Here is a 72089-nt window from a genome sequence, read left to right on the forward strand (position 1 = left end):
TTTCACTGCAAGAAGTTGTCGGAGCGACAGCTCTTAGGGTACCAAGTGGAAATCCAGGGTTACTTTCTTTTCTTAAAATATAAACATGTGCACTAATGTCTAATGCAGATGGACACTGGTTTTCAGGAGGATATGAACTGACGTAAAAACTACAGGTGTCTCGATCCGAAATTGAAATCAGATTTTGGTCCGATATCAGCAAAAAAACAACTCGGATGATATTGGCTTTGCATGTAAAATCTTTGATATGAGCGCCGGAACGAGCAATCCTGCAGCACGTATACTTGTGCAAAGCTGGAAGAGCTAGTTAATATCTAAATGTCCTCCAATAAACACACAAGTATTTTAGTGAAGTCATTTAAAAAACAGTAAACATAGTAGGCTATACTGTAGGCTGCTAGGTGCCAGCAGCTACACAACAGCTAAGCACACAATAGCACACTAGATAGACATACAAACTAAATGTCCTTAATTGAACCATATTGCAATCTCCAAGGAAGATTGATTGTACAGATATGGTGTTGTTTCTGCTGGGCAAGTATGCCTGACGCGCCTCCTACAGCGCCTTGAGTCAGCTGCAGGGTCATCAGCCGGGGACCACCACTCATTGGAGTTTCGCTCTCTTTAACCCCGGAACGCCTCCTGGTGGCGGAGCGGTGGCAGGGACGTCTCCCTGCCACCCCCTGCAGCTGACCCATCTTATTGCCTCAACCCCCAGTACTTATCCCTCCTCCTCAGCCACAACCAGAAGCTTCCCTTTTCTGCTTCCTCAGCAAGGGCTTTAGCTTCCCTTTGGAGCTTAGCCCCAGTCTTTCCCACATCTCGGAGCAGCCTTATAGTTGATGTGCCGACGAAGCCCCGACAGCCTACTTCCACAGGGTAGATGGTAGTGGACCAGCCTGCCTCTCTGCACTCAGCAGCCAGATCTGCATACTTGGCTGCCTTGCGCTCGTAGGCTGCCTGGATTCCCTCCTCCCAGGGGATGGTGTGCTCGATCAGTAGGGCAGACTTGGTAACAGCAGACCATAGCACGATGTCTGGGCGGAGTGAAGTGGTGGTGATTTCATGGGGGAACTGGAGCTGTTTGCCGATGTCAGCCCTCATACTCCAGTCCCTTGCCAGAGAGAGGAAACTGCGGGGGCCTCGTCGGCTGGTGTGTCCTTTTCCTTCCCCTGGCCTCACAAACATGACAGGAAGTTGCTTGGCTATGGGCTGGCTGTTGGCCTCTTGTCTACTGCTCTCCAGGACTTCGGCCAGTTTCCTCAGGACTTGATCATGCCGCCATCTGTAGCGACCCTGTGTCAACGCGATCTTGCAGCCTGGTAGCAAGTGCTGCAGGCTGGCGTTGGGAGCACCACACAGGGGACAGCTCTCCTCCTGGCCGAACCACTGGTGGAGGTTTCTAGGGCATGGTAAGGTGTCATAGGTTGCCCTGAGTAGGAAGCTGAGTCTGGCTTGTGGCATCTTCCATAGGTCGGCCCAGCTGATGGGTCTGCTGATGGTACCTTCCCAAGTGGTCCATCTTCCTTGGCGACCTTGAGACACGGCCTTGATGGTATATTGCTCCTGGTTTGCCCTTGAGACCTCCTCCACAACCATGGCTCTGCGTTCCCTCTTTGTGGCCTTGGACCAGAGGCGTGGAGAATCACCCCAGCCAAGCCCCGCTCTCCCTACTTGCACCCTGCCAACTATCTCTTGGTGTTGGAGCCTGCCAATGGCCTTGGCGACCTCTGGCCCTGCTTGCCACTTCCGGCCTGTTCGGGTGGGTACACGTGCATTCCTCACTGTAGGATCTGAGGATTCTTCAAGCTCAAGAACCAGTCTGGCCTTCTCTTGCTTATAGCCCAGGGTGATGGACTGGATCGGCAGATGCAGCGAAGTTGCCCCAAATAAGCCAGTGTCGGAGAAGCAACGCGGTAGGCCCAGCCACTTTCGGATGTAGGAGTTGGCTAGTCTATCCAACCCGTTGACTGTTGAGGATGGAATCTCGCACATCTTCAGTGGCCACATAACCCTTTGGTACAGTGTGAAGTTGTAACACCACAACTTGTACTTTCCGGGGAGCTGGCTCTTGTTGATTCTCGCTAGGCCTTCTGAGAGTTGTTTCCGTGCTGCCTTGCCTGCGTGCTTGTCCGACAGGTCCGCATTGTACTGCCTCCCCAGGCTTTGGATGGACTGGTTGACCAGTAGAGGGATTTGCTCACCTCCTGCAACAAAGATGGTTTTGTCGCTCCTGGTGCCTTTGCGCAAGGAGAGGCTTCGTGACTTGGAGGGTTTTATCTTCATCCGTGCCCATGTCACTAGCTCATCCAGCCTCTTCAGACACCTTCTCGTGCATGGGGCTGTTTGCAGCACCACAGTGACATCGTCCATGTAGCTCCGGAGTGGTGGAAGCCTCTGCCCTGTCTGCAGCCTCATTCCTCCTACGGTGTGGCGGGCTCCACGGAGGATGATTTCAAAAGCTGCGACAAAGAGGACTGGGGAGATGGAACACCCCATGGCGATGCCTACTTCCAGACGCTGCCATTCTGTTGTAAAATCCTGGAGGCTGAAACACATCTGGAAGTCCCTGAAGTAGCTGGTTACCAGGTTGATGATGGAAAAAGGGACGTGGAAGAACTCCAATGCAAACTGGATGAGTTTGTGCGGGACAGAACCATAAGCGTTGGCAAGGTCAAGCCACACCACGTGGAGGTCGCTCTTCTCCTGCTTGGCCCTCTGGATCTGTGCCCAAATCATTGAAGAATGCTCCACGCATCCTGGAAAACCTGGTACTCCTGCTTTCTGGCAGCTGGTGTCAATATGGCCGTTCTCCGTGAGGTAAGAGGTTAGTCTCTCGGCCATGACTGCAAAGAAGATCTTTCCCTCGACATTCAACAGAGCAATGCTCCTGAATTGACTGATGTTATGGGACTCCTGTTCCTTCGGAATAAACACCGCCACAGCTCTTTGCCACTCCGACGGAATGAGTAGATTCTTCCATGCTGTGCTCATTAGCTTCCACAAGCATTTCAGCACTTGGGGGCAGTTCTTGTATAGCTTGTAGGGGATTCGGTTAGGCCCAGGAGCTGATGCTGACCTCGCTTTCTTGACGACTGCTCTTACCTCGCTCAGTCGAGGAGGGCAGCTGTCAAACTGCGTGGTTGAAGGAGGTGGAAGAGGGACGTATCCTGGTGAACCTAACGGATCGTTCCTCTTTGAGTCGCTGTATTGGCCCCTGATGTACTGCTCAAGCTCCTCCTTGGTGGCTTCCAGTTTCCCGCTTCTTTTCTCCTCCAGAAGCTGACGGGCGTGCTTGAAAGGATTCCTCATGAAGCTAGCTCTTTCTTTCTCCTTTCTTTTCCTGCTTCTGCGAATACGTTCTGCTCTTCGCATGCTGCCCAGCTTCTGTCTCACCTCGTCCCATAACACCTTCAGGCCTTCTTTCTCCTCTGCCGATGCTTTCCTCCATCTCTTGCGGAGCTGGCGCCGATCTTGCACCAGGGCGTCAATCTCGACCTCCCTCCTGCCCTTTCTTGGGGGTAGATTGTGCTGCTTCTTGGTGAGGCTACCGAATCTAGCTTTGCACTCCTCGTACAGGATGTCCCCAAGAAGGTTGAGTTTCTTGTCCACTTTACCACATAGCGAGTGCTCCAGCACTAGACTGAGGTCTGAATCCAGTTTCTGCCATGTCTTCACATCACTTGCTCTAGGCCACTTGATGGTGCACTTTCTTCCTGGTTCCCTCTTTTCTGTTTGCTGGGTGATTGGGGGGCTGGCAGGTCTATCTTCGGCATGCTCACATGCCAGGGGGGTACTGCTCCGCTCAGGGGGTTCTTCCCCTACCAACCGCATATCAACAATGTTAGGACCCTCGGCTCTGTGGTTCTCTCCCCGGCTGGGGGTCCTGCTTGTCTTATCTGCCGGAGCAGTGCAAGGATGTTGTATCCCTTTCTTCTCGCTCTCCTTTCTCTTCCTCCCCTGATGGATCCGTAAGCCCCTGTATGTGGTCACTTTCCCCCATCCACACCTGCACAATCGGAAGGTCTTCATCTCGTTGTCGATGTCCGTTCCAGTCGTTTCCGAGTAGTCAGTCCTGTCAGAAGCATATTGCAAATTAGTCAGTGACAAACGTGTCCGCATCATTCAATTTACTGCATCGTGCGCTTAATTTATTGAATTCTTGTGACCATTTGGTGTCACCTAAAACAACTTAACAACTCCATCTCAAAAGCAAAAATCTGTCATAAGATTAGTCTTATTTATAACGTTTATTCAGAAAGTACAGTATTCATAGCGCTTTACTTTTTCGTAATTTTGTTATGTTTCAGCCTTATTCCAAATTGCAATACATTAAGTTTTGTCCTCAAAATTCAACACACAATACCGCATAATAATGTAAATTGTTACCGTATTTTTCGGAGTATAAGTCGCACTGGAGTATAAGTCGCATTTTTGGGGGAAATGTATTTGATAAAACCCAACACCAAGAATAGACATTTGAAAGGCAATTCAAAATAAATGAAGAATAGTGAACAACAGGCTGAATAAGTGTACGTTATATGACGCATAAATAACCAACTGGTATGTTAACGAAACATATTATGGTAAGAGTCATTCAAATAACTATAACATATAGAACATGCTATACGTTTACCAAACAATCTGTCACTCCTAATCGCTAAATCCCATGAAATCTTATACGTCTAGTCTCTTACGTGAATGAGCTAAATAATATTATTTAATATTTTATGGTAATGTGTTAATAATTTCACACATAAGTCGCTCCTGAGTATAAGTCGCACCCCCTATGAAAACTATGAAAAAAACTGCGACTTATAGTCCGAAAAATACGGTATTTTTGAAAATGTTTTAAAATGTATTGAAAATTTAAAAGAATAGAGAAATCCCAAGTACATAAGTATGAAGCTCAAAAGTGAGATCAGGGGTATCCTTTTCCTTGAGATGTTCCAATGGCTTAATTGAATTCTGCCTGTGGTAAATTCACTTGGTTAGACATGATTTGGAAGGGTACACACCTGTCTATATATACTGTACCTACCATTGTTCTTTGAGTAATTTCACTCAACCAAGCCTTAACATTCCGCACTAAAAAATAAAAAAATGTATGTCCTATGATTCGTGCTGATATCGTATCGGAATAATATCAGTATCGGCCAATACTCAAAGCTCTAATCTCGGTATCGTATCGGAAGTGAAAGAGCTAGTAGAACGTTTTTTTCCTTACACCTTTTTTCCAATAAGTGATCACAGACATACAAACTCACAAGCGTGTTTCCAATCCTCAGGATTTTTAAAGTGCCTTTTCATCATGAATAATATTTTTAATGTGTAATATAAAACTTCCAATGTGTCAGGTTACTTATCATGCATTTTGCATCTTAAATAAAACATCTGAATCAATAGGGTTTTAAAGAAAATGTAGTCGTTTTTACGATCTTCCTTATTTTTTGCGATGACACATTTTTAGATATGAATTCCCCAGCCTTGTTCTGTAATTTGCCCCTCTTCATGAAGGCGAATATTACACTATTCCCCCACGACAGCTTTACAATCCTCAAGGTTAAATGAGGACCAATTGCCGAGCGATATATTACGGCGAGGCCCGTTCCCAGTAAAATGGGCCGACGGTTATAAATATTAGTAATCAGTTGGGGGAAAACACAAGGCTTCTAAGCCGAACTAATGATCAATGAATCAAAACTGTCCCTGCGTTCACCCCTGAGTAGGATAGATGCACACAAGCCTCGTCATAAAACGAGATCACTGAGGAATTTGCTATTTATTGCTGCTTAGCAGGCACTGACAGGGGACATCTGTTTAAAATGCACCGTGAGGGCATGCGATAGCTGGAAAGCATTCCTCATGATGTTTGGCGACCTCTCCGAGCGACGAGAAAGGTTTGAATTTTCATGATTGGTGTGAATATGTGCGAGGGATTGGCATTGCAGACGCGTCAGGTGACGCAAAAAGACAATTTGTTACCGTGGAAGGAGCCCAAACATTATTAGACTTAGACTTCCTTTTATTGTCATTCAAATTTGAACTTTATAGTACAGATAAGAACGAAATTTCGTTGAATTAGCTCGTTGTAGTGCAGGATAAAAAAAGCAATAAGGTGCAGATATAAATAAATAGATTACTGTACAGATAAATATATTGCACTTTTGCATGTGCATCCACGTTTATGGATGTATGTTATATTGTCTTTATATTCCAGCGAGTTAATCCGTTTTTGGGGGGGGGATTGAGGGGATTATTATGATGCGTTCAAGAGTCTTATGGCCTGAGGGAAGAAGCTGTTACAGAAACCTGGAGGTTATGCTACGGAGGATGCGGAACCTCTTTCTAGAGTCCAGCAGTGAAAACAGTCCTTGGTGGGGGTGGGAGGAGTATCTGCAGATTTTCTGAGCCCTGGTCAGGCAGCGGCTTTTTGCGATTTCCTGGATAGGAGGAAGAGGAGTCTTGATGATGTTTTCCGCCGTCCTCACCACTCTCTGCAGAGACTTCCAGTCTGAGGCATTGCAGGCTCCAGTCCAGACAGAGATGCAGTTGGTCAGTAGGCTCTCTATAGTGCCTCTGTAGAATGTGATGAGAATGGGGGGAGGGAGCTATGCTCTTTTCATCCGACGCAAAAAGTGCATGCGCTGCTGAGCTCTTTTTACAAGTGCCAGGGACCAGGTCATATTGTCAGTTATCTGCACCCCCAGGAATTTGGTGCTGCTTACTATCTCCACTGCTGTGCCGTTGATGAAGAGTGGAGTGTGGCTGGACTGGTGCCTCATGAAGTGGACGATGATCTCCTTGGTCTTGTCGACGTTGAGGACCAGGTTGTTGGTTCTGAACCAGTCTACCGGATGTTTCACCTCCTCCCTGTAGTCCATGTCGTTGTTGTCACGGATGAGGCCCACTACTGTTGTGTCGTCCACATACTTCCCAATGTAGTTAGTCGTGGACCTGGCGCAGCATTATGTTACAACCGATAAAAAGGCTCAAAACATATCAATTATTAGCGGTTCCTGGTGTAGTCTATGTTTCCCTTAAGTACTGTATGTGTATTGGATTGACCTTATTATACAACACGAAAAAGATGGGGTGTCTTATATTCAGGGTCTACAGATTAGTACATACAAACTAGCAAGTGGCGCAAAGTGACTTCTCCCTAAGTGAGACAGAGCTTTTCTTCCTGTCACTCACACACACCAGTGACCTGGAGAGGTACAGCGACAGACGTTAAAAAAAGGTTTCTTGAGGTTTGGGCAAGTTAGCAAACAGAGGAAGAGTTACGGGGCTAAATTTAGAAAAATGGGGATCAATGAAGCAGATCATCGGGAGTAAAAAATATGATACCACAGAGTGTCATGTGCAGATGCCATACCCAGAAAAATGTGCCTAAAAACTAAAAAAGACTGATGTGAGAGTTTGTAAATTACACAAGCTAAACTGGACATTTTATTTTTACATTTTTAATGTTTTTATTTTTGCTTTTTTACATTTTTGATGGACATTATTACTTTTTTTGCTGCTGAACATTTTTGTTTACCATTTGGTTTGTTTAGCTGTGTATGTATAGCCATGTCTGTATTTATTGTCATTTTTATTCTATTTTTTTTTTTTTACTTTTCTGTATTTCATTTGAACAGCACTTCCAGTTTTAAAAATTGCGCAAAATACATAATCAAACCTTGAATTTGAATATTCCCCTGAGAATTAACAACCTCATCAGTGGAAATGTACCGTCTATTTCTTCAAAAATGCCAATTATACTATAGTTATAGTTATCATTTGTCAAACTCATGATGTCACATCATTCAATATGGTCCGCCACGTCCACATAATTCAAATTGTCAGCCACTGTTTAAAGTGCAAAAGACTGGAAATATTAAAGCACTTTCTGGCTAAATGTTATTACATATCTGCTTGACACTTTGACTTATGATTTCGAAGCAAGTTATCTATCAATTTGTTCGTGAAACAATCAAAAACAGTTGCCAACGCAAATTGTGTAATAAGGCTATCAAATATTTATATTCATACAGTACAGGCCAAAAGTTTGGACAAACCTTCTCATTCAATGTGTTTTCTTTATTTTCATGTCTATTTACATTGTAGATTGTCACTGAAGGCATCAAAACTATGAATGAACACATGTGGAGTTATGTACTTAACAGAAAAAGGTGAAATAACTAAAAAACATGTTTTATATTCTAGTTTCTTCAAAATAGCCACCCTTTGCTCTGATTACTGTTTTGCACACTCTTGGCATTCTCTCGATGAGCTTCAAGAGGTAGTCACCTGAAATGGTTTTCACTTCACAGGTGTCATAGTTTTGATGCCTTCAGTGACAATCTACAATGTAAATCTACAATGTCATGAAAATAAAGAAAACACATTGAAATGAGGTGTGTTCAAACTTTTGGCCTGCACTGTATATAAATATTAACTGTTACAAATGGCCACCGAAGGCCAGCAATAAATTCGATGTGGCCCGCAATAAATAGGAGTTTGACACCCGCGGCTTAAGAAATAGCCACAGAGTAAGTTACGAAACTGGAATGGACTTGTGCCCATCTTCTCTGGATAAATGCTTTTTTCAATATTTCACCCATATTGAAAATATGAATGAAAAAAAACTTTTTTTTTTCTAAAAACAAGTGTTGTAAAACAAGGATTGTCTTAAATTCTGGGTTGTCTTATATTTGGGTTGATATATCTACGCCAGGGGTGTCAAAGTCAAGGCCCGCGAATGAATTATCTATGGCCCGCGGGATGATATTTGATTATTATTAGAACCGGCCCGCAGGCTACAGCCACCTGCTGCTGTTTTGCACACACCAATACTCATACTTGCCAACCCTCCCAAATTTTCCGGGAGACTCCCGAATTTCAGTGCCTCTCCCGAAAACCTCCCGGGGCAACCGCTCTCCCGAATTTCTCCCGATTTCCAGCCGGACTTAAGGCACGCCCCCTCCAGGTCCGTGTGGACCTGAGTGAGGACAGCCTGTCGTCACGTCCGCTTTTCCTTCATATAAATAGCGTCCCGGCCCAGTCACGTTATAACATCTACGGCTTTTGGAGAGTGCACAACTGCACACACAACAAGAAGGAGACGAAGAAGAGACAGTCATGGCGATGACGAGTGACAGAGAATAGAACGAGGATGGACAATTCAACCCTAAACTCACTCCTTTCCTGCAAATTAAAATTCACAGATGCTGCCTGTAATAGAGTGATCTAAGTTGTTTGTTGCCATCTCCTGGTGAATGTTGGGTATAGTGTTCTGTGGTTACTTTTTGGCTGGCCAACGGTTTACGTTGTATATTGCGCACCCTGATGGCAAGTGTGTGAGTCGGTTCTGAAGTATGAAGTAAAGAGACGTAACTTCATCACCTCGCCTGGTTATTGACGCCAACCCAGAATATTACACTGCACATACCTATGCTCCTTCACAGGCTGTGCTACTGGCTGCAAAGCATTGCACTTTCAAATACAACAATGAGTAGAGAGGAGTGTTATGTGTGTATATGTGTAAATAAAAGAACACTGAAATTCAAGTATTTATTTTATTTATACGTATATATATATATATATATATATATATATATATATATATATATAATAAAATACATACAGTATATATATATAGCTAGAATTCACTGAAAGTCAAGTATTTATTTTATATATATATATATATGTATATATATATATATATATATATATATATATGAAATACTTGAATTTCAGTGAATCCTAGCTATATATATATATATATATATATATATACACATATATATATATATATATATATATATATATATATATATATATATATATATATATATATATATATATATATATATATACATACACTCCTCCCCACGGCCCCGCCCACCCCGACCCCGCCCACCTCAACCCGCCCAAATCTCCCGAATTCGGAGGTCTCAAGGTTGGCAAGTATGCCAATACTCCATCAGTGTTGGCGCTAGGAATTTTCAAAATGGGGTCCCAGAGACCCATAAAAATGGGGTCCAACAGTAAATTTTTGGGTTCCCACTTTTTTGTAAGCGTTTTGAAAACAAATGATAAATGTCTGCATTATCCTGTTATAGCTCACATTCTATATTGTGTTTTGGAAAAAGGTTGTCATAAACGTTACTTAATTCATTAAAAAAAATAATTCAAAAGAAAACAATTTTTTATGCATATGTAAATGTATTCAGTTCTAAACATTCATGGATCTAAACTTTACCGCTGCCGGTATTTGTTTCTATATTTTTATTTTAATATTTTCAGAATGTGTTTGTTCTATTTTTGGCTAAAGTAAGACAAAGAAAACAATCTAAAGTTATCTTTGTTTTTTAGTTTTAACGCCATGATTTTAATAGTCCGGCCTGTATGTGCACAGATTTTCCTCCATGTGGCCCCTGAGCTAAAATGAGTTTGACACCCCTGATCTACGCCATAGTTGAATATGTCCAGGAATCACTAATATCCAATTCGTACAGCCATTTAATGCATCATTAATGTCTATTAATTATAATTTATTTTTACTCCCAGATACTAGCAAGAGTTTAATTTGTTTTCTATATCTAATATTTCATAAGAGTTTTGGTATAGTGGTCAAATCAGATGCACACGCATGCAGGAACAATAACACATACCCTGAAATCTCCTGTGTGGCCCACCTCCCTGGTTCTTCCCGAGCTCATTCACAGCCACTAAATGGCTCTTCCATTTAACAGCGGGCCCGGGGCTGTGAGTGACAGCCAGCAGAATGGACCTTATGTTATCAGTGCTGCAGCCTGGAGGGAGGCCTGGCACGGTACTTTGCTCCTGTAGAGCAGAGATGTAAGGGAGGGATAGAGAGAGGGCTGGGCATATGCCACAGACCTGTAAGCTGGACCGGAGTTTCAAATATCCATGGTGTGTAAGTGTTGCCTGGAGGGAGAGTGGCACAGGCTGCTGGCCTTTTGTGTTCAACGTGAATGAAGATTTGATGAGATTTGATCACCATTTGACCGAAGAGCATGTCAGCCTCGTGAGAACATTGTCCAGATGTTGTTTGATCCATTCTCCTGTTCCCAGTCGGGGAACACAGTAAGAACACTACTTGACCTCGTACTGAACTACTGTAGACGTGAATATGATCTGTTACGCACTGTAATGACTGACGACGCATAGACAAATACATGCTCGTGTACATGAACAGTTATCCATAATTATACAACAAAATTCATTTTAAAAGGCGTGATAAAATGAAGTGACTTTTTAAAAATGTTATCCAAAACCCCCAAAAATATGGTCACGTTTGTTGTTGTAAAGATAAAAAACAAAGACATGCACAATTGAGAGACACCTGCTTTTCATTGGATGGCGACAAGCACGGTGGCCGCACAGTACGGCTGCACAATTATGGTCAAAATAATATACTTTTTTTATCAATTGAAACATTGATTATGAGTCCCCATTATTCATTAGGTTAGGTAAAATATAAAGTTTAACGCAGGTTGGTAATCTACTTGCACTAATATTATGTCAGACCCACTCGACATCCATTGCATTCGGTCTCCCCTAGAGGGGGGGGTTACCCACATATGCGGTCCTCTCCAAGGTTTCTCATAGTCATTCACATCGACGTCCCACTGGGGTGTGTTTTTCCTTGCCCTTATGTGGGCTTTGTACCGAGGATGTCGTTGTGGCTTGTGCAGCCCTTTGAGACACTTGTGATTTAGGGCTATATAAATAAACATTGATTGATTGATTGATTGATAATGGGGTCCCAGGGGTGTGTGGGGGGAGGACTTGAATGTGACATCATCATGTTATTTGTAAAGAATTACTCAAATAAAAGGGTTGAATGAACAACATTGTGTATTTGCTAACATTTTATCGTTTTCTCTTGACTTTAACGCTATTTATCCCTTTTTAATGGGTTTTGTTTTGCAATAAAATCACAACCACTTTCCGTACGTGGACATCTTCCGCTTGACTCATCTTACATTAGATTGTTTGTAGTGTGAAAGTGAAACATGTATAATCAATGACAACATACAACAATATAATGTCATTTAGCGCAGTGGTCCCCAACCTTTTTGAAAATTTGTCCCACGGACCAGGTGGGGTTATGGTATTTTTTTATTTTTTTTTGTCATAAAGAAATACAATCATGTGTGCTTACGGACTGTATCCCTGCAGACTGTATTGATCTATATCGATATATAATGTACATATTATGTTTTTTATGTTGATTTAATAAAAAAATAAAAAAATAAATCTTTTTTTTTTTGTATTTCTTGTGCGGCCTTGTGGTTGGGGACCACTGATTTAGCGTAATGATCGACAGTAATGATTTACATCGACCCATTTTTATTTAAAAGGGCCCTTCTAATGCTGACAACATTGGCACTTGTTTCATAGTTCTGGACCCAAAAAATTTTTCTACACGTAAAATTCCCCACAAAATAAACACAGAAGTGTTTTTAGGTTTGCTTTTGAAAGAGTTATCACATTTTGGAACGGCCACTTGTAGCTCCAAAATGATGTCACCGGCAGAAGACTGGAAGCAATTTCATATTGTGTAGTATGTATTTTGATAGCATCTTCATCCTGAATCAAGATATTTTCACACAGAATTTGAAAGCATTAGCAAATATGTCTGCCAGATGCATTGTTGCAGGTTATTGCAATGCAATAAATGACGGCAACATGAGGAAAGTGCGGACCTCTCGAGAAGAGTGTAATTAGTAGCGACTATTTTAACGATTCTGATTTCGAAGAAAAAAGGGTTTTGGTTGGAGTTTGGATGGAGCATTTTTAAAGACTCAAGCTAAATACGTGTGGGAAAAACGGAGGAATAACTGCAGACCGAGAGATAAAAAAGGTAAGCTGCAAGTATTCTATTGTGCGTCCTCTTCTACTGATGTTTTCCTCAAGATGCTTGAGGAAATGCTGAAAGAACATGAGAAAACACAGGCTGTGGTGTTTACGGAAGAGCAGGGAAGTCCGGGAATGGCGATTCTTTCGTATTTATTTTTTGTTCATGGTGTTAAACATATCAGTTTTGAAGTAATCATGGACCAGGGCGACAAAAACATGCATCGAATCCATCAAAATAGTAGCTGTGCATTCGTTTATCCACACTGTCCATGTGGGGAAATGGGCTCACACCAAGAGGAGGCGGCATATCAGGTCCGGCTGTTATGATCCAGTGCCGGATCATAGTTTATTTTGGGTTTTGATTCACTTGTGGTTTAAGTTCTGTTTCAGCACCCCTGTTTTGTGTTTCTTGGTTGCCATGGGTGCTGATTGTTTCCTGCCTCTGATTAGTGTTTTGGGCGCTCACCTGCTGCCGGACACTAATCAGAGAGCTATTTAGTCCTGGCTTTCCCCTCACTCTGGCTGGTGCTTTTGTTTGCTCATATGCAACTGTCACGTTGGTTCCCTGTGGTTTTTCGTACGATAAGTCTCGTCTTAGTGTTTCCTGGTGAGCTATTACGTTAGCTTCCCGTGTGCAGTCGGCACACTCTCCTTGTGTTTTGCTTGTTTTGTTCGTTTTTGTTTTTTGTAAGATTTATGCAAAATAAATCATTGTCTTACCTTCACACTAGTGATGGGTCCGCATCGGCGCATGCGTTGAACTCATAGAGCAAAACCCTGTGTCGGTGCGCGTACCACTTTTAGAAAATATGCGATATGTGAACTGTGTCGCACTCCTCTGTGCCCTGTGAGCGGGTCTTTTCTACATAATAAAATAATAAACTAAGAAGAGAAATCGTCTAAAATTTAATATGTTGAAAAAAACTGTTTTTTTTTAATAAAAATGTGTAAAAAAAATAAAAAAAATCCCAGTCCACAAGCATCCACATTCACAACACGTCCTTTTAGATTTCCATGTTATGATACATGTTCACATTATTTATTGACTGTATCTAAAAAAGATTAAAATATATTTTTATTTAAATGAAGATATGAAATAATCCTAAATGAAATACAATGACTTGGTTTATATTATTGTATATAATAGGTCATAAAATCAGTGTCAGTTGAGTCGGTCCATAGGTTGCCTGTAGGGATTTGTAATGTCCAGCAGATGTCAGTATTTAGTGACACTGTATCGACACAGTATCAATACAGTTTTGCAATGTGTCGAAACGCTTCAAGACGCCTCATCAACCCATCACTACTTCACACTGTCTCCGGAGTTCCTGCTGTCACCTCGGAAGAACAATCCGCACATCATCATGCCTCCTAGTCCATGTTACAGAAAAGCACCAGCCAGAGTGAGGGGAAAACCAGGACTAAATAGCTCTCTGATTAGTGTCCGGCAGCAGGTGAGCGTCCTGAACACTAATCAGAGGCAGGTGAAAACAATCAGCACCCATGACAACCAAGAAACAGTGCTGAAACAGAACTTAAAGGGGAACATTATCACCAGACCTATGTAAGCGTCAATATATACCTTGATGTTGCAGAAAAAAGACCATATATTTTTTTAACCGATTTCCGAACTCTAAATGGGTGAATTTTGGCAAATTAAATATTCGCTCTCGGAGTGATGACGTCACAACGTGATGTCGCATTGGGGAGCAATTCCGCCATTTTCTCAAACACCGGGTCAAAACAGCTCTGTTATTTTCCGTTTTTTCGACTGTTTTCCGTACCTTGGAGACATCATGCCTCGTCGGTGTGTTGTCGGAGGGTGTAACAACACAAACAGGGACGGATTCAAGTTGCACCAGTGGCCCAAAGATGCGAAAGTGGCAAGAAATTGGACGTTTGTTCCGCACACTTTACCGACGAAAGTTATGCTACGACAGAGATGGCAAGAATGTGTGGATATCCTGCGACACTCAAAGCAGATGCATTTCCAACGATAAAGTCGAAGAAATCTGCCGCCAGACTCCCATTGAATCTGCCGGAGTGTGTGAGCAACTCAGGGACAAAGGACCTCGCTAGCACGGCACGCAATTGCGGCAGTTTGTTCCCGCAGACGAGCGAGCTAAACCCCCTGGATGTCTTGGCTCACACCGTCCCAAGATGATCAAGAGAAGAATATCGACCCTAGCTTCCCTGGCCTGCTGACATGAGGGTATGTCTGCAGAATATATTAATTGATGAAAATTGGGCTGTCTGCACTCTCAAAGTGCATGTTGTTGCCAAATATATTTCATATGCTGTAAACCTAGTTCATAGTTGTTAGTTTCCTTTAATGCCAAACAAACACATACCAATCGTTGGTTAGAAGGCGATCGCCGAATTCGTCCTCGCTTTCTCCCGTGTCGCTGGCTGTCGTGTCGTTTTCGTCGGTTTCGCTTGCATACGGTTCAAACCGATATGGCTCAATAGCTTCAGTTTCTTCTTCAATTTCATTTTCGCTACCTGCCTCCACACTACAACCATCCGTTTCAATACATTTGTAATCTGTTGAATCGCTTAAGCCGCTGAAATCCGAGTCTGAATCCGAGCTAATGTCGCTATAGCTTGCTGTTCTTTCCGCCATGTTTGTTTGTGTTGGCTTCACTATGTGACGTCACAGGAAAATGGACGGGTGTATATAACGATGGTTAAAATCATGCACTTTGAAGCTTTTTTTAGGGATATTGCGTGATGGGTAAAATTTTGAAAAAAACTTCGAAAAATATAATAAGCCACTGGGAACTGATTTTTAATGGTTTTAACAATTCTGAAATTGTGATAATGTTCCCCTTTAAACCACAAGTGAATCAAAACCCAAAATAAACTTTGATCTGGCACCGGATCATAAGACTGGCAATAGAGAGGGGTCATTTCAAGTACAGTTAGTTATCTACCCATTATTCAAAAACAAATTGTTTTTATGGGGAAAATAATACATAAAGGGCAGCTTGCTATTTAAATTTCGATTATCTCGATGTTTTGGATCTTTTGCACTTGCAGTAGCAAACCAAAGACTGCTCAATAGTAATGTCTGAACTTGGCCTTGTTGATTAATTGATGGTCTGTGTTGAACACAAAGTGGCACCATTAAAATGAAGAATCGTAATCGACGTTCCACCTTCAAAAAGGCATCAGAAAGACAACTAAAAGAGAAGCGAGGGAGGAAAAATGTGAAATTGATACCTCACCCATTGTCCGGCCCCCATGAGCAACCATCTTCACAAATTATAAAAATCCCCCCAATCTTTAAACAGAGGTCTTGGAGAAGGCAAACGGGGGCCCAACACCGGCCTATCACGTTCAGGTATGCAAGCGAGAAAAGGCGACGTTGAGCGATGGCGAGGTGTTGACAGTGACTGGCAGGTGGACCGCCTGTTTCACAGTTCACTTGCAGATTCATTAAGCATTTTGGACAGCCTGCTTTGCAGCGGCGTTTGCTGTGGCGTAATGTGATCCCCGGCCTGAGGGATACTGTAATGTTCTTACATGAATCGCCCCCAACCAAACGATAGCTGGCTTCCTGGTGACAAATGACACGGCCTGCCGCTGTCTTTTTGCTCTCCGTTCACAGCGGATTCTCAACTTTGTTTTTGCACGTCTGCCCGGCGTCGCCCGTGTTGTGACAGGCCTCTAAACTGATTAAGCTGTGCCCCAGGATCTGACACTACAGCGTGTTGCCTTCTATTTGTTGATTACTATTGATTTTCTTTGATACCTCATTTAAAAAAATCAATGGCAGGAGCAGAAGAAAAATAGTCGCAGTTTACATGTACTTTAACATACTATTGTGCCGCGGCGAAGGCCACACTTTTAGCAGTCGCCGTGATGGAAACAGCCAATTACGAGGAAAGCTCTTAACAGGTGAAAGAGAGCCCCCCTGGATCGATTGGCATGCTTTCTTCTCCAATCACAGAAAGTGGCCATAAATTTAAGCGCATCTGTTTGGTTTTCAAGACCCGAAGCATTCCTGCAACTTTCTTATCTATTTATTATTTCTTGGTTTCCCTCACTGTGTCCAGGAGTCCCACTTGTGAGCCATCTTCCATCATTACATGACATACGGAGAGGACAAGTGTCAAATAACGGTGTCGCTACATCATGATGTACGACGGGGACATTTGACCCGTCTCACTACATGCAAATTTACAATGCAAGGGCTTGTCTATTAGTTTATAAGTTTTGCTCTGTTCCACTCATAGAATAGAGCACATAGGGCCTGATCTACTAAGAGCCAAATACCAAGTGCTAAATAGCGTGTGCAAACTACAAAAAAGGCTTGTATGGATGTGTTGTGTGTGAACTACTAACAATGCATCTACATTCGAAAACAAGTGCAAAAGTGGTGCAGACTACTTTCTTAAAGGATATTTTTTGTGTGTTCTACGCAGCTGTCACCATGAAGACACTCATATATGCACATTCATGTTATCATGCATGTTTTACTATGTCTTGAAAAATGCAGCAGATAAATTTTCAGGAGCTGTCCTGCAGTGCGATCTACAACAAGAAAGATCCAGACGCAAGAAAATGTCAATTTCAAGATGTTGGTTTTCCTATATAGACTTAGACTTGGACTTAGACAAACTGTATTGATCCACAATGGAAAGGATAAGGATGGAAAGGATAATGCAGGTATTAAGTACCATAGTAGCAATATAAAATATAACATATATGTAATATTTAAACATTATATATACAGTATATAATATATACTGATATATTATTATATTATATTATATTTTTATATAATATATACCAGTGGTCCCCAACCGTGGACCGATTGGTACGGGCCGCACAAGAAATTAAAAAAAAAATATATATATATATATATATATATATATGTATTTTTTTTATTTTTTATTAAATCAACATAAAAAACACAATATATACATTATATATCAATATAGATCAATACAGTCTGCAGGGATACAGTCCGTAAGCATACATGATTGTATTTCTTTATGACAAAAAAAATAAAAATAAATACCATAATACCATCTCCAACAGCTTGTAGGAGTATATAGAATATAGAATATAGTAGAATATAGGAGATATGATAGGCTCCAGCACCCCCCGCGACCCCAAAAGGGACAAACGGTAGAAAATTGATGGATGGATGTTAATAATATATAGATATGTTGAACACAGTGCAATATAAAACTGTAAGATAACAAAATGTGGAAAAAGTAAAGAGCTGTGAATACTTTTCGGATGCACTGTAGATATGTTAATAATATATCTCCTATTTATATATCCTCTCCATAGTCGATACAGTATTTTAATAGTTTATCTTCTATATAAAAAAGTGAACACCATTAAAAAAAAATGCGAGCAGACACCGTGTTTGCTGCCTCCAAATTAGCCCCGAAGTCCACAGAACACTGGAGTCCTAGTTTGTGATTTACATAATTGAGGAGCGCCTCAAGGCATCCCTTTAAGTCCTGTTCTTTTTGGCAGTTACACATTTGTTTCGTAATGTGGTTAATGTAGCTAAGGTGTTGCTGTAGCTTGTTTACTTCAGATGCCATAAGTAGTCAATTGTTCAACTTCTTTAGTTATACTCGTGGTGTTCCTCAAGGTTCCAATTTAAGTCCTCTCTTTTTCATCATTTGGGCTGTTCAACTGGTGACCTGTGAGTTCAGTTTAAAAAAACTTGTGAGAGACACATTTTTGCATCAGATTTTTTAAAACATTATAGTGCTGTCATAGACATGATGTTTCGCAATTTTGTTATACTTATAGCCAGACCTGTGTGTTTGTTTCCTTACTTACAAACTGTGGGGGGGTATAGCTCAGTTGGTAGAGTGGCCGTGCCAGCAACTTGAGGGTTCCAGGTTCGATCCCCGCTTCCGCTATCCTAGTCACTGCCGTTGTGTCCTTGGGCAAGACACTTTACCCACCTGCTCCCAGTGCCACCCACACTGGTTTAAATGTGACTTAGATATTGGGTTTCACTATGTAAAGCGCTTTGAGTCACTAGAGAAAAAGCGCTATATAAATAAAATTCACTTCACAAACACAGGTCTGGCTATAGGAGTAACAAATTGCATAATTATTTGAAAACCTAACGAACCTATTTGGATGACATGATATTTTGACTAGCTTTTTCTTTCTTTTTTTTTTTTTTTTTTTTTTTTTTTTTACAAAACATCCTTAAAAACACTCCTGTAACTCTGACAAACTATATAGATCAAAATCAAATGTCCACAGTAGAGAACGCTGGTTCCCCGCAATATGCAAAATAAGACTGATAGTGAAGGGAAATGCCTTGGCTTTATGGAAATGTGGCCCCCAAAACAATATAGTTGAATAGCCCTGCTCTATACCCATTTAACATGGTAGAACATACTAAGAAACAGTAATATATACTTTTTTTTTACAGATAATTTTCCACAACTCAATATTTGTTTGGTTTTGTTGTTTTTATACTTCCTATTGAATGTATTATCATAACTGAGCTACTGCAACTGTAATATTATATCAGTTTTGTTTTGTTTTCCTGTACTGCTATTTTACTGCATTGAACGGTATGAACTTACGTTTTTAAATTTGTTTCTCTTATGTCTGGGACTACGGATACAGTATAAACTAGCATTTTTACATTGTCTATTCCCACTAAACATAATTATATATACTTAAAAAAAACAAAAAAAACTTTGAATATACAGTACAAGTCACATACCGTATTTTTCGGACTATAAGTCGCAGTTTATTTCATAGTTTGGCCGGGGGTGCGACTTATACTCAGGGGCGACTTATGTGTGAAATTATTAACACATTACCGTAAAATATCAAATAATATTTAGCTCATTCACGTAAGAGACTAGACGTATAAGATTTCATGGGATTTAGCGATTAGGAGTGACAGATTGTTTGGTAAACGTATATAGCATGTTCTATATGTTATAGTTATTTGAATGACTCTTACCATAATAGGTTACGTTAACATACCAGGCACGTTCTCAGTTGGTTATTTATGCCTCATATAATGTACACTTATTCAGTCTGTTGTTCACTATTCTTTATTTATTTTAAATTGCCTTTCAAATGTCTATTCTTGGTGTTGGGTTTTATCAAATAAATTTCCCCAAAAAATGCGACTTATACTCCAGTGCGACTTATATATGTTTTTTTCCTTCTTTATTATGCATTTTCGGCCGGTGCGACTTATACCCCGGAGCGACTTATACTACGAAAAATACGGTACATACATTAGGGGTTTAGGGCTGCAATCCGATATCTTTCTGAATGTTCTGAACTCCTGTTTCCTTGCCAGTGTTGTATTAAACAGCTTAATGCTGTACACAGTTTTGAGCCAACCAACGTTGTTTTAAAATAAAAAAAAACAATGGTCACCATGGCAACAAGTAAGCTAACAAACACTTTATTTGATAGAGACTCTTTTTAAGAGTGAAGTACCTCAGATGCTGCAATTCAATTTATCTAGCTGAATAGCTCTAGTCACTTCCTTTATTTTTTGTAATTCCCTCACTCTCGCCCCCCTTTCCACCGAGCCCAAAGTCAAGCATGCAGAACAGGCAGGTCGTCTCCAGCAGACCCGAACGCTCTGTTCTCAGAGTACTCACCTTTCACCCGGCGTGAATGTGACGCGGCACCACTCGGGCCCCTCGAGCCCCGCGGAGACCTGAACACAACACCCGCCAAACAAACGGGCCGGCCTGTTCGGAAGGATCCAGTGGTCTGCTGAAAGACACAAGCAATGGGTAAAGAAAAAGCTGGGAGCACAAACAATTCAGCGACATTGTAGAAGAGACACAGAGATGACATTGAGATTACAAACAAGAGGAGTGGAGACGCCGTCCTTACGTAAAGGTGGCAGCAGGTGCCGTTGTGTCGGGGCCCAAATCCTTAGCTCTCTGCAGTACAACAATCATCATTTTATTAATAATATAAAATACAATTGGAACTCAGTAATATAATAACGATGTCTTCACTTGTCTTCAACAGGGGGCCCGTGACCCCCAGAGGTACTGTAGGGGGGGGTCATGAAATTTGTAGTTAGACTTTTTTTTTTATACATATTGCCAAGCAATTTCTCCACAAATTTAAACGTCTTTAAATAGATATTAACCGTGAGCCAACACACTGCAGTGTACTCACTCTACCTTGCAGGTTTAAAATAGAAATATGAATAAATAACTATCATTATATTAAACGTGGATGCATATGAAAAAGTGCAATATATTTATCTGTACAGTAATCTATTTATTTACATCTGCACCTTATTGCTCTTTAATCCTGCACTACAACGAGCTAATGCAACGCAATTTCGTTCTTATATGTACTATAAAGTTCAAATTAGAATGACAATAAAAGGAAGTCTAAGTCTAAATTTAACTAAGCGATTTCAATGTTTATTTTAGATTTGCGCTCTATTTCCAAGCGAGCCATCAGCAATGGTAATTTCCAGTTAGCGATTAGCGCTATTTAGCGGCAATAGTTTTCAGCTAGCGATTAGCAGTGCTATACTTTATTATTTGAACATCTCAGTATTGCTATATAACAAGGTACCTCAAATACATGTTTAATTTAAAAGCCCGCTCCATTTCGTCATCAGTTTAGGCATCCTTGGCCTGGAAAATGTGAATATGTCTGACTTGGACAGTTTTTCCAGCTTTCTCTTGAATTCTCTTTAAATTCTCTCGAATTTATCTCTCCATGTCCCTGGTGTGTGTGTGAGTGACAGGAAGAAAAGCGCTGACTCGCTTGGGTAGAAATTGTTTCACCTGCTATTTGCATGTATAAACCTCCAGATCCAAAATATAACACTTTTTCACCTTGCCTATACAGTATATGGTGCTTGTTTTTAAATCCCTTTTTGTCGCTCTCTGAATGTTCTGAACTCCTGTTTCCATGCCAGTTATGCTGCCCAGAGGAGTTGTGCCATTGGGAATGTTCGCATGGATGTAGCACAACTCCTCAAAGCTGATGCTATTGTTCCCTTCTTCAGACAACAAACTACACAGCAAAAACTGGAATGTTGAATCAACTCCCACAGAGTTGATTTTAACACTTTTTAAGGGGTTGTATAGCTCCACACTTTTCAGAGTTAAATTAACATTTTCAAAATAGTTAATCATTTAACACAATACCAGAGTTCCTTCTTTAATTCACCAACTTGGGTTAAATCAACACTTTGTGAGTTGTCATCAACACTATGTCAGAGTTCCTTCTTTAACTCATAAACTTGGGTTAAATCAACACTTTGTGAGTTGTCATTAACACTATGTCAGACTACTTCTTTAACTCACCAAACTGGGTTAAATTAACACTGAGCGATTTAAACTAAGCAAGTTAACACTTGTTCAGGGTTTATATAGCTCCACACTCTACGGAGTTAAAATAACATTTACAAAATAGTTAAGTTCTTAACACTTTTTTAGAGTTTCTTCTTTAATCCTAAATTTAACATGTTATACAGTGAAATAAAGTTATATTCCAATAAAATGACACACAAACAATAATAATAAAAACATTTAATTTCCAAGAATATTTATTTTGGTTTGACCCATGCAGTCAGTTAAAAAAAACAAATGGGGGTAGGATGTACACATTTTTATCTGCAGAACCTTGAGTTTTGAATATCAAATGATTTCTAACATTTCTCTCAGTTTGTAATACTTTAAAATGCATAGTAATGTTCATCCAAGTTCTCAGTGAATAGCGAGTTGAAACTGAGTCAACAGTGCCTCCGCTGGTTACAGCCAAGTAGTGCACCCCATTTTGGCTCAATTGCTGGCAACACAAGTAATCAACAATCCCTTTAACACTATAACAAGTTTTCATCAATTGATCAATTATTATTACTGGAATTTCTTTAGTACGACGCCTTGCTGTATTTAATAATAAAAATATAAAAAGATGTTTGCATCTATCGCATATGTAACGCATTAAATATCAAATACTGAGGCTTCACTACATCGCAAGATTTAATTAAAAAAATTAAACATTTTTTACATTTTTAGCCTCAATTATAAGTTAAATCATGTTTTATTTATGTATTATATGTAGGGGTGTAACGATTGATCGATGTATCAAATTATTTTCCTAAATTTTAAGTATATAAAGTGGGCTAATAAGCTTATAGGTGAGCCACAACTCAGCCTATCTGACATCTATGCTCTATTATTCGCCCATCATCCTTTACACAGTGAAATCCAGCTCTTTCGCTCTTCCTCTTTGTAGAACTAAACGATATAAGAATACTTTTGTACCTGCTGCCATCACACGCTTAAATAAGGCTATCACATGGTGATTTTATTTATCTATCATACCACAGCACTTTAATCACAATGATTTTATCGGTTTATAACGTATTATGTGTTATTGATCTACAGTGTGTCTGTATACTGGTGATCATTTGTGGGTTTTTTAAAATGTTTTTATGTTTTATATGATTGGTGTTTGCTTGCTTCATTTTGTTTTGATGCTGAATTACAAATGTTACATCCAGGTACCATTAAAGAAACCTTGACCTTATATATCGATTTGTGCTCGGCAAGTTTGCCTTCCGAAAGATAAGATAGGTATAGATCGGTTTTATCGATACTAGAAAAAGGAAAACATTGGATTTAAGAAGGGAAACTTTTTATGAAGTTTAACACTTTTAGAAATAAGAACGTTGAACGTTCAAGTCTGTTTCGTCCATCTGTGACGTCTATCCATCCATCCATTTTCTACCGCTTGTCTCTTTTGAGGTTGCGGGGGGGGGGGGGGGGGGTGCTGGTGGCTGCGAAAGGTCATGCCAAACGCAGACGCCACAATGCAATGTCATTAACTTAGACTTAGACAAACTGTATTGATCCACAAGGGAAATTGTTCCACACAGTAGCTCGGTTACAAAGGATGGAAAGGATAATGCCGATATAAAGTAGACTAAAAACATATATATATGCATATATATACAAAAACATATATATATATATATATATATATATATATATATATAACATATATGTAATATTTACATATTATATATACAGTATATAATGGATGGCATCTGTTTGTCTCGAGAGACAATAGAGTTTTGCGCTCAAATGTCAATTCATGTGCAACACCTGTTGTGACTATATAAGCCAATTCTTGACAGGCATGCTTTGTTGCAGTTCCTGCATACATATTGTATTGTTGGTTGATTCAGTGGGGGTGTGACTGTCCGCTTTCTACGTTCATGCTTCTCCTCCCACTGTCTTACTCTTCTTAAGTCACTCTGATGTACGCCCTCCTTCACTAGCTTCCTCCATTTCCCACGTTCAGCTGAAGAAGCTTCCCAGTTTAATGGGTTGATGTCACTGGCCTTCATATCACGCTTACACACATCTTTAAAACGAAGGAGAGGTCTTCCCACAGCCCTTGTTCCAGAGGCCAGTTCACCGTACAGGATGTCTTTTGGAATGCGAGTGTCATCCATTCGACTTACATGGCCAAGCCATCTCAGATGTCGTTGTGTAAGGAGAGCGAAGATTGTCTTCATTCCTGTATTCTCGAGGATATCCTTATTCGGGATGCGATCCTGCCATTTGATTCCCAGAATCCGCCTTAGGCACCGAAGATGGAAGGAGTTCAAACGGCGCTCTTGGCGTGCATACGAGGTCCATGACTCGCTGCCATAAAGTAGAGTGCTGAGAACACAGGCTTGATAGATCTTCATTTTCGTGTTGATGGTTAGCAGTGTGTTCTCCCAAGCACGCTTGGAGAGTCTAGCCATCGTTGTAGATGCTTTGCCGATGCGGATGTTGAGCTCGGCATCGGGAGAGAGATTGCTGGATATGGTTGAGCCAAGATAGGTGAAGTTCTCAACAACTTGCAGGGTGTGGTTTCCAATGGAGATCCTTGGAATGTTGCGCATATTTTGTCCCATAATGTTGGTCTTCTTGAGGCTTATAGTTAAGCCAAAGTATTTGCATGCATCAGAAAAGCTGTTGATCAGCCTCTGTAGTGCTTCCTCTGATGGTGAGGCCAGAGCAGCATCATCTGCGAAGAGCATCTCTCTGATGAGGACTTTACGCACTCTAGTCTTTGCCCGGAGACGTGCGAGGTTGAACAGTTTCCCGTCGCTCCTTGTGTGCAGGTAAACACCATCATCAGATGATTTGAATGCTTCTGACAATAGCAACGAGAAGAAGATTCCGAAGAGCGTAGGAGCGAGCACGCATCCTTGCTTCACTCCATTCTCAATTGGGAATCGGGCTGATGCGGAGCCGTCACACTGGATAGTTCCTTGCATATCTTCATGGAATGATGTTATCAGCTTCAGCAGCTTTGGTGGGCAGCCTATCTTGTGCAAAAGCTTGAAGAGAGCCTTCCTGCTAACTAAATCGAAGGCCTTTGTAAGGTCGATGAAGGCAATATACAATGGTTGTCTGCTCACGGCATTTCTCTTGTAATTGTCTGATAGAAAATATCATGTCACTGGTCGATCTCCCCGACCTGAATCCACATTGCGATTCTGGATATGCACGGGCAGCAAGCAATTGCAGTCTGTTGAGTAACACTCTAGTGAAGGTCTTCCCGACAGTGCTTAGGAGGGATATTCCACGGTAATTGTTGCAGTCGCTGCGATCACCTTTATTTTTGTACAGTGTGATGATGTTTGAGTCACGCATATCCTGAGGAATTGTTCCTTCATCCCAGCATTGACATAGAAGCTCATGAAGATGGTCTAGAAGAACAGTGTCCTTACTGTTCTTGATGATCTCAGTGGGAATGCCATCGTTCCCTTGAGCTTTGCCACAGGTAAGGGAGTTGACTGCCTTCTTGAGCTCCGCTAAGGTTGGGAGCTTGTCGAGATCATCCATGACAGGTAGGTTCTCGATGTTCTCAATTGTAGTGCCATTGACTGCAATATCCCGGGAGTAGAGTTCCTGGTAGTGCTCGACCCATCTTTCCATCTGGAGCCCACGGTCTGTGATGACTTCTCCAGTGGAGGATTTCAGTGGCACTACCTTCTTGGTAGTTGGTCCGAAAGCTTTCTTCATACCTGTATACATGCCACGAGAATTACCGTTATCTGCAGCCAGTTGGATACTCTCGCAGAGGTCGAGCCAGTAGCTGTTAGCACATTGCCTTGCAATGCGTTTGGCGTTATTTCTTGTCTTCCTGAGAGCCTCAAGTGTCTTATAATATATACTGATATATTGTATTATTTGTATTTATTATTTGTATACAATATATGTTCTTCTTCTTATGGCAGTCCATCGATGTCGATGATGACGTTGCTCCAAACGAAGTATTGGATTGGTTATTGTTGTGCCTTTCGCCTGTGCATAGCCAGGTGGCTGCTCAGGCCTATGCGTGATCCACAGACTTTGTCACAGGAGGGGCAGGGAAAGGCAGCAGTGATGGTCGCTGGTGCTGTGGTACGTTGGTGTCTTTGTGCACGCCGCTGTACTCTCCGCTCTGTGAGCTTCTCCTGAAGATGAGTGATTCCCTGGTGGCAGGTAGAGCTCCAGGTCTGGCGGTCAGCAGCCAGGGACTCCAGTGCTGGTGGTTTGATGTCACACTTTTTCAGGAGAGTTTTAATGTGGTCCTTGTACCGTTTTTTCTGGCCCCCGGCAGACCTTTGACCGACTGAAAGCTGGCCATACAATATCTGACGAGGTAGGCGGTGGGCTGTCATACGGATCACATGTCCAACCCATCTTAGGTGTTTTTGGCCAAGGAGTGCTGTGATGCTGGGTGTGTTGGTCCGGTCATAAATTTCAGTGTAGAGCACCCTGTCTTCCCAGGTCAGACCTGGGATCCTTTGGAGGCAGCGGATGTGGAAGGCATCGAGACTCTGGATGTGCCTCTGGTAGGGTGTCCAGGTTTCAGAACTATAGAGCAGCGTGGAGAGGCAGACTGCCTTATACATGGCTGTCTTGGTGGAGATGGTTAGATTCCTGTTCAGGAAAACCCTGGACCGTAGCCTTCCAAAGGCAGCAGAGGCCAGACCAATACGGGCCTGGACGTCATCGTCAATGGTGCAGGATGGCGACAGGGTGCTACCGAGGTAGGTGAAGTGGGGGACGGTGGCTAATGGGTGCCCGTCAAGGGTGAAGATCGGCGTATTTGGCTGGGGAGTAAACTCCTGCACGAGTATTTGTGTTTTCTTGGTGTTTATCTGAAGACCAATGGCACTGTAGATGGAGGCTACCACATTCAGTGCGCGCTGGAGAGACTCTGGTGAGTGTGCAAGTACAGCGCAGTCATCTGCATACTGTAGTTCCAGAATATGCTGGGTGGTGAGTTTAGTGGTGGCTTGGAGGCGACGGATGTTAAAAAGGTTACCATCCAGCCGGTATTGTATCTGAATCCCATCTGTGGGGTCCAGGTGTTTATGGGACAGGAGGGTGACAGTGGAAATGAACATGTTGAATATGGTTGGGGCAAGGACACACCCTTGCTTGACCCCCACATCCACACTGAAAAATGGGGATTGTTGGCCGCCGTTGCTCACACAGGCCTGCATGCCATCATGTAGCTGTCGCAGTAAGTTGAAGAACTTTGCTGGTACACCTAGTTTTCCAAGTACTTCCCACAGCAAGTCCCGGTTTACTGTATCGAAGGCCTTGGACAGGTCAATGAATGCCATGTACAGGTCTTTGCGGTGTTCTCTGCATTTTTCCTGTACCTGTCTGGCAACAAAGATCATGTCTGCGGTGCTCCGATCACGTCTAAAGTCGCATTGAGATTCGGGCAGGATGTTTTCGGTTACATGAGTTGCTACTCGATGTAACATGATCCTTGCTAGCACCTTCCCAGCTGCGGATAGTAGGGAGATACCTCTGCTGTTGCCGCAGTCTGCTTTGTCGGCTTTGCGCTTATAGATCGTTATGATGTTAGCATCCTTCCAATCTTGCGGGATGACTTCAGACGACCAGATGGCAGTGATCAGCTGGTGCATTCTGCGGTGCAGGAGATATCCACCGTGCTTCAAGATTCCTCCCGGGATCTCGTCAAGGCCTGGGTTCTTGTTGTTTTTTAGACCCTTGATGGCCTTGAGTACCTCTGAGAAGCTGGGAGAGGAGTCCAGCGAGTCTACAGGGGGCAGGCATGGGAGGTCAGAGAGTATGTCTGTCTGTACAGGGTTCGTGGTGTTCAGCAGTACCCTGAAGTGCTCAGCCCATCTGTCCAGGATCTGTTGTTTGTCCTTGTAGAGAGTGGTGCCGTCAGCTGATCTAACTGGGGTGATGTTCTTCCTCTGTGGGCCATAGATGGACTTGATGGAGTCGTAGAAGGCATGAGAGTTGTTGGTGTCTGCATGATGTTGTATTTCGCGGGCCTTCTGGATCCACCAGTCGTTCTCCATGGCTCTGAGGGTGCGCTGGGTTTCACTTCTGAGGCGGATGAGCTGAGCCTTCAGGACGGTGGATTGAGGGTTTGATATGTGAGCTGCAAGGGCCTTGTGTTTTGCCTGAAGCAGGTCATAGATTCCTGGCGCACTATTGTCAAACCAGTCTTGATGTCGCCTTCTGGTGTACCCTATAGACTCCACGGCCGCCTGGTGGAGGGCAGTGCGTAGGGTGCTCCAGGTAGGTCCAGTGTCCAGATCTGGTGGCACTTCAGGAATCTTGAACAGCTGATCTGCTACCTTTTTCCTGAGCTGGTTGACGGAGTGCGTGGACTTCAGTGCATCGCAGTTGAGCCTCTTGGAAGGTGGTGTTTTTCTCTGTTGAGGACGTATTTCCAAGTCAATATTTGTTCTGATCAGGCGGTGGTCAGTCCAACAGTCAGCTCCACGCATGGCCCTAGTGATGCGCACCTCCTTCCTGTCCGCTTGGCGGGTGATGATGTAATCTAGGAGATGCCAGTGTTTAGAGCGAGGGTGTTGCCAGGATGTTTTGTACTTGTTCTTCAGTTGGAACAAGGTGTTTGTGATGACCAGTTGATGCTCAGAACGGTTATTGATGAGGGGAATCCTCCAGGTCATCAACCTTTCGCTAATGCCAACTGGAGATTCGGGAAGCTTCTGAAGTAGGGAGGTCCGCACAGCGAAACCTACACCATGGAGGCGGCGGGAGCCTTCCGGAAGCCCTTTCCAGAAGAAAGTGTATCCTTCTCCCACCTCGGCTATGGAGTCCTCCCCATGGAAGCGGGTCTCGCTGAGGGCCGCAATGTCGATGTTATACCTCTTCAGTTCGTGCGCCACCAACGCTGTTCTTCTGCGGGGACGAGATGAATCATCACGCACATCCAAAAGCGTACGGACGTTCCAAGTCGCTAGTGTGAGTGTCAGTCGGGTTTCATTCTTGTGTTTTCGACCGCATGGGGGGATGACCCGGCAGCTGCGGTAGGCTGCCCGGGAGTGGAGGAACAGACCATTTTTAGGCCACATTTTCTAGGCCCTTCCCATCTCAGGGTGAGCAGGGTGGGGCTGCTCAGTCACGTGGGGAGCTGCCGAAGAGACACGCTGTTCCGTCCCGTACCTCAGCGACCGTCTATCCCACGCCGCCTGCGTGCAGAGTTGGGCTAGATACTCCCAGTCACATCCTGACCTGTATCTGCCACCCTTCTCCATCGCCGCAGGACTTGGAGGGGAGGGGATGGGGTGGGAGAGGGGGTGGGGGTGTTTGGAGAAGGCCTGCGCAAGGAGTAGATTAGAGTGAAGGAAGTGGTGCGCAGTCACTACACTCACTACCTTGGCTCCCCCCTACGTCTTCCAGTGGCATGAGGAGCTCATGACGACCTTCTGCAGGAAGGAGTTGCAGAAGACTGCCAGCACACCGGTCTGTTGATGGCTGCCTGATGCGGGTCTTCACAACAGATTTGTCGTTAGGGGTTTACTCCCGTAGCAAACACACACGGTGCACCCAGTAGGCAGTGAGGCACCCTTAACCTTCATCCGCCTTTACTGCCGGGGGGGGGACGCGTCATCCTCCGCCAGTTCCGCCGTTGAGGTTTTTTGGATTGCGCTTCGTCTGGAACCTCCCCCTCGACCTTACCGCCATGGTTGAACCTACCAGGAGCCGAGGCTCCCGACGGCATCGCTCTTAGGTTCATTGGAACACACAAGGCTCTCCACCACGACAAGGTGGCGACCCGTGGAGAACATATAATATATACAATACATAACAAATCCCAATTACCATGGACAATATTACAGTATATGTAACAGCTGAAGCAAAAAAAAGGGCAACATAAAATAGAGTCGATCGAGCAGAAAATATACATTATAAACAAAGAGAGGTAGCTATCATAGAAGCAGTCAGGTAATAGACAGATATCATCTATTGCTGTATGGCGAGTGTCGAGTGATTATACGGCTTAATTAAAAAAAATGTAATTACATTATATATAATTCCATATAATAATTATAAATATAATTTTATAAAAATGTATATAAAAATATGTATATATAATTATATATAATTATATTTTTAATTACAATAACTTTCAGCTACAGCACGAATGCAAAAGCCACAACAAATATCAATGACACAACACGGTAATTTTAAGCCACAACATAACTTTAAGCCAGAAAAAAAAAAAAGACTGACAAAACGGTAGTGACAGTGGAGCAAGTTACGGCGGCGCGTCAACTTCCGCAACACAACGACATGAAGTGTGACACACAACTGGCAGCCGAGTAAAAGTTACGTCATGAGAAAGAAAGAAATACAAGAGATGGAATAAAGAGGCTATAAAAATTAGGAAGCGAGGGGCCATATTGGTGAGCCTTTAACGTGAGCGATGTCAGAAGACAAACGTAGCATCAGAGTCTGTAGCTAAGCTATCAACAGCTGTCCAGCCAAAGAGGTGATGAACTCTTCTGATGCACTTCATCTTCGACATCAATAACAAAGCTTTGGCTTGAGCGAGGTGAATGGACACACAATGCTAACAACACAGCTAATTATCGTAGCTACTACTGTCAAGTTGACCAAGTTTGTGCAGAACACTTTACGCCAGTGGTTTTGTCACATGGAGACCCAGTTCTAACTTAGAGGAATTACCCAGAATAAGGTATTTCCACGTCATGGCCGTGTTGTAGTGGCCGGGTGACCATAACAGAGAGATTTGGAGGATCCTGTGGGCTACCGGGGAGTATAGTATTCTACAGTAGAACATACCGTATTTTTCAGACTATAAGTCGCAGTTTTTTTCATAGTTTGGCCGGGGGTGTGACTTATACTCAGGAGCAACTTATGTGTGAAATTATTAATACCGTAAAATATCAAATAATATTATTTAGCTCATTCACGTAAGAGACTAGACGTATAAGATTTCATCGGATTTAGCGATTAGGAGTGACAGATTGTTTGGTAAATGTATAGCATGTTCTATATGTTAGAGTTATTTGAATGACTCTTACAATAATATGTTACGTTAACATACCAGGCACGTTCTCAGTTGGTTATTTATGCCTCATATAACATACACTTATTCAGCCTGTTGTTCACTATTCTTTATTTATTTTAAATTGCCTTTCAAATGTCTATTCTTGGTGTTGGGTTTTATCAAGTAAATTTCCCCCAAAAAAGCGACTTATGTATACTCCAGTGCGACGTATATGTTTTTTTCCTTCTTTATTATGCATTTTCGGCCAGTGCGACTTATACTCCGGAGCGACTTATACTCCGAAAAGTACGATACTTAAAAGGGTGAAATGAGTGTATAGGTGACTCTATGGGTGTTATTTATTTTATGTTTAGGGGATTCTAATTATGTCAAAAAACACTTATTTAGAAAGTTGTACACTTTTTATGCTCTACCTATGAAAATATTTGATTTATCAATATTAGTCCTAGTTTGTAAAAATTCATTTACCAAAGTCAATAATAAATCCAAAATGTTATGATCTTTTTACTGCTAATGCCCAACCCTTGCGCAAAGTTTAACTGAAATATTTTTATAGAAAAATGCATACAGTATGCCTGCTTACTATAAATGAAAACATTCTTAAAGTAAATGTAAACCAGACTTATTTATTTATTTTTAAATGTAGTGCAAGTACATGAGTTCTTGCAGGCCAGCTCGCGTGCATCCAGCGGCATCGAGACCTTGTCCCCCCTCTCCACCCCCCTTCAAGCAAAAGTGACAGATGCTTAGTAATCTGTGTGAAAGGCGATCCACCACTTAGTGGGATTGTTTCTGTTGCACCTTAAAGAAGAGACCGGCTCACGCTGAGCAGCTCACCCCTATAACTGCTGTCCTGGGACCTCAGGTGGACACAGCAGGTGACGGGACACCACGCGTGGACCGAGGGAGGGTGTTCACACCTCAGAGTCATAAAACGGTGGGCGAGCCCCCTTCCCCGTGGAGCATATTGTCTTAAAAACAGATGGCTGACATATTGACACGGAGTGGGCGAGATGATATGCTTCCAAAGTGCTTTCAAAGTGTGAAGACCCTCCGACATATGGGAGCCTGATTAGCAGCGTTAATGAATAAGTTGTCGGGTGCTGCATGTCAAACAGCCCTTTCATTGACTGACATGAAATGAACGCTTCAGGGATCAATTCTTGAACACCTTTAGAACATATTTGTATCTTCTACATCACAAATCACAAAAGCAAGAACACCTGCCACATATCAGAAACCATTTAATTATATCATTTCATGGGACTCTATAAAAACAATAAATGATAAATGATAAATGGGTTGTACTTGTATAGCGCTTTTCTACCTTCAAGGTACTCAAAGCGCTTTGACACTACTTCCACATTTACCCAATCACACACACATTCACACACTGATGGAGGGAGCTGCCATGCAAGGCGCTAACCAGCACCCATCAGGAGCAAGGGTGAAGTGTCTTGCTCAGGACACAACGGACATGACGAGGTTGGTACTAGGTGGGGATTGAACCAGGGACCCTCGGGTCGCGCACGGCCACTTTTTCCACCGCGCCACGCCGTCCCTAAAACAAGGCTGATATACTTTAGAGTAGTCAGTGTACAACTTGTACAGCAGTATATATCCAGTAAAAATATCAACACAAAGCCATTATTATCTAAATATACAAGTATACATCACAGTATGTCCAAATTATTCATACTCCGTGTGAGCACCATTGTTATCCAGCACTACCTTCATTCTCTTGGGCATTCAATTCAGCAATCCTGCACAGATTGTTACTGCAATCATCTTCAACTCCCCCATGATGACATCACTGGTGGATGTTATGACACCCCGCGCTCCTCCATCTTCCTCTGCCTAATAATGTCCCGCAGGTGGTTAGTTGGAGAAGACATACAGTCGTGGTCAAAAGTTTTCATTACAGTTTGAGTTTCCAATAATTTCTACAACTCTTATTTTTTTTGTGATAGAGTGATTGGAGCACATACTTGTTTGGTATATTGCTGGGTATTGTGGCCAAACAGCTCAATTTTTGTTTCATCTGACATCACATGGACAAAGATAAGAACTTCTGGAGGAAAGTTCTGTGGTCAGATGAAACAAAAATTTAGCTGTTTAGCCACAATATCCAGCAATATGTTTGGAGGTTATTCCCAGGAACACAGTTACTAACGTCAAGCATGGTGGTGGTTGTATTATGCTCTGGGCCTGTTCTTCCGCCAAAGGAACTGGTGCTTTACAGAGAGTAAATGGGACAATGAAAAAGGAGGATTACCTCCAAATTCTTCAGGACAACCTAAAATCATCAGCCCAGGTACTAGGCCTTTGCCAAGGGCCAACTGGGGTAACAGTAGTTAAGGGGTTAACCTCCTAGTGCCCCAAGACCCCATAGAGGAGCCTCCACTGCCGGATGCACTTTAACGTCATGCCCAGGACACAGTGTTAGTGTTTAGCGACACCCTAGTGGTCACAATAGTTCATTAAGTTAAGCGCATGACATCGGAAGTTAAATGATGCGGACACGTTTGTTACTGGACACATTAATACGCTTTTGACTTTGTTAAAAGTTAAAGTACCACTGATAGTCACACACACACACACACACACTAGATGTGGTGAAATTACTCTCTGCATTTGACCCATCCTCATGTTCACCTCCTTGGAGGTGAGGAGAGCAGTGAGTAGAAGCGGTGGCTGCGCTCGGGAATCATTTTGGTGATTTAACCCCCAATTTCAACCCTTGATGTTCAAAAACCAATTAAGTTTGTAAGTCAAATTTCCATTGTACTCTATTTGGTGCTGATCTATGGTATAGTGTTGCCCAACCTTGACATGGGCTTTATGTCAAGGTTTAAAGCAGGGGTGTAACACGTACGGCCCGCGAGCCGGATCAGGCCCGTGAACAGGTTTTATCCGGCTCACGGAATGAGTTTGCCAAGTATAAAAATGAGTCGAAATTATTGAATGAAAGAAACTGCTGTTCTAAATGTGTCCACTAAATGTCGCAATAGCAATTTTTTGTATCTTTGTAGATAATGCTACATATGTAAAAAAAATTAACTCGATGAGGTCAGTGCACCAGACTACAAAAAAATAAGCAAACTACATAAATTACATCCTGTAATTTGATTTTGATATATTTTTTTAATTTTGATGGATTGAAAATTAACACCAATGAGTTGACATAATTTATTCAGAATGTATAAATAACGACAAATAAAGATAGAATACTATTAACCGCAACATCCATCCATCCATCCATTTTCTACCGCTTGTCCCTTATGGGGTCGCGGCGGGTGCTGGAGCCTATCCCAGCTGCACATGGGCGGAAGGCGGGGTACACCCGCAACATATAAGTGTAAAAAAACAAAAACATTATGATTTGTACATTTTCAGAATGTGCTCGTTCTATTGTTAAACAAAGAAAACGATCTGATGTTATCTTTACTTTTAAGTTATCGTGCCGTGATTTTACCAGTCCGGCCCACTTGGGAGTAGATTTTTCCCCATGTGGCCCCCGATCTAAAATGAGTTTGACACCCCTGGTGTAAAGCATTACCGTAGTTTGCACCTCAGGAAGGTTCTAGATTTGAATCTTGACTCAGGCCTTTCTGTGCAGAGTATTTCTGGCGTCCCTGTTTCTTTTCCTGTGCCCTGGGTTCCCATGGGCAAAATCATGTATATTAGTTTGGCTAAACACTGAAAATTGCTTGTTAGTGTGAATGGGAATGGTTTGGACTGGCTCGAGTTGTGGCGATCAATAAAGAACACAGATCTTGAACCAAAGACTGAGAGAATATCAACGTTATAGGTCCAAGATGACAGCATCTTCATGTCGCCCCGCTCAGTGTAACATGAGAAACAGTTTCCTTCCACCTATGGCAGCAGTAAAAGCATCTGTGTCATAACGCCCAGACGTGTCAAAATGATATGTTTAACCATGGCCGGCCTGTTTATGAGGAACAATAGACGCCCTGGATGGCTTTCCTCCTAGTGTGAAATGACAGATTCTCCCGCTTTCTTTGCGGAGTGGTCCGCTCGGCTCATTGCTCCTCTTCAAAAGGTGGCGACGATGTGTCACCTGTGTGGAACGTGAACACCCGTCAAATATAGAATTTCACAGCGCGCCTCTCTCTCTCTCTCATTCATGCTCATGATTGCTTTGTTTCCTGGACAGATTTCCATAAGGGACGGTGGGGAAGGTGCGACCTGGGCTTTATAAATGAGCGGCGGCTTTGTCAACACGGGAGTGGGGTTATCTCAAGCAGCAGAAAGACAGATGGTGTGAGATCATAATCAGTATAGTGACATATATTAGTGACATATAGACACTGTACTTATGGAGGAATGTCTTAGGTTACAGCAGGCGGCCGGAGAAGTGACTTACGACTAATTGGCTCATTGTTTGGCCTCCACTGCCTCATGATGGAATATTTTGTGCCAAAAAAAATTACTGTACTACTGTTAGTATAAAGTCCATAAATATTTGGCATATTTTGGTAAAATATAATTTCAATATATTTTTTAATGGCACCACTTTTGCAGAGTGTCTTAAAGGATTTTCGGAATCTGCAGCATAAAACCCTGATCGGAACACCATTATCTCTAACACACGAACCGCAATGTCTAAATGTTTTTTTACAGTATGAGGTAGGGTTGTACGATATACCGGTATTAGTATAGTACCGCGATACTAATGAATCATTTTCGGAACGATATCGTCTCTGAAACGTACCGGTCCCGCACGCCCCCGCGCCCGTGTCGAAGTCACGTCGTGACATTGCTGGTTTACGAGTAGACGAGTATGTTCGGCGGCACACAATCACGGAGTACTTACAAACAGACACAGTGTTTAGACAGAAAAGGGAGAACGGACGCATTTTGGCGTAAAAACTAAGAGATAAAGGTGAAGCTATAACACTGAAAAGCCCTCAGGAAGAGGTGCTTTAAAGGCCTACTGAAACCCACTACTACCGACCACGCAGTCTGATAGTTTATATATCAATGATGAAATTTTAACATTGCAACACATGCCAATATGGCCGGGTTAGCTTACTAAAGTGCAATTATAAATTTCGCGCGAAATATCCTGCTGAAAACGTCTCGGTATGATGACGCTGCGTGTGACGTCACGGATTGTAGAGGACATTTTGGGACAGCATGGTGGCCAGCTATTAAGTCGTCTGTTTTTATCACAAAATTCCACAGTATTCTGTACATCTGTGTTGGTGAATCTTTTGCAATTTGTTCAATGAATAATGGAGACAGCAAAGAAGAAAGCTGTAAGTGGGAAGCGGTGTATTGCGGACCGGCTGCAGCAACACAAACACAGCCGGTGTTTCATTGTTTACATTCCCGGAAGATGACAGTCAAGCTTTACCATTGGCATATTAAATATAAGCCTGGTTGTGTTGTGGCTAATAGAGTATATATATGTCTTGTGTTTATTTAATGTTTTAGTCATTCCCAGCTGAATATCAGGTCCCACCCGCCTCTCACAGCATCTTCCCTATCTGAATCGCTCCCACTGCCCTCTAGTCCTTCACTCTCACTTTCCTCATCCACGAATCTTTCGTCCTCGCTCAAATTAATGGGGAAATCGTCGCTTTCTCGTTCCGAATCGCTCTCGCTGCTGGTGGCCATGATTGTAAACAATGTGCAGATGTGAGGAGCTCCACAACCTGTGACGTCACGCTACTCGTCTGCTACTTCCGGTACAGGCAAGGCTTTTTTATCAGCGACCAAAAGTTGCGAACTTTATCGTCGATGTTCTCTACTAAATCCTTTTAGCAAAAATATGGCAATATCGCGAAATGATCAAGTATGACACATAGAATGGACCTGCTATCCCCGTTTAAATAAGAAAATCGCATTTCAGTAGGCCTTTAAGACAGTGGTCCCCAACCTTTTTGTAACTGCGGACTGGTCAACGCTTGAAAATTTGTCCCACGGACCGTGCGCCTTATATGTGGAAAAAGATCGGAAATATACCATTTATCAACAGTGCGCTTTATAATCCTGTGCACCCTATGCGGAAAATACGGAATTCTTCATTCTATGAGATATGTTATTATTTGAAATACACAACTTTGAAAATGCTAGCAGACATAATAGTTATATTTGCACAAAGTATCGTTATGACCGATACCAGCCTGAATTTTACCCTGTATTGGATCCGTAAGAAAATATGTGGTATCGCACATCACTAACGCCAGTGACGTGCGGTGAGGTTGATGGCTGGTGAGGCACTGACTTCATCACAGTCAGATTTACAAACATATGAACCCTAAAGAGTATCTTATTCACCATTTGATTGGCAGCAGTTAACGGGTTATGTTTAAAAGCTCATACCAGCATTCTTCCCTGCTTGGCACTCAGCATCAAGGGTTGGAATTGGGGGTTAAATCACCAAAAATTATTCCCGGGCGCGGCGCCGCTGCTGCCCACTGCTCCCCTCACCTCCCAGGGGGTGAATAAGGGGATGGGTCAAATGCAGACGACAAATTTCATTACACCTAGTGTGTGTGTGTGACAATCATTGGTACTTTAACTTAAATTTAACTTTACACTTACAAACTGTAGCACACAAAAAAGCACATTTAATAAAAAAAACGTTATTATGGTCTTACCTTTACTTAGAAATTAAGTCCATGCGCCGCAACTAAAGCCCTCACTTAAACTTTCCACGTGCAAGATTGAATCTTTTTAAAAAAGTGTAACCGAGGGTTTATAAATGTCGCCTATACTGTATGAAACTACAAAATAAACACGGAGGCTCCAGTTTACACGAGGACCACTTTATTTACCTTCTTTCAAAAACCTCCGCAACGTGACATCACTTCCGCTCTTAGTGCCTTCAAAATAAGAGCTCAAGGCATATACTGTATAACAGCGCATAACAGGAACTTAACATCACAAAGAGGAAAGCCCATGAAAATGGGTTACAAAAGTTATTTAATAAGAAGCCAAAAAGTGCAAAAACAATAATGTTCGTGTTGGAGGAGTTGTGAATTAGGTACACCTGCAGTCTGCAGGTGTATCTAATGTTGTGTCCCTGCAGTCATTCACAACTCCTCCAACACCAACATTATTGTTTTTGCACTTTTTGGCTTCTTATGAAATAATTTTTTTAAATAGATTCAATCTTGCACGTGGAAAGTTTAAGTGTGGGCTTTAGTTGATATAACAACTCTACGGCGGGGGTGCAGGAGGCGAGCCTCAGCCAGCGCGTCTTTTGCAGCCGTTTTATTATCGCTCAGCACAAGAAATACTTTACACACATACAGTTGTTGACAAAATACACTGTACATTATATACCTCAGCTAACTAAACTATGGAAATGTATAATATAGTTCATATAGCAATACAGTCTCACTGCACAGCAGGCCAGCAGTTAGCCGAGTCATTGCGCAATCCATGTTGCGGCACTGAGTGACGTGCCTCAACTGGCTGCTGTTCACGCACCGTCTCTTCTCAGTATTTGAACGGCAAATGTGAAAATTCAGCGATTTTGAATAAAAATAATCTAAAACTGGTGAAGTTAAATGGAAAATAACGTCATAGTATAATCACTGGATACACATAATTAATTTATTTTTTTTTCTTTTTACATTTTTTTTCTTTCCATAATGGCAGGTGAGGCCCCACCTCACCTGCCTCTAGTGACTGCACGTCACTGACTAACGCACACACAAATAAGCGCAGACTAATTAATGAGTTGGAGTCTGTTCGAAAACACAGACCAGAACCTCAAAGGACCCCAAAACACGCTCTTTCTCCTTGGCTATTTTCCATAGTTTCTATTGTATTAAACCAAATGCAGTATATTTTCTAAGCATTATGATCCTATGAATGGCACTACTGTAGCAGAAACATACAAACTATATGAGTTCTATCAATGGTTACGCTTGCACCTTCAGACATCGAGATAGATACACTGTTTAATGAGTGAAAGCCCGGGGGGGGTCACAAGGGAGGAACGCGGGGCATCAGATCATTCAGATCATGAGGTCTCATTCCTTCTTCAGCCTTTTCAATTAAGCCACTGCACACTGGCAACAATTTATGAACGTGACCTTCCAACTCTCCGGCTCCCGCACTCAACCCTGCAAACCCCTCCCCAGCCCCCCCCCCAATACCCTCACGTGGACTCTTTGACCCCAAGCCGCCTCCAACACACACAAGTTGACAACAGAACAGGAATGTTTGCAAAAAAAGCATGTGTGTATTATGTGTGAACTCTTACAGTAGACGTTGTGGGGTCAGTGGGTATTCTTCAGCAGAGGCCCAAAGGTGCGTAATAAAAAAATCCAATAGGGTAAATGCACGGGGTCAGCGGCGTATCAATATATAATCCGGAAAGGGGACAAATGACACATGGAGAGCGATTGAATTCTCTGTTTCTGGCCATCTGTGGATGCATCAATCTGCGGCTGTTGATAACTGAATTAAGAAGCAGACGTGATTAACAAGTTCTTCAAACAAGGCACAATTGCCTGCAATCCGAGGCCCCGAGACCTTGATGGTCAAAACTATTTGTGACGTCGCCACAGTTCAGCCGGCTGCCTTAATTTTAATTAAAAATCTTTCACGGGTGTAAGAGTTATGGAAGGTGCAGCTCAGGCTTCTGGCAGCAGCCCCAATGAAAAACCACATAACAAATGACACGTAAGCAACCGCTACATCAATCCCGCACGTCGGAGGATGCGATACCTCCCGTTCCATGTGCAGTGACTGCCCGCAACTTAATGAAACTCTGAAACTGTATTTGTTATTATAAGACATGATGTCATTAAACAATGCTCAGTATATTACCAATACTCACTTTACTGCCCTGATGCTTGACTTTGCCAACGTCCGTGAATCGTATCTTCACTTTTATCCTGAAACACGTCAAGTTCAGCAAAAGTTATACGAGAAAATATTGATAAAGTGTTATGGTATCAAACTCTTGATATTTCTAGGACACGTCTGTTCTCTCAGAGTAAATAACATTTTTCTTAGTTTTTTTTTACCTTTTGTTTGAATAGACTTGATACATGGATATACATTGTTAAATCAGTCCTTACTTATCTTGGTGATTGTGTAAGAGAGTTTGTGGTAATCCATACTCAACGGTTTTGAGTTACTATGAATGACCTGGAACCTCAAATCTCCTCTGACGTTATATAATAGGGGTATTCTGTCCCCTGCGTACGTGGCCGCACCGAGTGACAGATAGCTAAACACTGGTCCTTGGCGTAGACGTTGAAGTAATTTAGAAGGCTGTTTACTGTTGGTCTTTGTCACAAAGTTTACACGCCAGAAGACTCTTTATATTGTGAAACTGGAAGACATACAAAGGACTTGTTCTTATATGTATAAAACGCGTGATCAATGTTCACATTAAATCAAAATACATAGCCAAATTAGCAGTTCTGTTGCATACAGACTGGAATGTTAACTTTTAGCATTAGCTTGTATATTGTACCAAGTATACACCATCAATGAACTTGCACAAACGTAATATATTGGATACACTTACAAACAAAGCTTCTTCAAGGCTCAACAACGATGATGCAAAGCTTGAGAGAGAAATGTTTGTAGCACGTTGTCTTACACAAAAAATGGAAAAAAACAACATGGCTGCTCTGACCTTCAACCTTTATCATGTGACATTGACAGCCAATAGAAAATGGGGGCGCTTCTAAGAGTAATTATTTCCTTAAACCACCACCGAGGGGCACTGTGCAACATTACAAGGGGTGTCAAAAAAAATAGATTTTCGAATAAATGGCGATTCTTACTTGTAGCAATTCTTAATCGATTAAAAAAAAAATCAAAAGTCAATTTAAAAAATATATACAGTCTATATACATATAAATATATACATATATACATAGAAATCTATGTATATTTACATACATACATATATATACACTAGGGGTGTAACGGTACACAAAAATTTCGGTTCGGTACGTACCTCGGTTTAGAGGTCACGGTTCGGTTCATTTTCGGTACAGTAAGAAAACAACAAAATATACATTTTTTGGTTATTTATTTACCAAATTTGTAAACAATGGCTTTATCCTTTTAACATTGGGAACACTATAATAATTCTGCCCACATTAATAAACATTAAACTGCCTCAAGTTGTTGCTCAGATTAAATAAAATGACAAAACTTTTCTTCTACATATAAAAAGTGCAACATTAAAAAGTTTCAAGTCAACTCATCATGCTTAATTTATAACAGCATTTGGGAAGCCTGTAGTTGATTTTTATTATGTACATTTTATATTTTTATCAACATGTGATAGCAGGGACCTTGCCATTCAAAACTAGGCTGCTGCATTACCAATGATTAATGCAACTATAGCTGTAAAAATATTACAATAGCAATAGGAGAGACTACTCATCCCTGAACACCATGGAGTTCATGTAGGCTTTATGATGCAGTTACATTATTATATCAACTATCAGAGACAGAAACTCTTCATTTAACATAATGTCCTTTTTTGCTGCTTCAACAGAGCTCAATCAACACAGAAAAAGGTAAAGTGAAATAACAGACAGGGCTTTGCTGTCCGTAACACACACACACACACACACACACACACACACACACACACACACACACACACACACACACACACACACACACACACACACACACACATCATATTGTTGATGTTGATGCCCATATCTGATGTACAGATTTTACTTTAGAAAAGAGAAGTGTGGGATAGTTCTCTTGTTTCTTTATTTGTATTTGATTTAATTAAATGTTTGGGTGGAATGTTATCAAACAAAACTAGTTTTCTTTTAAGTACCGTAATATAGAAATGCATCAGAGCTGTTTATCTATTTTATGGATAAATGTAGTTATTCATAGAACTGACAATGTTATTAAAAATGTATTGATTTCAAATCGAAAATCGTTTTAAATTGAGAATTGATTCTGAATCGAATCATTACCCGCAAGAATCAAATCGAATCGTGTGGTGCCCAAAGATTCACAGCCCTATTAAATGAGTTGAAAATTGATAAAAGAGTTAGGAGAAATAGTCTAATGCAGTGATTCTCAAACTAGTAGTATGTGGGCTCTATCTTGTGGCACTTTAAAGAATCACTTGACTAAATTACAGTGTTTTATTATTCAAACACAGTGTGACTGTTCAAACTGTGTGTAATGTTGCAGTGGGCAAAAATATTGAATATGCTTGTTAAATATAACATCTGCCGTGTTTTTAATGACTATTTAGGCCTACTATGCTACTGTATTTTAATGTTGGTCATTATGGCGGTACTTGGAGAGCCAAGTGTTTTCTGAGGTGGTACTTGGTGAAAAAAATTAGATAACCATTTGTTAATATCTTACTTAACCTCAGAGTCCTCACAAAGCTTCAGTTCATCCGGCATCGAATGATTAACACTGTGCTTTTTCTTTGGCTTTTATGTACTGCATGACAGCAGCGTATCTTCAGATCAGCAAGCGTCAAATAATCAAATCTTTACATCCTTTCAGGTAAATTGTAGCTAAAATGTTGGTAGTGTTACTCTGAATAGAAAGATTGTTTTCCTAAGAGCGGTTTTAATGTTTAATTTAAATATTTTTTATTTTCAACTTCTTCTATACATCAACGATAACTTGTGAAAAATCCTAATCCCAGTTCGATAGTGCCAGAAACAAAAAGTCCTCAGGGTGTGTAAAACATTTTTGGATCCATATTTTTTCTTCTTTTTCTTGGCTCAAATCTTTTATTTAATTAAATAATCAATCCTAAATACAAATAGCAAACTTGTCATATTTTTAACCTTTTGAATGTCCATTTGTTCTGATATATATATATATATATATATATATATATATATATATATATATATATATATATATATATATATATATATATATATATATATATAAAATATTTGCATAACGTGATTTATAATTTATAAAGTACATGTTAAAGGGTTGATACTGAGGTAAACAAAATAGGCCTGAATATAGTAGATTTGTAATAATTTTCTGGGTTACAGCAATCCATTTTATGCAAAAAAAAAAAAAAAAAGTATGAAAAGAAAAGACAATTAGATCAATGGTTATTCAAAAGGCTACAAAAACATTAAATGTTAGCTATTCTTACCTAGGAGGACTGAAGTTGACTGGGTTGAGTTTTTTCTTGCCCTGATGTGGGATCTGAGCCGAGGATGTCGTTGTGGCTTGTGCAGCCCTTTGAGACACTTGTGTTTAAGGGCTATATAAATAAACTTTGATTGATTGTTTGATTGATGGAAGTTGAGGGAGAAATTTGTGCAAAAAAAGTAAAACAAAATATGAATCCAAAAAATGTTTATACACACTTAAGTCCCACACACTTAATTTAACTGCTATTAAATTATGAATGCCCAGACGGTTAACTGCATGCATTTTGCTTTTTCTTTTGCCTTTTTGGGCAAACAGATCTTTCATACAAAGCAGCAAGACTCCAAGGTGATCGCTTGCTATCAAAGTATTGCACGTATTGTTTTCCTTTTAACTTTATCTGTTAATTTATTTTTCACTTTGATTTGTCAGGCCCATGTGCGATGTCAAACACTTTTGCAATACAGTATAGTAGGCCTTCAACATTATTGTTTTGTGTCATAATGCAAATAATGGCACATTTATACCACACTTGTATGAGTTGTATATGCAACCATTTTAGTTTTCAGATGGTTGGCTTATGGACAGATTATTTCCATTTTGGGGGGTAATCGTGTGCTTCAAATGCCTTTCATTATTATGTCAGCTTAAAACAAAGAAAACATTTATTGGAATGTTGCCCCTCATCCTCAATCATTGTGTGACACAATAACACACGTCTTTCTTTTTAATGTGTGTCCTAAATAGCAAAAAAAAAAAAAAAAAATGCTAGTAAGAGGCGGCTAACAATGCAGATAATTGCGATCTATTCCACCTAAAAAGTCCACACAAAAAAACCTCCCACATTGTATATACACGATGTAAGTATGTATATAATGTTGTAACATGCACATTCATGACAACATTATTAAATATTTACAGGATTTCAGTCATTATAGCATTACCGCATCTTCTATTTTGGGCACAGTGATTTCACAGAGCGCACAGCCACGAACGCTACTTCCGACAGCAGCAACATACAGAGTGTGTTCTGTATTTGCTACCACTAAGCATGGCCAACTTTGTGAGCTTGGATTTAGACTTAAACTTCCTTTTATTGTCATTCAAATTTGAACTTTACAGTACAGATAAGAAAGAAATGTCGTTGCATTAGCTCGTTGTAGTGCAGGATAAAAGAGCAACAATGTGCAGATATAAATAAATAGAGTACTGTACAGATAAATGTATTGCACTTTTGCATATGCATCCACGTTTATGGATGTATGTTATATTGTCTTTATATTCCAGCGAGTTAATCATTTTTGGGGGGAAATTGAGGGGATTATTATGATGTGTTCAAGAGTCTTATGGGCTGAGGGTTGTTACATACCTGGAGGTTCTGCTACGGAGGCTGCAGAACCTCTTTCTAGAGTCCAGCAGTGAAAACAGTCCATTATGGGGGTGGGAGGAGTCTCTGCAGATTTTCTGAGCCCTGGTCAGGCAGCAGCTTTTTGCGATCTCCCGGATAGGAGGAAGAGGAGTCCTGATGATCTTTTTCGCCGTCCTCACCACTCTCTGGAGAGACTTCCAGTCTGAGGCACTGCAGGCTCCAGTCCAGACAGAGATGCTGTTGGTCAGCAGACTCTCTGTAGTGCCTCTGTAGAATGTGCTGAGAATGGGGGGAGGGAGCTGTGCTTTTTTCATCCGACGCAAAAAGCGCATGCGCTGCTGAGCTCTTTTTACAAGAGCTTCGGTGTGTAGGGACCAGATTATATTGTCAGTAATCTGCACCCCCAGGAACTTGGTGCTGCTTACGATCTCCACTGCTGTGCCGTTGATGAAGAGTGGAGTGTGGCTGGAGTAATGCCTCCTGAAGTCGATGATGATCTCCTTGGTCTTGTCGACGTTCAGGACCAGGTTGTTGGTTCTGCACCAGTCAACCAGATGTTTCACCTCCTCCCTGTAGTCCACTACTGTTGTGTCGTCCGCATACTTCACAATGTGGTTAGTAGTGGACCTGGCGCAACAGTCTTGGGTCATCAACGTGAACAGCAGCGGACTCAGGACGCAGCCCTGGGGGGAGCTCAGGGACAATCATTATTTTATGCATTCTAACTCGTAAATAAATGCGATCAAATGTCCGCTTACAATGGAGCCTATGGGAGTCTTAAAAAAAAATCCAAACACCTGCCTTAAGGTTTTATATACATGATGTAAGTATATAAGTAATGTAGTAACAGGCACATTTAAAATAACATTTAACATTTACACATTTTGCTCATACGCTGCACATTAATTTCAGAAACACATCACGACGTTCGCTTTTTTTTTCTTCACCATCACTGATTATTACTCACTGCAGACTTTATGAGAGCCAACACACATAATAAAACATCACTTACTGTACAATATCTGCTGTCATTAAGATGCCTACTGCTAGGATGTTCATATATTCCCATTTAGATAAGGAATGACTCATAATCCTTGTGAGGAAAAGTGGTGGTGGAAGCGAAGCGTCTTTTCGTGTTGTTTTCCAAATTTTCCGGTCTAAATTGGCTGTCAAAGTGTACCAAATTGTCAGATTACATCTGCGTCCTTCTGCTTTCCACAAGAGAGGCATGATTAATGATCTAGAATAAAGTTTGACGAGCAAGGAAACGAGAAAGCTGCTGATCAGGTCGATCGGGAGTGATCAGGGCGCAGCTATAAATAGTTTGTCAGCGTTAGCGCTTATAATAACAATATCACTAATATTAATATAACTAATATTTAAGTCCCAAATTTTAAATGGAGTATTGTTGCCGCTTTTTGGATGTTTTTTTTTTGTTTTGTTTTTTTTGAGAAGAATAGAGGACCTCCTGTTGGCTCCGCTTTAAGCTAACTTTTATTGACCTTTATTTACTAGTTAGAATTAGGGATGTCCGATAATGGCTTTTTGCCGATATCCGATATTCCGATATTGTCCAACTCTTTAATTACCAATACCGATATCAACCGATACCGATATCAACCGATATATACAGTCGTGGAATTAACACATTATTATGCTTAATTTGGACAACCAGGTATGGCGAAGATAAGGTACTTTTAAAAAATGTTTATAAAATAAAATAAGATAAATAAATTAAAAATATTTTCTTGAATAAAAAAGAAAGTAAAACAATATAAAAACAGTTACATAGAAACTAGTAATTAATGAAAATTAGTCAAATTAACTGTTAAAGGTTAGTACTATTAGTGGACCAGCAGCACGCACAATCATGTGTGCTTACGGACTGTATCCCTTGCAGACTGTATTGATATATATTGATATATAATGTAGGAACCAGAATATTAATAACAGAAAGAAACAACCCTTTTGTGTGAATGAGTGTAAATAGGGGAGTAAGGTTTTTTGGGTTGGTGCACTAATTGTAAGTGTATCTTGTGTTTTTTATGTTGATTTAATAAAAAAAAAAAAAAAAAAAAACAACCCGATACCGATAATAAAAAAACCTATACTGATCATTTCCGATATTACATTTTAACGTACCGATATTATCGGACATCTCTAGTTAGAATGCATTATAAAAAGAATTTTTAAAAATATTCGTCGTCATGTGTTTTGTAATGATTGTGAACGATATGCAAAATTCCAAAAAAGTGCAGTTCCGCTTTAGGTTTCCTTAAACCAATATCTCATAAATTAGACCAAACTATGTGATTGCAGGTTTTTGCTAACATTTTTTTAACTGACTAATGTATATTTTTTCTAATTTGTGCCAAACATCATGAAGGTATTAAAAAGGGGGAGAAAAAAACGTTTTCCATAATACTTTCACGATCACATGTAGTAGCACATATCCATTTCAAAATTAATTAACAAATTAACTCTGATCTCATTTCTTATGTCACGTCTGCGCTTGCGAGTGAGCATTACGTTTTCTTTTTTCTTTTTAAAAGACACTGTCATATTTAACTACAATATATGAGCTGCAATCCCACACATTAAAATGACTATGTATGGGTAGGGAGGCTATATTTGCAAATCACTTTAAATGAGACACAACAGTATGACCTCGCCTAATCTCGCCTGAGATTACATCACCTGGCACAACAAAGAGATTTAACATCCCAAATGTGAGTGTCACTTTTTAAAGTTGGCAATTACGGTTCTTTTACTGGATGCAAAATAAAACCAGTTGCACTTTGTCATCTTTATTCAAGTTCACGCCAATGAGACCTCCTGAGTGTTTAAAGGCCTACTGAAACCCACTACTACCGACCACGCAGTCTGATAGTTTATATATCAATGATGAAATCTTAACATTGCAACACATGCCAATATGGCCGGGTTAGCTTACTAAAGTGCAATTTTAAATTTCGCGCGAAATATCCTGCTGAAAACGTCTCGGTATGTTGACGCCTGCGCGTGACGTCACGGATTGTAGAGGACATTTTGGGACAGCATGGTGGCCAGCTATTAAGTCGTCTGTTTTCATCGCAAAATTCCACAGTATTCTGGACATCTGTGTTGGTGAATCTTTTGCAATTTGTTCAATGAACAATGGAGACAGCAAAGAAGAAAGCTGTAGGTTGGAAGCGGTGTATTGCGGCAGGTGTTGTGCCAGAAAACGCACCCCCGCCGTAGAATGCACTCCCTGACTGTTGTGCTGGATAACACAGCCGGTGTTTCATTGTTTACATTCCCGAAAGATGACAGTCAAGCTTTACCATTGGCCTGTGGAGAACTGGGACAACAGAGACTCTTACCAGGAGGACTATGAGTTGGATACGCAGACGCGGTACCGTGAGTACGCATGCAGCTGCAGCTTCCAAACATTTGATCGCTTGCCCGTATGTGCTTCCCGCTATGTGCATGTCACGTAAGTAACTTTGGGGACTTTGGGGAAATATATGTGCTGTATGAACTTTGGGGAGGTGAACGGTACTTTGGGCTGTGGGATTGAGTGTGTTGTGCAGGTGTTTGAGTTGTATTGGCGGGTTATATGGACGAGAGGGGGGAGGTGTTTGTTATGCGGGATTAATTTGTGGCATATTAAATATAAGCCTGGTTGTGTTGTGGCTAATAGAGTATATATATGTCTTGTGTTTATTTACTGTTTTAGTCATTCCAACCTGAATATCAGGTCCCACCCGCCTCTCACAGCATCTTCCCTATCTGAATCGTTCCCACTGCCCTCTAGTCCTTCACTCTCACTTTCCTCATCCACAAATCTTTCATCCTCGCTCAAATTAATGGGGAAATCGTCGCTTTCTTGGTCCGAATCGCTCTCGCTGCTGATGGCCATGATTGTAAACAATGTGCGGATGTGAGGAGCTCCACAACCTGTGACGTCACGCGCATATCGTCTGCTACTTCCGGTACAGGCAAGGCTTTTTTATCAGCGACCAAAAGTTGCGAACTTTATCGCGGATGTTCTCTACTAAATCCTTTCAGCAAAAATATGGCAATATCGCAAAATGATCAAATATGACACATATAATGGACCTGCTATGCCTGTTTAAATAAGAAAATCGCATTTCAGTAGGCCTTTAATTCCAGTAGACCACGTTGCCATCTATGACAGCATAACTCACACATACACTATATTGCCAAAAGTGTTCGGCCACCCATTCAAATGATCAGAATCAGGTGTCCTAATCATTTGGCCCAGCCATAGGTGTATAAAAGCAAGCACTTAGGCATGGAGACTGTTTCTACAAACATTTGTGAAAGAATAGGCCTCTCTTAGGAGCTTAGTGATTTCCAACGTGGAACTGTCATAGGATGCCACCTGTGCAACAAATCCAGTCGTAAAATTTCCTCGCTCCTAAATATTCTGGGTTTGGAGGTTGCCAGGAGAACGGTACATTTCGGACTGCATTGTGTGAAATTTGGTGGAGGAGGAATTATGGTGTGGGGTTGTTTTTCAGGAGTTGAGCTTGGCCCCTTAGTGAAAGGAACTTTGAATGCTCCAGGATACCAAAACATTTTGGACAATTCCATGCTCCCAACCTTGTGGGAACAGTTTGGAGCGGGCCCCTTCCTCTTTCAACATGACTGTGCACCGGTGCACAAAGCAAGGTCCATAAAGACACGGATGACAGAGTCTGGTGTGGATGAACTTGACTGGCCTGCACAGAGTCCTGACCTGAACCCGATAAAACACCTTTGGGATGAATTAGAACGGAGACTGAGAGCCAGGCCTTCTTATATCAGTGTGTGACCTCACCAAAGCGCTTTTGGAAGAATGGTGGAAAATTTCTATAAACATACTCCACAACCTTGTGGATAGCCTTCCCAGATGAGTTGAAGCTGTAATAGCTGCAAAAGGTGGACCGACATCATATTGAACCCTATGGGTTAGGAATGGGATGGCACTTCAAGTTCATATGTAAGTCAAGGCAGGTGGCCAAATACTTTTGGCAATATAGTGTATCTCAACTAAAGCTATTGTTGTCCTTACTTCAGACTGTCCACTGTCCGCCCCAGTGAGGAGGAGTCATCTTTTCCATCATACAGGTGTGTTTTTTTTTAATCATGTTGCAACCAGTGCGCTTTCGCCGGGGTCACTACAGGATCCCGCGTGGGCGCCTGTCATGACCCTCCCGGGCCAGCGAGGGAGGAAGTAATGAATTAGAGTGGAGCTGGGAAGACATAAGATATTAGGCAGTGGAGAGGGCTCCAAGGTGAGGAGCGCCTGCGGGGTCAAGGGTCAGGCATATACCACAGATGATTGTCAGGCAACCTCAGCATGTTTATTAAACGGCCGTAAGATCTGCTTACTGTTGGGGAGGGATAGCGGAGAAACGAAGAAGGTTTTACTGCAAAGCCGATGGCTTGTCCACTTACAAATGTTGCCTGTCCTTGATGGACGCCATAAATCAGCTCCAGCATCGGAGGGAAAGTTGTGCTCGCACTTGACTCTACATGAGGCACAGCTGCACAACCCAATTGGGGCGGCATGGCGTAGTGGGTAGAGCAACCGTGCCAGAAACCTGAGGGTTGCAAGTTCGCTCCCCGCCTCTTACCATCCAAAAAATCGCTGCCGTTGTGTCCTTGGGCGGTACACTTCACCCTTTGCCCCCGGTGCCACTCACACCGGTGAATTGAATGATGAATGATAGGTGGTGGTCGGAGGGGCCGTTGGCGCAAATTGCAGCCACGCTTCCGTCAGTCTACCCCAGGGCAGCTGTGGCTATGAAAGTATCTTACCACCACCAGGTGTGAATGGATGATGGGTTCTACATGTAAAGCGACTTTGGGTACTTAGAGAAGCGCTATATAAATCCAAGTTATTATTATTAATTAGATCCAAAACACAAGTTTCAATCTCACACAAACACTGTGGCTTCCCAAAGATAATAATGAGCACTGCCCTAGCTCACAGATGCTAATTACAAACCCCGTTTCCATATGAGTTGAGAAATTGTGTTAGATGTAAATATAAACGGAAAACAATGATTTGCAAATCCTTTTCAACCCATATTCAATTGAATGCACAACAAAGACAAGATATTTGATGTTCAAACTCATAAACTTTATTTATTTTTTTTGCAAATAGTAATTAACTTAGAATTTCATAGCTGCAACATGTGCCAAAGTAGTTGGGAAAGGGCATGTTCACCACTGTGTTACATGGCCTTTCCTTTTAACAACACTCAGTAAACGTTTGGGAACTGAGGAGACACATTTTTTAAGCTTCTCAGGTGGAATTCTTTCCCATTCTTGCTTGATGTACACCTTAAGTTGTTCAACAGTCCGGGGGTCTCCGTTGTGGTATTTTAGGCTTCATAATGCGCCACACATTTTCAATGGGAAACAGGTCTGGACTACAGGCAGGCCAGTCTAGTACCCGCACTCTTTTACTATGAAGCCACGTTGATGTAACACGTGGCTTGGCATTGTCCTGCTGAAATAAGCAGGGGCGTCCATGGTAACGTTGCTTGGATGGCAACATATGTTGCTCCAAAACCTGTATGTACCTTTCAGCATTAATGGCGCCTTCACAGATGTGTAAGTTACCCATGTCTTGGGCACTAATACACCCCCATAGCATCACAGATGCTGGCTTTTCAACTTTGCGCCTTTAACACTCCGGATGGTTCTTTTCCTCTTTGGTCCGGAAGACACGACGTCCACACTTTCCAAAAACAATTTGAAATGTGGACTCGTCAGACCACAGAACACTTTTCCACTTTGTATCAGTCCATCTTAGATGAGCTCAGGCCCAGCGTAGCCGACGGCGTTTCTGGGTGTTGTTGATAAACGGTTTTCGCCTTGCATAGGAGAGTTTTAACTTGCACTTACAGATGTAGCGACCAACTGTAGTTACTGAAAGTGGGTTTCTGAAGTGTTCCTGAGCCCATGTGGTGATATCCTTTACACACTGATGTCGCTTGTTGATGCAGTCCAGCCTGAGGGATCGAAGGTCACGGGCTTAGCTGCTTACGTGCAGTGATTTCTCCAGATTCTCTGAACCCTTTGATGATATTACAGACTGTAGATGGTGAAATCCCTAAATTCCTTGCAATAGCTGGTTGAGAAAGGTTTTTCTTAAACTGTTTAACAATTTGCTCACGCATTTGTTGACAAAGTGGTGACCCTCGCCCCATCCTTGTTTGTGAATGACTGAGCATTTCATGGAATCTACTTTTATACCCAATCATGGCACCCACCTGTTCCCAATTTGCCTGTTCACCTGTGGGATGTTCCAAATAAGTGTTTGATGAGCATTCCTCAACTTTATCAGTATTTATTGCCACCTTTCCCAACTTTTTTGTCACGTGTTGCTGGTATCAAATTCTAAAGTTAATGATCATTTGCAAAAAAAAAAATGTTTATCAGTTTGAACATCAAATATGTTGTCTTTGTAGCATATTCAACTGAATATGGGTTGAAAATGATTTGCAAATCATTGTATTCTGTTTATATTTACATCTAACACAATTTCCCAACTCATATGGAAACAGGGTTTGTAAATGGTTCCTCTGTATCATGGGTGCTTCGGGGCCCAGGCACCCATGAACAATGCCAAGCACCCACGTGGGATTGATGTCAACTTTCAATCTTTCAAATATTTTTGATATATCAATCTTGTTGTTGTTAATTTTGTGGCAGGTTTGGTCCGTTATACATTAAAAAAAAGAGTCACACATTATATGGCCTATAATTAACAAAGTCCAACCAAGATTTCATTGTGCCCAATAATGAACTTATGACACATTCATCTTGAATTTAACACACTTCACACGAGTGAATTAAGTGCATACTTACTCAACAGCCATACATGTCACACTAAGGGTGGCAGTACGAACCACGCCAACACTGTCATAAACATGTGCCATACAGTGAAACCACACTAAACAACAATGACAAACACATGTTGGAAGAATATTTGCACCGCAACACAACATAAACACTACAGAACAAATTCCCAGAATTCTCTGCAGCACCAACTCTCCCGGGACGCTGCAATATAAACAAACGCCATTGGTGGATCTACACCTAACATCCACTGTAATGATACCACGTACAATAGCGTATCTAGCCGATACTACTATAGTAATAATAAAATAATGGATTAGATTTTATATGGCGCTTTTCTATTATTAGATACTCAAAAAGCTCACAGAGAAGTGGGAACCCATCATTCATTCACACCTGGTGGTGGTAAGCTACATTCGTAGCCACAGCTGACGGAAGCGAGGCTGCCAGTTTGCGCCTACGGCCCCTCCGACCACCACCTGTCATTCGTTCATCATTCATTCACCAGTGTGAGCGGCACCGGGGGCAAGGGTGAAGTGTCCTGCCCAAAGACACAACGGCAGCGATTTGGATGTCAAGAGGCGGGGAGCAAACCTGCAACCCTCAGGTTTCTGGCACGGCCGCTCTACCCACTACGCCATACCGCCCCTATGATTACATCAATATTTTTTAACATCACAAAATCTTCTTTCGTTTTTTTTTAAAGTATATTATGTTTATAAAGTCAGGAAATATGTCCCTGGACACATGAGGACTTTGAATATGACCAATGTATGATCCTACTTGGTATCAGATTGATACCCAAATTTGTGGTATCATCCAAAACTAATGTAAAGTATCAAACAATAGAAGAATAAGTGATTATTACATTTTAACAGAAGTGTAGATAGAACATGTTAAAAGAGAAAGTAAACAGATATTAACATTAAATTAACAAGTAGATTAATAATCCATTTACTACCACTTATCCTTAATCATGTTGACAAAATATTAGAATGATAAATAACACAATATGTTACTGCATATGTCAGCAGCTAAATTAGGAGCCTTTGTTCGTTTACTTACTACTAAAAGACAAGTTGTCTCGTATGTTCACTATTTTATTTAAGGACAAACTTACAATAAGAAACATATGTTTAATGTACCCTAAGATTTTTTTTGTTAAAATAAAGCCAAAAAAATGAAATTTTTTTGTGGTGCCTTTTATTTAGAAAAGTACAGAAAAGTACCAAAATACTTTTGGTACCGGTACCGGTACCAAAATATTGGTATCGGGACAACACTATTGGTATCGAAACAACCCTAGTCACTACAATGAAGTTACTGTAAAATTAAGCACACAAAGGACAATACATTAATATACACATGACGTGCACATACAGTAAAGAATCCTGTTTCCTCAACAATATGTTTAGTATCTAGGGTGGCCGATATGGCTGAAAATGGCATCAGTCAATATCGATAATTAGTATAACTTTTGACTTAATTTAGAGTTATTTGGACACTAGGGGAACATATAAGGGTTAGGGTTAGGGTTATAGTTAGGGTTACTAATAAGCAATAATTCTGAGGTTATTGAGGGAAGACTCTTAGTTAATGGCTTACTGGTTGTATAATAAGGCCATGCAGAATAAGGCATTATAAGTTCTTAATAATGACTAAGTAAGAGCCAATATGTTACCAATTTGTATGTTAATAAGCAACTAATTAATGGTGAATAGGTACCCCATACTAAAGTGTTACCAAAAATATATTTGATTTCAATTGTAACTAGGGATGTCCGATAATGGCTTTTTGCCGATATCCGATATTCCGATATTGTCCAACTCTTTAATTACTGATACCGATATCAACCGATACCAATATCAACCGATATATACAGTCGTGGAATTGACACATTATTATGCCTAATTTGGACAACCAGGTATGGTGAAGATAAGGTACTTTTTTTTTTAATTAATAAAATAAAATAAGATAAATAAATTAAAAACATTTTCTTGAATAAAAAAGAAAGTAAAACAATATAAAAACAGTTACATAGAAACTAGTAATTAATGAAAATTAGTCAAATTATCTGTTAAAGGTTAGTACTATTAGTGGACCAGCAGCACGCACAATCATGTGTGCTTACGGACTGTATCCCTTGCAGACTGTATTGATATATATTGATATATAATGTAGGAACCAGAATATTAATAACAAAAAGAAACAATCCTTTTGTGTGAATGAATGTGAATGAGTGTAAATGGGGGAGGAAGGTTTTTTGGGTTGGTGCACTAATTGTAAGTGTATATTGTGTTTTTTATGTTGATTTAATAAAAAAAAAATAAAAAAACAAACAAACAAAAAAAAACGATACTGATAATAAAAAAAAAACGATACCGATAATTTCCGATATTACATTTTAACGCATTTATCGGCCGATAATATCGACAGGCCGATATTATCGGACATCTCTAATTGTAACCTTCTTCTGATTATAATCGCCTTAGCTATAATTGGCAGAAAGGAAAGGAAATGTCAACACAAGCATGGAAAACACTTCTTTACATGGCTGAATACAAGACTCAGTGCTTAAGTTTAGGTTTTTTTTTCTGTAACAAGTTCAAAACATGGTGCGAACGTGCAACATCACTACCTGCCACAATGGTTGTCATGATCACGTTAGGAAAAAAAAAAAATTTGGTGAGATTTTTCTCATTTCCAGCGTGAAAGCAAAGCCAAAGGAAGTCTGGTTAGTGAGCTAATAAAGAGATGATGAATAGCCTGGAAAGAAGCCGTGAGACGATCAAACATCACATTTAACGCCATCACCTGGTACATGTTGGTGCGTTCACTGCATTTTCAGACTGGTAAGTGTGAATCAAAGTATTTTTTATTGCGTTGCACACATGGCAATGCATTTAGTAAGCTGTTAGCTAAGCTAAGCTAGCTGCGGGCTACAAACAACGTACAGTATTTTGGAAAAAACAACACGCCTATTCATAGATCAACAACCGAGAAGGCTTTTTTTTTAAATCCCACATTAATGCACATTAATGCACTATTTCAAACTTGCAGACTTGAACAATATTTAGTTTGATACAAATTTCTCCAGGAGACACCTCACAGTGACAAGTCCTGTTGACTTACCACCCCTGATAGGACAACAGTCTTCTCTTTCTGATGTGAAATTCTGAGGTTTTGCACACACCCAAAGTTGGTTTGTCCGTAAGCGTTTACTGACTAAGTATTCCGAAATGTTTGGCCTGTAAAAAAACTGACTCCGTTGACGACCAAGATACAGAACACATTCGGCAGCTTGCTCAAATCTCGTCTATTGGACGTGCTCATATGGATCATTTCCAACAATTTTACTTATCCTTTCAGGTGGTGAACCTTTGGAACAGGGTCCAGTTTTTTTTCTGTACAGTCCCAAGATTTTTTTCTTTCATACGATCCATTTTAATTCGGTTTGTTTCTCTTTCTCGCACAATACCGCTGGTTGAGTACAGCCATATAAACAAAAACTGTGTCCAGCAACAATGGCTACCCAGCCCCACAATGCATTGAGAAATCACAAGCCCTTTTGATTCCTATTTGAACGCCCAAGTTTCGTGTGATTTGGATGGAAATGATTCCCAAAAATATGTCTTAATTGAATTTAATAATCCAACAGATCAGTTGTGTCATAATTTAATATATGATATCATATATGATAATAATAATGCTATTTTTTGATAATGGGGGTGATAAAAAAATATATATATTCGCATCTAAAACGCAATTTCTATTTAATCGATTCTAAATCCATATAATCATTTTAGAAAATCGATTTAAAAAAAATTCTAACATATAATTTTTTTTTTTTTTTTTTTACCCCATTTCTTTTTTATAAGAATAAATGTTTGGAATAAAACAAACAACTAATATTGACAATAGTATTATTATTGGTGCTCTTGCTTTAAAGGGGAACATTATCACAATTTCAGAAGGGTTAAATCCATTAAAAATCAGTTCCCAGTGGCTTATTTTATTTTTCAGGGTTTTTCCAAATTTTACCCATCACGCAATATCCCTAAAAAAAGCTTCAAAGTGCCTGATTTTAACCATCGTTATATACACCCGTCCATTTTCCTGTGACGTCACATAGTGAAGCCAACACAAACAAACATGGCGCATAGAACAGCAAGTTATAGCAACATTAGCTCGGATTCAGACTCGGATTTCAGCGGCTTAAGCGATTCAACAGATTACGCATGTATTGAAACGGATGGTTGTAGTGTGGAGGCAGGTAGCGAAAACGAAATTGAAGAAGAAACTGAAGCTATTGAGCCATATCGGTTTGAACCGTATGCAAGCGAAACCGACAAAAACGACACGACAGCCAGCGACACGGGAGAAAGCGAGGACAAATTCGGCGATCGCCTTCTAACCAACGATTGGTATGTGTTTGTTTGGCATTAAAGGAAACTAACAACTATGAACTAGGTTTACAGCATATCAAATACATTTGGCAACAACATGCACTTTGAGAGTGCAGACAGCCCAGTTAATATATTCTGTAGACAATTAATATATTCTGTAGACATACCCTCATCCGCTCTCTTTTCCTGGGGGTCTGGCGGCAGATTTCTTTGACTTTATCGTTGGAAATGCATATGCTTTGAGTGTCGCAGGATATCCACACATTCTTGCCATCTCTGTCGTAGCATAGCTTTCGTCGGTAAAGTGTGCGGAACAAACGTCCAATTTCTTGCCACTTTTGCATCTTTGGGCCACTGGTGCAACTTGAATCCGTCCCTGTTCGTGTTGTTACACCCTCCGACAACACACCGACGAGGCATGATGTCTCCAAGGTACGGAAAACAGTCGAAAAAACGGAAAATAACAGAGCTGATTTGACTTGGTGTTTGTAATGTGTTTGAGAAAATGGCGGATTGCTTCCCTATGTGACGTCATCGCTCCGAGGGCGAATAATAGAAATGCGTTTAATTCGCCAAAATTCACCCATTTAGAGTTCGTAAATCGGTTAAAAAAATATATGGTCTTTTTTCTGCAACATCAAGGTATATATTGACGCTTACATAGGTCTGGTGATAATGTTCCCCTTTAACATATTTTAGTTTTTCCTTATTTAGTATTGTACTTCATAAGTATTGTATTTGTATGTCTTCTCCCTGGCTCAAAGTTGGGGTTTCCCTATTATCTTTTATAAGGTTGATTAACATTCTGTGTTTTTTGTCAATAAAATTTAAATATATATATATATATATATATTTTGAAATATGTTTGTAGGCCAACACTGCGTGTATACGTTGTATTATCAGCAGCCGAGAGGATCTTTTGCACCCTGTAACCCAGGGGTAGGGAACCTATGGCTCTCAAGCCAGATGTGGCTCTTTTGATGACTGCATCTGGCTCTCAGATAAATCATAGCTGACATTGCTTAACACGATAAGTAATGAATAATTCCGCTGGAAATCACAGTGTTAAAAATAACGTTCAAAATATTCTCATGCATTTTAATCCATCCATCCGTTTTTAACAGCACCTATTCAAAAAGTCGCATTAATGGGAAGAAGTATTTTATTTATTATTGGTTAGCTTCAGAATAACAATGTTATTAAAAAGAATAAGATACCTATTATACTCTAAAAATGTTGGTCTTACTTAAAAATGCACGCAATTAGTATTATTGGGCTCTCACAGAAATACATTTAAAAATATTTGGCTTTCATGGCTCTCTCAGCCAAAAAGGTTCCCGACCCCTGCTGTAACCTGTTTTGTAAAGGTTTTACTACAATTTACATACCAAATAATTAGAGATGTCCGATAAATGCGTTAAAATGTAATATCGTAAATTATCGGTATCGGGTTTTTTTTATTGTCGGTGTGTTTTTTGTTTTTTTTTCTTTTTTGATTAAATCAACATAAAAAAACAAGATACACTTACAATTAGAGCACCAACCCAAAAAACCTTCCTCCCCCATTCACACTCATTCACACAAAAGGGTTGTTTCTTTCTGTTATTAATATTCTGGTTCCTACATTATATATCAATATATATCAATACAGTTTGCAAGGGATACAGTCCGTAAGCACACATGATTGTGCGTGCTGCTGGTCCACTAATAGTACTAACTTTTAACAATTAATTTTACTAATTTTCATTAATTACTAGTTTCTATGTAACTGTTTTTATATTGTTTTACATTCTTTTTGATTCAAGAAAATGTTTTTAATGTATTTATCTTATTTTATTTTATTAATTTTTTTTAAAAGTACCTTATCTTCACCATACCTGGTTGTCCAAATTAGGCATAATAATGTGTTAATTCCACGACTGTATATATCGGTTGATATCGTATCGGTTGATATCGGTATCGGTTGATATCGGTATCGGTTGATATCGGTATCGGTTGATATTGGTATCGGTAATTAAAGAGTTGGACAATATCGGAATATCGGATATCGGCAAAAAGCCATTATCGGACATCCCTTCAAATAATATATTATGAGAATCGTGTTGAGCAGAGAATTGATTCTGAATCAAATCATCACCGCAGAATCAGAATCGAAACGTGAGGTGCCCAAAGGACACTCTCCTTGACTCTCCTGGACTCTCAAAATATTATGTAAGATCCACTCGACGTCCATTGCACCGGTCGCGCAGGGGGGGTCCCCACATTTGCGGTCCCCTCCAAGGTTTCTCATTGTTATCCCATCGGGTTGAGTTTTTTCTTGCCCTGATGTGGGATCTGAGCCGAAGATGTCGTTGTGACTTGTGCAGCCCTTTGAGACACTCGTGATTTAGGGCTATATAAGTAAACATTGATTAATTGATTGATTGAAAGATTCTCACCTCTATTAGACAACTAGTTGAGGTTAAATGCTGTTAGTGCAGCTCCAATCATGTTGGTTAATCTTTACCAGATTGATTATTACAATTTCCATCGCTATTCTTAACAATCAATAAAGAAAATGTTTGTTGTGATTAGGGCTGCAACAAACGATTAATTTGATACTCGATTAATCTGTTGATTATTACTTCGATTAATCGATTAATAATCGTATAAAAGAGACAAACTACATTTATGTTCTTTCCAGTATTTTATTGGGGAAAAAAACAGCATACTGGCACCATTTTCTTTCAACTTGCCAAATAAAACAAGGAAAATGTTACAAAAATGCACACTTTTGACACCCCTGCTATAGATAATAAAAAATTAAATCTGATAAATCTATGGATAAAAAGCAGAGCCTGGCGACGCATGCGCGTTTATCATAACTCTCTCTCTCTCTCTGTCTCTGCCCCTCCCTCACCAATGCTGCTGCACGCACCACTTGTTGTGTTTTTAACCTTCTTAACCCTGAACGTATATTGAAAATACACGCAACCCTAACTCAAAATGCCGGACATTTGAGGCATTTAAAAAACTCCGCCCTGACAGCCCCGCAAAAGAGGACATGTCCAGTCGCGATCGGTTTCACGTCCGGTGAAACCGATCGCTGATAGTCCTCTTTTGCTAGCATGCTAGCAGCTAACGGGCTAGGATAGATTGACCATACGTCCTCTTTTCACCGGACATGTCCTCTTTTGCGGAGCTGTCAGGGCGGAGTTTCATAAATGCCTCAAATGTCTGGCATTTTGAGTATTGTTTACACAACGTGCAGTACGCTACTTAATATATACTGTATATATATTTCCGTGTGGAAACTCGTTCGGTACACTTCCGCACTGAAACGAAACCCCCGTACCAAAACGGTTCGATACAAATACACGTACCGTTACACCCCTATTATTGTGATTATTGTTTCTCAGCTGTTTGTAAATGTTGCAGTTGATAAATAAAGGTGAAAAAAAAACAACAACAAAAAATAAAACGTAGCCTCTGCGCATGCGCATAGCATAGAACCAACGAATCGATGACTAAATTAATCGCCAACTATTTTTATAATCGATTTTAATCGATTTAATCGATTAGTTGTTCCAGCGCTAGTTGTGATCTACTCTGATGTTCAAGACCCAAACAACACCGCATGGCAGTTGGCTGGCATAATCTCAGTGTTTACTCCACAACTGAACATATTCACTATACAGCTATCTTATTGTCCTGTGCTTGTCCTTCATGTGTTGATAAGTCACTTCCTATAAATCTGGGATCTTCAAGCGATGTCCAGCTTCCAGGAATCTAAGCCGCAGACTCTGATCGGAGCGACAAAAAGCATCCTGACTCACACTCAGTCAATACCAAAAGACCTTCACCGACGGTCCACTTTGTTGCGCTGATCCGCAGTCTTAGTCATGCGGTGAAACATTAGCCCGCGTGACAAAGTCGTAAATAAGACTTGTGGACAGTGAGTAAACTTCCCAGATGAGACATTTGTTGTGATGTCATTTTGTTCTATGATGACCACAAGTGTATGCTCTCATCTACCTCATCTATCCTCTTTATGGAAGGGTTTTTATTTACTCTCATGAGTTATTTTCTTGGGAATGTTGAATATATAGGTTATTACAATGATATCTAGTTCATATATACTATTTCTAAATGTGATTAACTATTTAAAATGTATGAAATTCTTAAAAACGGTGCAGCTTGACGAATGAAGATATCCTTCAACTTGAAGGTTTCAGGTTTGAACCCGTTTCCCTGTTGAGAAGGTAGGAAAAACACCCTCTACAGTGGAACTTCAAATCACCAACAAACTTTTCAACAAACTAAAAATATGCTTTGGTGTACGAACTCCGTCTGGTGTACGAATGCTTCATCCACTCATTGTAGCCGTTTTGTGGGTTGGCTGACCGATCTCCGGTGTTCATTCAGTCAGGAAAACAGTGCTGTCTAGCTACTTTGAGTGATTTTTAAGTGGGTTTTTTTAGCCTTTTTACAACATTGTTTCTAGTTTTGCTAGCTCAATTTGAGTCATCAAATGCAATGGACAAGCAATATGTGGCTTGGAACATTCAGAAAGTATCCACAGCGTTGTCGATACTGCCTAATCCTCCCTTTCCCTTTCACTGCACGCAAAGAAGATTAACCGACAGGATAAAGTGGATTTTATTTTTTATTCCTGATAATTGTAGCGACCTGGCTATTAAAGTTAAGAAGTTTTGTGATTTCAAACTGTGAGTGCACCACAAGGCTAGTGACAGTGTGTGTGCGTGTGTGTGTGTGTGTGTGTGTGTTTGTTGGCAGGGTGGCTGCAAATGAAGACAGTTCAGCTAGTTGTTGTTGTTTTGACTTTGTCATTAAATGGAAAGTCCATCCATCACCCCCTTGCTATGTTTGTTTGATATACAGTACTGTACAGCGCTTTATGTTGTGTTCAGAGCGCACAAACCCACAAATACATTATTTATTACATTTTCCGGAAAACATCGGCATGGGAGAAATCATGTGACTTTACTACCTCACAGCGTAGTATTTTCAACATCCACTTAGCTCGTTACGAAATATGGTTTCCGACTCCAAAATGAAAGTGAAAAGCAGACACATGTATGCCTACTAAGTCAATCTATGCACCAGCCTTTTGTTCTCGCCTGGTCATTTTTCAAAAATACCAGTCAAAAAGCTGGACGGCCGCATCAGGAGCGCCGTGACCTCTGTGCATGGCGGCGGCTAATGTCAATTAAACAGAGTGTCTCAGTGGCTGTGACCCATCCATGATCTCTGGTGTCGGCTGTAGGCCAAGGTCATGCCATAGTGTTAACAAGATTTGATCCTGGGAGCTTTCTATTGCACTGTCCTCGCCTCTCTGCTTATCCTATCTATATTTCACTGTCACTTTTTTTTTTAAACTATACACTCTCTTTGTCTCCCCTTCTTCTTCCTCTGTGTCCAGGATGGCTTTAATCAACAAAATGCCCGGTGACATTCGATCACCGATTCCATTTTCCTCGCTCTTAGATAAATGCCCTCCATGTTTTGATTTGTAGCCCCTTGTCTCTCTTGTATGCACGTAAACCGCAATTAATTTATCATCCCGCTCGCTTCACGTTGTCTTAAATGTAGTCAAATACTCATTTAAATATGTGTATGCCAAAATCCAATATATCTAACTATAAATCACACTGCTCTCGTCTACAGATTATTATTAACAACGGCAATGATTAGCATTCTTTCCAATTATCTGTAATAGAAAACCTAATAACATGACCGAACCACAACGTAACAACAAACTACTTACTGTTCAGCTGTTATTATTTTGGTTATAAAATAGGGCTGTCAAAGTTAATGCGTTAAAATACAATCTGATGGGACTTTAGATCAGTGGTTCTTAATCTTGTTGGAGGTACCGAACTCCACCAGTTTTATATGCGCATTCACCGAACCCTTCTTTAGTGAAAAATAAAATGTTTTTTTTCAAATTCAAGACAAAGTTACAGTATATGTTTTTGGTAATACTTTAGTATGGGGAACATATTCTAAGTAACAAAGACTTAATTTAGAATTTTTTGGACACTAGGGGAACATATTCTAAGTAACAAAGACTTAATTTAGAGTTATTTGGTTAGGTTTAGGGTTAGAGCAGTGGTTCTTAACCTGGGTTCGTTCGAACCCTATGGGTTCGGTGAGTCGGCCTCAGGGGTTCGGCGGAGGTCAAGACACACCGTGTAAATATCGTAACATCGTGTAAATAAAAACTTATCCCTATTGGCGTATTACGGATACGGCAACAGCAGAAGTCAGACTGATTTGCAGGTGTGTAATTTGTTGTGAGTTTATGCACTGTGTTGGGGAGCAGTGGGCAGCAGCAGCGCCGCGCCCGGGAATCATTTTTGGTGATTTAACCCCCAATTCCAACCCTTGATGCTGAGTGCCAAGCAGGGAAGAATGCTGGTATGAGCTTTTAAACATAACCCGTTAACTGCTGCCAATCAAATGGTGAATAAGATACTCTTTAGGGTTCATATGTTTGTAAATCTGACTGTGATGAAGTCAGTGCCTCACCAGCCATGAACCTCACCGCACGTCACTGACTGTGATGTGGTTTGACACCAACCAACCAACCAACCATTTTCTACCGCTAGTCCCTTTCAGGGTTGCGGCCTGATTTAAAAGATGAAATGTCTAACTAGCATTTATTCAAATAATGACAACAAATCCAGCAAACATACCACAAATATTGAAAAATTAAAGGTATTAAACAAGTTTAAATGTGTGGTGATTAAAAATGTCATCTGCTTCCGTAGTCTATAGTGTGGTCATTGAATTTTGAAAAAAAAAAAAAAAAAGAACGTTTTCAGACAGTATTTCTCTGAATAGTTCTAAACTCTCTAAAAGCTTTTGAATTATTGGCGGAATTATTAGGAGAATGTGTTGGAGAAAATAATGATCATGTTTTTATAGTAGCTGGCATTTGCATTTGTACCCTGCAGCCTATGTAACCAATTCCTGCATGTACTATGAAAATAACTGACTAATGCAACTGTTAAATACAAATAATTTAAAGTTAAAAAACAGAAAGATACTTGACTTGACCAGACTTTATTTCCTATTGACCTGCTGTCTGTTCCGTCATCAGTAACAAAACCTTTGATTTTCATCAGATATACATCCATCTCCTGGTAAGTGATGCTTAGCTCATCATTCAAGCTCAGTAAAACGATTACTCAGCTCAATAAAGACATTTTTATTATGAAGAACGGTGGGGGGAAGCTGCAACCTGGAGACACTTTACATACAATGCACTAACCAGCAGAGGGAGCATGTAGAATGTTGACACCAACTGGGCAAATATTATGTCCCAGTAGTCCTAAGTAAGCCTACTGGTGGTCTTATCAGCAGCATCAGCATCAGAGATGATGTGATTATCTGCTCCACTGGCCTTGTTCTCTTGACTGGAACACATTAGCAACCTGGATACTTCTGCCTGGCAGTGCTGCTGCACTCAGACTCTCTTGTATCCCTGTGACTGCGTGTGTCCAAGCGTCTCTTATTGTAGCAACGACTGAAGACTTGGAGATGAATAAAGTATCTATCTAATAGGGGTGTAACGATATTATGGATGCCGCGGTATTGCGGTTTGAAAATCTTCACAATCATGTTGTGACGCGTGACGGTATGAAACGAAAACTTGGTGAGAATTGTTTTTTTTCTGACACTTTTGTTTTGGCGGGTCTGAAATAAAATACATCTCCCAGAATCCTCTGCAAAGCAGCGAGAAAAAGCAGGAAGTGAATTCCGTTTTTTTTTTTTGTGAACTTCTGGATCTGCCTCCCGGGAGCCTTTTGGCCATGGAGACCAGCTGCTGGGTCTCTGCCACACCAGAGTCAGTTTGGAGAGACTGGAGGAGATGGGGATGAAGAGACAGGGCTGCGGAGCTAGCACTGAGTGCCGGGACGGACAAGCTTCACAGTGTCTTGGCTGAATGAGCAGGTATCGGACACCTCGGTCTCCTTGGACGTATCCTCGCTCATCCATGCGGACTGGACACTGGCCGAGAGTTAGTGGGCGGCCGAGGGTGGAGTTGGCTCTCTTGTTTGCTTTGTTGGGTCTGCTCCTGTCTCTGGCCATGCTCCCCCCACCCCAGCAGACGATGGTGTGGAACACCGCAGAGGCCACCACAGTTTATATGTTTTTTTTGCTGTTTTTACTTTTGTAGCTGTATGTAGAAATAGCTGGTTGCATCAGCTCTGCTCTTTTAAAGGCCTACTGAAATGTGATTTTCTTATTTAAACGGGGATAGCAGGTCCATTCTATGTGTCATACTTGATCATTTTGCGATATTGCCATATTTTTGCTGAAAGGATTTAGTAGAGAACATCAACGATAAAGTTCGCAACTTTTGGTCGCTGATAAAAAAGCCTTGCCTGTACCGGAAGTAGCAGACGATATGCGCGTGACATCACAGGTTGTGGAGCTCCTCACATCTGCACATTGTTAAAAATCATGGCCACCAGCAGCGAGAGCGATTCGGACCGAGAAAGCGACGATTTCCCCATTAATTTGAGCGAGGATGAAAGATTTGTGGATGAAGAAAGTGAGAGTGAAGGACTAGAGGGCAGTGGGAGCGATTCAGATAGGGAAGATGCTGTGAGAGGCGGGTGGGACCTGATATTCAGCTGGGAATGACTAAAACAGTAAATAAACACAAGACATATATATACTCTATTAGCCACAACACAACCAGGCTTATATTTAATTTGCCACAAATTAATCCCGCATAACAAACACCTCCCCCCTCCCATCCATATAACCCGCCAATACAACTCAAACACCTGTTACGAACTGGTCAAGGGGTTGACCCCGGGATGCAGAGACGAGAGGCAAGTTTGAATAACAAAAAGGGAAAACATTTAATGAGTCCAAAAAGTGTAACAAAAAGCGATGGGGGCAGAAGTGCACACCATGAATACTTAAATGAAAACAGGTTTCTCAGTGGTCGGCAGGGGGAGAAGCCAGGGCACACTAAGACACAGGATAAAGTCCTTGTTGCCTCAAGGAGGCTAGGAAACAAACACAACACGTTAGGATTTACAGGATTAAGGAAAAACAACATACCGGGACTGACGAGGCGAAGTAGGCACATGCACGTGGAAGGTGCAGGAAAAATAACCAGCAAGGCCCAGCTGTGGGTGACGAGCTTAAATACTCTGAAGAAATGGTTTGCAGGTGTGCCTAGTGTCCGCCCCTCGCTTGAGACTAATGAGCTGAGGAAACATCACAATAAAAGAGAAAGCAGGGAAATAAAAACACAACAGTACCCCCCCCTTAAAGGACGCCACCTGGCGGCTTACCTGGTTTCTCTGGAAAACGAACATAAAATGTATTTAAAAGTGTAGGGTCTAGGATAAGGGAACGCGAGACCCAGGATCGGTCCTCGGGGCCGTAGCCCTCCCAGTCCACCAGATACTGGAAACCCCTGCCCCTTCTCCTCACATCAAGAATGGCCTTGACAGAGAACGCAGGATGGCCATCAATAAGCCTGGGAGGTGGAGGAGGCACCTCTGGAGGACTCAAGAGACTGGTGGAAACGGGCTTGATGAGTCAGGAAGGTGTAGTTGAACGGCGGAGGGATTGATGATACGTTCAATGGAAAAAGGCCCAATAAATCTTGGCTGAAGCTTCTTAGAGTCCACTTGGAGAGGAAGATCACGAGACGACAACCACACCTTCTGACCGGGCTTGTAGTCTGGTGCTGTACTGCGGTGGCGGTTAGCAAGGCGCTGGTTGCGCTCTGAGGTGCGTAGCAATGCAGACCGGGTATTGCGCCAGGCTTGATGTGCGCGGTGCAGGTGGGCAGCCACAGATGGGACGGCGACCTCCTTTTCCAGAGAATTAAAAACGGGGGGTTGGTAACCGTAGGCAGAGTGAAAAGGTGACATACCTGTAGCCGAGCTGATGAGTGTATTATGTGCGTACTCTATCCACGGTAGACTGAAGGCCCAGGAGGCCGGCTGCTGGTGGCAGACGCAGCGGATTGCGGCCTCTAGGTCTTGATTGGTGCGTTCAGTCTGACCGTTAGTCTGTGGGTGGTATCCTGAGGAAAGACTGGGTGATGCTCCTAATGCCTTGCAGAACGCCTTCCAAACAGCAGACGAGAATTGTGGACCTCTATCCGAAACTACATCCACTGGGATACCATGCAGCCGGAAGACATGGCGTACGAGCAGTTCAGCAGTCTCGAGTGCAGAGGGTAACTTGGCCAGAGCGACAAAATGGGACATCTTAGAAAAGCGGTCAACCAAAGTCAATATCACTGTGTTGCCCTTGGATGGTGGAAGTCCTGTGACAAAGTCCAATGCCACATGGGACCACGGGCGGGAGGGAATGGGAAGCGGGCGCAGAAGACCGGCCGGTGCCCGGTGTGATGCTTTATTACGGGCACAAGAGGCACAGGCCGATACAAAGTCCTTTGTGTCAGCCCTGAAGGTTGGCCACCAGAAGCGCTGGGACAGGAGGAAAAAAGTACGGGTTATGCCCGGGTGGCAAGCGACCTTGGAGCTGTGGGCCCAGTTTAGTACTTCAGGACGGGGCTCTGGGATCACAAACAAACGCCCTTGAGGGCAGTTCTTAGGAGAGGGAACGTTCTTGAGTCCCTCCTTAACGCGGCCTTCAATGTCCCACTGCAACGCTCCCAGTACTCGTGATGGAGGGATGATTGTCTCGGTCTTGACCTCTTCCTCGGGGCAGGAGTACATCCTCGACAGAGCATCTGGTTTACCATTCTGGGAACCGGGGCGGAAGGTCATGGTAAAATTAAATCTGGCTAGGAACAACGCCCACCTCGCTTGTCTAGGATTGAGCCGTTGAGCAGTACGGATATAGGCCAGATTCTTGTGGTCTGTGAACACCAAAAACGGGGTCTCCGAGCCCTCCAGCCAGTGCCTCCATTCTTGTAGTGCCAACACCACAGCGAGTAGTTCTCTATTGCCAATGTCATAATTACGTTCAGCAGGAGTCAGGCGGCGTGAGAAAAAGGCACAGGGGTGCAGCCTCTGGTCGGTGGTGGAGCGCTGGGAGAGCACAGCCCCCACGCCGGAGTCAGATGCGTCAACCTCGACAACAAATTGAGAGGATATGTTAGGATGGATAAGCACAGGTGCAGAGGTGAACAAAGACTTGAGTTTCTCAAAAGCAGATTGAGTCTCTGAGGTCCACAAAAAGGGAAGCTTAATGGAAGTAAGTCTTGTTAATGGTTCCGCTACTCGACTAAAATTACGAATAAAACGACGATAAAAATTAGCGAAACCTAGAAACCTTTGAAGGAGCTTCCTAGAAGTGGGTGTGGGCCAATCAACCACTGCCTGTATTTTCGCCGGATCTGCTCGGAGTTGACCCCTCTCAACAATAAAACCCAAAAAAGGAACCGACTCAGAATGAAAAACACATTTCTCAGCTTTGACATACAGACGATTTTCAAGAAGGCGTTGGAGCACTAAGCGAACATGCTGGACGTGTAGTTCAGGGGTAGGTGAGAAAATTAGTATATCGTCTAAATAAACTACCACGAAACGGTCGAGCATGTCGTGCAGGACGTCATTTATGAGGCCCTGAAAAACGGCAGGAGCATTGGTGAGGCCGAAAGGCATGACCAGGTATTCAAAATGTCCTAGGGATGTGTTGAAAGCAGTTTTCCATTCATCTCCTTGCTTAATTCTAACTAAATGGTAAGCATTGCGGAGGTCCAATTTGGTGAAATGTCTAGCAGTGTGTAGTGGGTTGAAAGCTGAGTCGAGAAGCGGAAGCGGATATTTATTCTTAACAGTAATATTATTGAGGGCACGGTAATCGATGCAGGGGCGAAGTGTCTTGTCCTTCTTCTCCACAAAAAAGAACCCGGCAGCTAGTGGAGAGTTGGATGGGCGGATAAGACCAGAAGCAAGTGAAGTAGTGATATAGTCCTCTAGAGCATGTCTTTCGTGTCGAGAAATGTTGTATAGTCGCGAAGAAGGGAGTGTAGCACCAGGGAGGAGATCAATACCACAATCGTAGGGACGGTGTGGAGGTAACGACAACGCTCGATCTTTGCTAAAAACTTCTTTAAGGTCGTGATAAGCAGTGGGCACAACCGACAAATCAATGACTTCCTGTGTGACGACGCGCGAGGACCTTGTGCGAGGGCATGCAGACCGCAGACAATGTAAATGACAAAAAATTCCCCAATTAATTATTGTAGCTTTGGCCCAGTCAATATGGGGATTGTGTTTAGCTAGCCAGGTAAGCCCAAGCACAACCGGAGCAGAACGAGAGGGTATGACTAGAAAAATGATTGATTCAAAATGGTTCCCAGATAATTGAAGAGATAACGGAAGGGTCTGATGTATAACGCTCGCCAGGTGGCCTCCGTCGAGGGATCGGACAACTCTAGGTTTATGTAACTTAGTAACGGGTATGGAATAACGCTTAATTACAGACTCATCGATGAAATTATCGTCGGAACCAGAATCAACAAGTGCCCTAATGTCCAATTTCTGGGATAAGTCCCAGGCTAGCGTACACGATAGTTGAAGTCTGGACAGTGTCTGACCTGTAGCAGACAGTAGAGGGGCATGGTCGATCGCTGGAGGATGTGAAGCTGGAACAGGGCGAGGAGGCGACGCCTGAGTGCGTAGAGGTGGCGGCGCTTGAGTGCGTAGAGGTGGCGGCGCTTGAGTGCGTAGAGGTGGCGGCGCTTGAGTGCGTAGAGGTGGCGGCGCTTGAGTGCATAGAGGTGGCGGCGCTTGAGTGCGTAGAGGTGGCGGCGCTTGAGTGCGTAGAGGTGGCGGCGCTTGAGTGCGTAGAGGTGGCGGCGCTTGAGTGCATAGAGTTGGCAGCGCTTGAGTGCGTAGAGGTGGCGGCGCTTGAGTGCGGCGGCGAACAGGACGATGAGGACAGTGGGAGCGGCGATGCTCCACTTCTCCACAATATAAACACAGCTGGAGGCGGATGCGACGATCCCTCTCAGCTGGAGATAGACGATTTCCTCCGAGCAGCATGGGTTCCTCTTCCTGTGGTATCGGCAGGGCATCGACACTGGGTATCGGTGCAAATGTTTGACGCGCTCCATGGCCACTCCCACTGCGCGACGAAGTGCAGAGTCCCTGACGTCGAAAACTCTCTCTCTCCCAGTCAACGAGGCGATTTTCAACCCTCCCCGCCAGAGCGACAAGCTCGTCGAGGTTGTTGGGAGTCTTGAGCGGGATCATGTGTTTCCGGACTCGCTCAGCCAGACCGAGGGAGAAGACGTCCACCAATGCGGAAGTGGGCCATCCGCTCTCAGCAGCGAGCCTTCGGAATTCGATGGCGAAGTCCGTGACGCTGCGCTGACCTTGCTGTAGACGAAGTAATGACCGTGCTGCCTCACGTCCTGGTCTTTCGCGCTGGAAAATGTTCTTCATGGCTTTGGCAAAAGCGGCATACGAGGCACACACGGGAGATTGACGCCCCCATTCCGCGGTGGCCCAGGCGGAAGCCCGGCCACTCATATGGGACATGACAAAAGCCACACGAGCTCTTTCAGTGTAAAAAGAGGTTGGCAATAGTTCAAAAAAAATCTCACACTGGGTGAGGAAAGACCGCACGTCACCTGACTCGCCGGAGAAACGCTCGGGCTTGGAGAGTGGTGGACACGTAGCAGGAGGGGTGTCGTCAGGCAACGGAATATCTGCGGGTCGAGGATGGCTCAGCGGGACTGCTGCGTCGGCGGTGGGGGAAGTCATCGACTGCAGAGCGGTGAGTACGCTTCCCAGCTTTGTCTCCAAGATATTTATGCGAGCATCTTGGCGTTCCGCCATGGCTTTGACGCCAGCCCTAAGCACGCCAAATTGTTCTTCCTGTTGGTCTAGAGTTCTTCTGACCGGGTCGATCTCTGCGAGGTCCATGATGTGGCTGGTTATTATGTTACGAACTGGTCAAGGGGTTGACCCCGGGATGCAGAGACGAGAGGCAAGTTTGAATGACAAAAAGGGAAAACATTTAATGAGTCCAAAAAGTGTAACAAAAAGCGATGGGGGCAGAAGTGCACACCATGAATACTTAAATGAAAACAGGTTTCTCAGTGGTCGGCAGGGGGAGAAGCCAGGGCACACTAAGACACAGGATAAAGTCCTTGTTGCCTCAAGGAGGCTAGGAAACAAACACAACACGTTAGGATTTACAGGATTAAGGAAAAACAACATACCGGGACTGACGAGGCGAAGTAGGCACATGCACGTGGAAGGTGCAGGAAAAATAACCAGCAAGGCCCAGCTGTGGGTGACGAGCTTAAATACTCTGAAGAAATGGTTTGCAGGTGTGCCTAGTGTCCGCCCCTCGCTGGAGACTAATGAGCTGAGGAAACATCACAATAAAAGAGAAAGCAGGGAAATAAAAATACAACAACACCTACAGCTTTCTTCTTTGCTGTCTCCATTGTTCATTGAACAAATTGCAAAAGATTCACCAACACAGATGTCTAAAATACTGTGGAATTTTGCGATGACAACAGACGACTTAATAGCTGGCCACCATGCTGTCCCAAAATGTCCTCTACAATCCGTGACGTCACGCGCAGACGTCATCATACCGAGACGTTTTCAGCAGGATATTTCGCGCAAAATTTAAAATTGCACTTTAGTAAGCTTGGCATGTGTTGCAATGTTAAGATTTCATCATTGATATATAAACTATCAGACTGCGTGGTCGGTAGTAGTGGGTTTCAGTAGGCCTTTAATGTCCTTTGTGTTCTTTGATGTTTCCCTCTTACACACATACTTATGTGTGCTATGGCTATGAGTTTTTTTCCCCCTTGGCCTCAGTCTGGACCCCCTCTCCAGGGGCCCAGGCTCAGACTGAATATTTACCCCCAGCGTTTAACTGTTTCTCACCTTTTTTGTAAGGGGCGCCGGAAGTTGGCAGACCCGTCAGCGATCCTGTTCTGTCTCCCTGTAATGTTTGTCTGATCTTGAATGGGATTGTGCTGAAAATCTGAATTTCCCCTCGGGGATTAATAAAGTAGTTCTTATTCTGATTCTGAAGTGTGTTCTTCTTCGTAGCAGTTAAGGGGAATTGTTTTTTTTCAAAATCTGTCCATAAACGTTTAAGTTATGTTGCTAGCAAACAGACAAACAAAC

The 72089-nt window shown here is 41.8% G+C and overlaps 1 long non-coding RNA gene across 3 annotated transcripts; it reads right to left on the reverse strand.

The window, feature by feature from the left end:
* Positions 1 to 4031: 4031 nt before the first annotated feature.
* LOC133608342 (uncharacterized) lies at positions 4032 to 40874 on the reverse strand. Of its 3 annotated transcripts, none has more exons than XR_009815569.2 (5): positions 40739 to 40874; positions 40040 to 40097; positions 20743 to 20792; positions 20502 to 20616; positions 4032 to 4075 (listed from the first exon to the last, which is right to left on the reverse strand). It is a non-coding gene; the product is annotated as an uncharacterized lncRNA (long non-coding RNA). The 3 variants fall into 3 exon arrangements; XR_009815568.2 differs by having other exon boundaries at positions 20502 to 20619; XR_009815567.2 differs by lacking the exon at positions 4032 to 4075 and adding an exon at positions 18214 to 18545 and having other exon boundaries at positions 20502 to 20619.
* Positions 40875 to 72089: the final 31215 nt, after the last annotated feature.

Source organism: Nerophis lumbriciformis, linkage group LG06 (assembly GCF_033978685.3).
Source record: "Nerophis lumbriciformis linkage group LG06, RoL_Nlum_v2.1, whole genome shotgun sequence".
Lineage (NCBI taxonomy): Eukaryota > Metazoa > Chordata > Actinopteri > Syngnathiformes > Syngnathidae > Nerophis > Nerophis lumbriciformis.